Raw genomic sequence first — 72,089 nt, 5'->3', positions numbered from 1 at the left:
AAGTCTCAGTGTTGAGGAAAAATACACAGTCATGTGAGGTATTTGGGTCTTGATCAAGAAAAAGATTCAGACATTATAATGATCAGGTGCCTACCCATACTGTGTGTGAGGAATACATATTGCCTGTGGAAAGTTATCATATTCAGTATGGAATCCAAAGTGCACCTAAAATGCACAGAAAAAAAAAAAAAAACACATGAATTTGGCATATCATGTGGAACTGGTTAAAGCTAACTAACAAATAAAGTGGAAGATCTTGCTAACTCCTAAACACTCTTCCTCAGTCATGGCTCAGATGGATCTCCTGAAAGTATCTTCCTTGGCGAAGCTTCTACCATCAGTCCATTTTACAGAACCGGAGGAGCAGCTCATGTGCATTTACCTGTGTCCTAAAACAAGATGTTCCCTCTTCCTCCATCCCTTGTGGAAAGTTGAGTCCTCTTCACTGAGTCAAAGGCTCTACCTAGCCTTCATTTTATTCCAGTGGATGGTCACAACAATCTGTAGCTTTAAGCAAAATGCAAAATACATTTGGTGAGTACAAATGTGTGATATTTCTCCTGAGTGGGCTTTAGACACCTTACAGAGATCCATTTTAAATGGATCGCTGATCAATCTATAAGCTGTTCTGAGTTCTACTCTGTGGCATATAATTATTCTCAAGTATTGTAAAGGGAGAACGGAGAGCAAGCGTTCTTAAGTTGGTGTGAGTTCCTCTGTTCCTTATAAGAGGGAGGGAAAGAGAGGAAGGGAGGGGAGGGCATTTTGTTTGTTTGTGTTTTTTGTTTTTGTTTAAATTACCTCAACACTGAAACTAGCTAAGGGTACAAATTACTGAAGGAAACAAACAAACAAAAAAAAAAACCCACAAATGAACAAAAGTCATGAACTTTTAAAATTCTAAAAGTACTCTCTGAAGTGTGCAATGCCACTGATGTTACAAAGTTCAGTGACCTACAATAGCTGTTATTGCTCTCATAGACCTATAATAATAATTGACCTGGACTGGAACTAGCAACACTCAAGAGCACATTTTCAATTTTCCAAATAGTCCATTTATCAAGACACACACACACACATGCACACACACACACAAAAGTTGATGTTACCTAGCTTTTAGTCTGTTTATGCTTTTGGTAACAATAGAAATATAATCGTAAAACTAGAAGGTAATGAATTTAATATCAAATAATTAATTACAAATCAGTAGACAGCTGTATAGAACATCAAAGATAATTTTGTCTTCAAAAAAACAATAAAAATACCAATATTCATCATGTTACAATATACAGAAACAACTGTGTTTTTGTTTATAAAAGCTAATATAAGGAATTGCAAAACTGAAAGACAAGAGAAGGATTATAGAATCATAGAGTTATGGAATCATTTTAATTTGAAAAGATCTTCAAGATAATCCACCTAATACTACAAGTCCACCCCTAAACCATATCCCTAAGTGCCCCTTCCACACATCTCTTAAATACACCCAGGAACAGTTAGTTATTCCACCACCTCCATGGGCAGCCTGTTCCAATCCTTAACCAACCTTGCTATAAGGAAATTCTTTCTGATATCCAGTCTAAATCTTCCTTGGTACAATTTGAGACTGTTGCCTCACACCTTATCACTTGTCACCTGAGAAAAGAGACTGGCTGCAACCTCCTTTCAGGCATTTATGGAGTGACAAGGTCTCCCTCTAGCCTCATTTTCTCCAGATCAAACAGCCCCAGTTCCTTCAGTCACTCCTCATATATGTTGTTTTCTAGTCCCTTCACCACTTTTGTTGCTCTTCTCTTCACACACTAGAGCAACTTCTCTAAGGAGTTTTCAAATTCTTCTTGTAGTGAGGGGCCCAACACTGAACACATTATTCGAGATTTTATCTCATCAGTGCTGAATAAAGAGGGACAACCACTTCTCTAGTCCTGCTGGCCGCACCATGTCTGATGCAGGCCACGCTACCATTGGCCTTCTTGGCCACCTGGGCACACTGTTGACTCATGATTTTCTGGCTGTTGACAGCTCCTTCGTCTCCTTTTCTGCTGGCAACTTTCCAGCCACTTTTCCCAAAGCCTATACCCCTGCATTTGATCTAGCCTATCTTTTTTTTTTTTTCAGAGCCTTCCTACCCTTAAGTAGGATGTTTCTGTTTCAGAAGGTTAAGCATGGCAATCCAAGTGTGAGGGGAATGAAAGCCTCTCACTAACAATTTATGCACTGCACATACATAAGGCATCATACATATCACAGATATTTCTGTTTTATGATCTTTAGACATCCACAAAATGGTTTCACTATCAAGAAAATTTCTAGCTTACACAGTGCCAGCTACTTCTTTCAGAGGTTAATCTTCCTATTTTTGTTCAGCAAAAGAGTAGACATAATCCTTAAAGTTTCAGACTCATCGGACAGATCTGAGTTAATATTAGATGGAATATGAAAAAAATAAATATATATATATATATTATTTATTATACTATTATATATAATAATGTTATCATTATTTATAATTTTTTTTTTCTTTTGCCATGGTTCACTTAGTATCTCTTCCCCTGTCTTGATCTTCCAATTTCTGAATGCTTTTAAAACTTAAACAAATAACTCATTATCAGATGAAACATTCTTTCAGGAAAAACATTATAATGTCAATGACCATATGTGGAAAAATACCTTGCATAATATGCAGAACACACAGGAGTGATATTTTGGGTTTGTCTTTTGTAATTTTTTGTTTATTTTTTGCCTGTTTGTTTGATTTTATCTTTGTGGCATGATACACATAATCCAAATGTGAACATACTAAGTTTCGGTTACATTAAAGCTCTCTGGATTGTTTCTTTGTGTTCTGCTTCAAGACCTCCTCGGTAAACTTATTTATAGTACATATTCTATTGAAAATATTATAGTACATATTCTATTGAAAAGAAGACTGAGAGGGGATCTTATCAATGTTTATAAATACCTTAAGTGTGGGAGACAGAGGAATTTGGCCAATCTCTTTTCAGTGGTTTGTGGGGACAGGACAAGGGGCAATGGCCATAAAATGGATCACAGGAAGTTCCACACCAACATGTGAAATAACTTATTCACTGTGAGGGTGATGGAGCACTGGAACAGGCTGCCCTGGGAGGATGTGGAGTCTCCTTCTCTGGAGATATTCAAGGCCCGTCTGGATGCCTACCTGGGCAGCCTGCTCTAAGGAACCTGCTTTGGCAGGGGGGTTAGATCCAATGATCTCTTGAGGTCCCTTCCAATCCCTACAATTCTGTGATTCTCTACATAGAAGTGCTATGTAGGCAGATACCAATTTTGAAAAGATGTACCAAAAGGGCAATCTACTAAGTAAAAGTTATTCCAGCTGGCTGTACCATGCTCATCTTCATTGGCTAGACAAATGGAATCAAGATATTTATATCCTCAAAGGATAGGAAAATACTAACATCATGGTTGAGGTGTTAAAACTGCCATTTGAGAGAGTACATTCCTAAAATAAAATGTGAACATTGGATTAATTGTTATTTCATCTATAAGAAGAGTTGTAAGGAGGATCTGGGGAACTACAGGTCTGTCAGCCCGACCTTGGTGCCAGGAAAGGTGATGGAACAGGTCATCTTGAATACAATCACACAGTGTATGCGGGACCACCAGGCCTAGTCAGCATGGGTTCATGTAAGGCAACTGCTGCCTGACCAACCTCATCTCCTTCTCTGATCAGGTGACCTGCCTGGTGGATGAGGGAAATCCTGTTGATACAGTCTGCCTGGAATTCGTCAAGGCCTTTGACACAGTCTCCCACAGTATTCTTCTGGAGAAACTAGCAGGCCATGGCTTGGACAGGTACGCTCTTAGCTGGGCCAAAAACTGGCTGGACGGAAAGGCCCAGAGAGTAGTGGTAAACGGAGTGAAAACCATCTGGAAATGCTGGAAATGCCTTCTGAGGTTTATTAAACTGCTTGCTGCATTTCTGATGTCTTGAATTAAATGGTTATTATGTGGAGCCCTAGAAATGTGCAGCACTGAGGAAAAGGAAGAAGTCAAACAGTAAAGTTGACTTTTTCAGCATTGCTTAATATATATATATATATATATATTTTTTTTTTTTGTCAAATGAAAGTGCTATCAAATTGGAGGTAAAAATTTCAAATGTATTCTTCCTATCAGGTATATTCTGAGTTAAATCTGATTTAATCTGAGTCTAATAATACACATGAAAAAATTGGTTTCAGTTGAATAGAGCTACTAGATCGTAACACAATGCATTGAGTTTCTGAAACTATGATTATTTTTTTTCCTTTCCTATCATATGTAATTATTGTCTAATATGGTTATGAAGTAACATCAGAGAATATTTCTTGATTGGTAATTAATGATAAGTGTGCTGCTGTAGTCCAATATTTAGTCTCTTCAGATTCAACAGGGGTCTCCAATTATTAATTATTCTAAAATTGTGGTTTAAAGCCATATCTGCAGTGTAACTATTGTGACTACACACTCAGCATTCTCTTTCTTAATAATCTACAGTTAAAAAACAGATAAAATTTAAACAACTATATCAGAGCTATTCCCTCTAGCCTGCATTTTTAGTCAGAAGAAAAACAGACATGTCCAGAGGACATTTTATCTCATCTGTTTGAGACACTTCTCTCTTTCAATTCCATAAAACATCTTTTTAGATATCTAAGTTAGATCAAGCAAATATTTCCCATTCTAGTGAATAACCCTCTCTTTCTGTAACACATGAAAACTGAACAAAAAGGAAGTAAGATTTTGATGTGACTGAAGGCTTTTGAAAACTCAAGAAAATCTGTTTATTCATTAACTTCAGTTAACCTTGGCTCTCACAGTTTGTTAATGTCTGCCAATAAAACCCCGTCCATTTGCAGAAAAAAAGTGCTATTAACATATCTCAGTAGCAATTTGAGTGATCAAATCAACAATATGAAAAAAAAAAAAGAAAAAAAAAAAAAAGAAAAAGAAAAAACAGTCAGCTACAAGGCTTCTGAGGCATAAAGCAAATATGTTTGTTTGTTTGTTTCTTTCTTTACATAAAAGGTTTACTATGCCCTTATGCCCTAAGTTATTTAGTTTCACTGTCTTCATTTCATCAAGGACATAAAAATGTACTAAAATCCACTAGGAGTTGGTCAATTCCCTTGTTTAAACAACAGAAGCAATTTATCACAAAACCAAGATCACAATATAATTATCCCAGTCTGGTAAAAAGTTTTTTGGGGTCTTTTTGGTGAGCAAGGAGTAAATTAGTACTAGAGAATTTGAGTTACCAAATCCATTAAGAATTTTTGCCTGAATACTGTCCAAGGGAAGATGATGGACTCTGGTCCCTTGAAAAATTCAAAATACTTAATTGTCAAGGAAGCGACTATACTTTCTGAGTGGCCAAAGACCTCAGGTGACACTACAACATAAAGTATGTATTACAGAGCAAAGCTAAGTAGTTCATCTGATAAGGTAAAATATGTACAGCTGACTGTTCCAGAGGAACTAAGAGAAGAGAAGCTGGAATACACTGGAGCTGCAACAACCGTGGGGAAGAAAATAATAATTAAAAAATATATATATCTGTATTACTGCATTGTACTCACTATCTGCCAGTTACCATTTTCCAGTTTCCATCTCAGAAAACAAAATGGAATTGCAGTCTGTGATTGGAGGAGCAACCTGATACATGGAAGCCTACATGGAGGCCAGAATAAAGATACAAAGGCACACACCTCTGTATCTCATAACCACTTGGCATACTTCTTCAGTGTTCTCCAGTACTGGGAGCAGTATGCTACTCAGCATTAGGAGGCTATAACTTCAGCTCAGAAGCCATTTCTTAATGTGAATGTGAAGTCAATTAAAAGACATATTCATGACACACTCATAATTTACAAGTAGTATGTAGAAGACTAGCTGGAAGAAGCTGGATTACTGTCCCCAAACTAATGTGATAAGGACCATCACAAAGACTTAAGGTATTAATAATTGCTAGCTGTATCATATTAGTTCTGTACCTCAGTATGTGCTTCGGCTTGTATGAACCAAAAGTTGTATCATTATTATTTCAAGCCTTCCAAAATGCCAGTGAAAGTAAATGTTATTACACTGTGTAACACAGTGTAAAAAGTACTGGTTAAAAAGAGGAAAGAGATGATCTGGAATATGAGCTAAATCCTTACTTCCTAATTACAGCAAAAACGTATGCATAGTTGATAAGCTTTAGTTTTTCTTTAAAAAAAATAATGTTGTGATCAGACTAGAAATATATTTAAAGTAATATTTCTCACTGTCAGAATATTTTTTTTTCTAGACAAAAAGAGACATATGCAAAACAGCTGGGATCATATGCAAAACATCATAACCAAAGAACTTGTATTTTTATGAAACCTCAAAAGAATTTGAGGGAAAAGTTGGTCAAATCTATCAAATGCAGTTGGTTCAAAGACTGCAGGATGCTTTTTGTCAAATGTATTTTCTCCTCCAGTGTTTAACAACTGATATGTGTGTTAACAAGTAGTTCCCAACAGCTGAGATGACTAGAAAAGAAAGCCTCATACACATCTTTCAGCCTTCCTATCAAACACATGCAAAAGTGCGCAAAGAACCAGTCCTTGAAAACATTACTGGAGATCTGAGCAATGCATATCCAAAGAGATGTCAATCTTCCAGATCCAATTCTTCTGTATCTAATCTGGACCCTAAATTTTTGACCATCTTTCAATGTCAAAAGGGAAAACAGTGCCAAGATACCTCTCCCACTATGTGCTTGAAAACAGGATGATCATGCTTGGTCTGATCTACAGTGACATGGAATGATCATAGCTTTCAGTATAAATGTGCGCACCAGATGCTCAGCACCTCCGCAAGCAAGGTCACTATCTAATACTCATAGAGTCTTTCACATTGTAATCCACAACCCTGCACAGGAAGTTTAGAATATAAGCCATTTCCTTACTGAGCAGCAAAGCTCAGTAAGGAAAAAAAAGTTTATATCACTAAGAGTTAAAAGAACCTCCTTGACTTGTCCTATATTTCTTGCAGTTCAAACTCTTCAGAGAAGTGACAGCCTGTTAGTAAGGTCTTGTACCTCACTCAGTTTTTCTGGGACTGGGAAACAATACTAACACCAGTGTTTTCACTCTGACTGAGTTTCCCCACTGAAAGGCACCTAGCCAAAAGGGTCACACTGACTACTGCAGTAACTTTTTTTTTTTTTTGTCAGCTGAATCAGTAGAATCTCACTGATGGTTCTTTCACACCACAGCCTTGCTCAGTAGAACCACAGGCTCTAACAGATAAGTTTTTTGGTAGGTTGAGAGGGCTGTCTGTATCTCTTGTAAATGTTGGTCAGAGTTGCCAAACTTAAATAAAATAAAATAAAAAATTACATTTGAGATTTCCTTTCAGAAGTGATGGTCCAGATTGATTCATCTGGAAATGTTTCTATTTTCCACTGGAACACTGCCCACAGAAACAAGACATTCATTTGAGTATCAATACCTCCTATAGCCTCTTTAATTATGTCAAATTAATACTCTATTTTACCATAGTAATAATATACTTCTTACCATGTATTATAAATAACTATGGCACTTCCTGTATGGCTTGTCACTTGACTTCACTCGTGTTTTGCAACTTACTTGGATCTGTGGCATTTCAGGAATCCCACAGCAATGCTCCTACTTGATCCTTCTTATTCACTAATTACAAACAGAATCTTGGATGCAATACTCCTGCGGGTGGAATATACCTGAATATAGAAACATAATAAAAACAATGAATATTTTCCTGGGACTTTGAAAGTGGCTCACAAAAACACACACACACACATACACACACACACACACACACACACACACACACACAAAAAAAAAAAGTGCAAAAAAGTCTCTTCTAAACTGCTTCTTTCCCACCCCTCATACCATATCCCATACACAGCTAGAATACTTCTCCTTAAACTGGACATTTATTGGACAAATTAGTCTTCAAGGAGCCTTTAAGACTTAGATGTTGTTGGTATTTAACAAGATTAAATATTATAGAGGTACCAGCTGCTCCAGAAAACTTTACATTCTGCTGCTACACTTGTGGTTTAATAAAAGAAAATGTATCAGGTGTAACGAAAAACTGGCTACTGTAATAGCAGAGGCATAGAGGCATCCCTGCTCTATCAGAATGGTTAAGAATGATGGTTAAGAAAAAGTGTACAGTTGGTCAGTAATTTTAAGAGGATAAGATGAAAGAGAGATAAACTGAGATATCAATGGAAAATAAAAGTTTAAGATATAATTTTACAGGGACTTCAGATTCGTTCGCAAAAAGACGACTGATTCACTAAAACTAAGATTATAATCAGTCTATGAAAGTCTAACTCCACATAAATCAGTGTCAAAATCTAACTGAAATCCAAATGAGTCAATATTTCTCCATTGAAATGAATAAAATCAGAGCAGATGTGAGTCAACTAAAAGCATCTGTCATGTCCAGCTAAAACTAACCGGAATGGGATTGAGTTTATGTGTGCTTTTCAAACTGAATGATCTGCAGAACAGTTTACATGGATGAGAATTTAGTAAAGGACTTGGATACTTCGATTCCTCTCTTAAATTATACATGTTTGCTGTGAACTGTATATACTGTACTGCCTGTTCTATTTGTGCTAAAATTGAATGGTAAAGATATAAACTATTTATAAGGGTAGTACATATTGAGTGGTTTCCAAACCCTAGAGATTAGTGAATAATAAATATATCTGGCCCTCTTATTAGTACCGTAATGTTCTAATGTTTAAGTTACTTATGATTTTTGTGCTAATGTCATTTCTGGATTGAAGTGGATATTTAAATGGTAGTATATTTCAGAGGGATCCAGTGAATAAAACAGAGCCTGATTCTGCTGCCACTGACTTTGCAAAGAATAGGGCAAATTTCCAATTCAGACAAACTATATCATAGTATTTACATGTCATGGCTGGACGATAATAGGCAAAGGAATTAATGCGATTTGTTTATGGCATTGGAGGAAGTCAGTGTTGGATATTTATGATTCCATTCTGCTCTGCTGCATTCTGCTCTGTTCTGCTCTGTTCAGTTCTTTTCTACTCTACTCTACTCTACTCTACTCTACTCTACTCTACTCTACTCTACTCTACTCTACTCTACTCTACTCTACTCTACTCTACTCTACTCTACTCTACTCTACTCTACTCTACTCTACTCTACTAATTTGTTTGTGCTGCTGCCTTCCTCCCCAAAATATCCAAGAGCATCCCAAGAGCTGTTAAACATTATGATCTGTATTTTTCACATAGTGTTTGCTCTTGAAAGTTGTAGAATTACAAAGGACTTGGGCATAAGGCTGCCTTTGGACTGTGATTCTCATTGGAGTTGTGGGCAAAAAAGGGAAAAGTATTTTTTTGTTTGTTTGTTTCTTTTGGACTGACAGCAATACTTTTGCTGTCCTATGTGTCTTCTTTATCCAATCTGATGCCAAATGCTGGCGCAATCTGGTTGCCATGGAGTGTGGAGATGTTCAAGGTGGTCCTCAGACCATGCAATTTAGACAGTTTGATCTCTTGTAGAAACTTTACCTAAATGAGGAGCAGCTCCACTGTACTTGACAAATGTGATTGCCTTCCAGAATCTTACTCCTTGAACTCTCATCAGTAGCCTGGATCCAGACCACTGAACACTTTAAGGCTAAAGACCTAGAGCTTGCAGAGAGCCAGTGCAAGGAACACAAGGCAGGTTAGTTATCCTTTTGATAGTCTGAGATGTTAAGAAAATGTGTAATTGGTCTTGCACTATCTGAAGTTTCCCAAGAGATGATAATTTCATGACTAGTTCTATGGCAGTTTCACAGTCTAGCCAAATGTGACTGGAGACTATAAAATGAGAGCACATAATTTTCTGCCACAAGAGACCTCTGGGTTCCAAGCAGCAGGAAATTGCAGTCGCTGCTCTAATTCGGCAGGACGTGCACCTTGCACCAAGCAAATAGTCACAGACTCCTCAAGACAGTACTTTCATTTCATGCAGACACAAGGGCTCGGCAACACTACTTAAAACTGAGCCAGCTCTTAATTCCTGCTCTGCCTGACAGCAGCCATACCACAGCATCTTTCCACAGAAGGACATCTTGGGATTTTAATTCGTTAATTTAATTTTTTATTTATTAGAAGGACAACTCGAGTTTCTTATTTATTTATTTATTTATTGAATCCACAGAAGGGCAACTCGTGGGTTTTATTTAATATTTTTTATTTATTAAATCCACAGAAGGACAACTTGTGGCTTCTATTTACCTATTTATTTATTTATTAAATCTACGGAAGGACAAATCTAGATTTTTAATTAGTTAATTAATTAATTAAGTCATTTATTGAATCCACAGGACATCTCGTGGGTTTTATTAATAATTTTATTTATTTATTTATTTATTTATTAGATCCACAGAAGGACATCTCGTGTCTTTTAAAAATATTATTAATTTTTAAAAATATTTTGATTTATTTTTTATTTTATTAAATATATATATATATATAATAAATAAATATATAAATAAATAAAGGACATATCTTGTTTTTCTCCTTACAGTTTCCAGACGGGAGCATCTCCTTCCGCTGGTGGTCCCAGTGCCTCCCTCCAAGCCCCCCAACCCCTCTCCCCTTGCCCGCCCGCCCGCCCTCCCTCTCCGCAGCCTCCACCGCAGCCTCCGGGGGCGCGCATCCCCCCACCACCCCCCGCTCCGTTCCCGCTTCCCCCTTCCTCTCCCCCTGGAGCGCCGGGGGAGTGTCGTGGGCGGTGCACAGCCCGGCTCAGCCCGGCTCGGCCCAGCCCAGCCCGGCACGGCGGAGGCGGAGGCGGCGGCGGGGGCATGGGCACGGTCTCGGGCTGCCGCGGGGAGGAGAGGCGCCGGGCGGGCGGCGGAGCGGGCGCGCTGCTGGGGCGCAGCCGGCGGCGGAGGCCGGGCATGGGGCCCCCGGGCAGCCGCGGCAGCACCAGCAGCGCCCGCGGCAGCCTCCAGGTGAGGGTGGGGAGGCGGGAGGGGAGGGGAGGCTCCTGCTTCCCCAGCCCGACTTCGCACGCAGGAGCAAAATTATATATATATATATACATACATATATATATGCATGCCTATATATATGTTGGGTTCTGCGTGCTTTTTTTTTTTGTTGTTGTTCCTATTTTATTTTTTTTTCCATGATCGCAGCAGCCGCGAAAAGTTTTTTTCGGTGGTGCTGCCGGCTCCTCGGGTTGTAGCGGAGAGCGGCAAAAAAAAAAAAAAAAAAAAAAAAGGGAAGAGCAGTTAAAAAAAAGAAGGGGGGGGGGAGAGGGGGAAAGATCCCCCGGGGCGACGACACCCGAAGTTACTTCGGGGAGCCCCCTTCTCTCCGCGGGGCGCTGGGGATGCACTTGTCAGCCAACGCCGGCAACTTCCTTGGCGCTACCCCTCCGCGGCCCCTCCGCTCAACTCGTATTTAAGGGTTTTTTAAGCGGGGGGCGGCCCAGCGGAGCTGCGAGGTGTCGTGGGGACAGCCGGGGGACCGTGGTGATCAGGGGCATGCGGGAATAATGGGGCTTTGGGATCGGCGGGGGGTTGGAGGGGGAGTTATAGGGACAGGGACCCAGGGTCGTGTTTCACCTTGCTGGTGTGGGATGGGGAGTGGGTGAGGGAATGTTTGGGGGTCTCTTGGGGTGGGAGGGTGGGTGCAGTGCTGGTGAGATGGGGGAGAAGGTCAGAGCGGGGTGTATTGGTGCCCTTGGGTCAGCCTGGCAAGGGAGCATGTGCTACGGTGAGTGCAGCTGGTGCTGCCTGGAGGGTACAGATGGCCATGCCCTGGGAGTAGCTGCTGTACTGGGACGGGGAGGTGAGGGAGGAGGACGAGATGTGAGATATCTCACTCCTATTAGAGGGAGAAGGCTTCAGGTTGCAGATGCTGTACTCTCTGCTCGCTGTGTCTGTAGGGGAGGCAGTGGGCAAGGGGGTGGCTACCTCCTGTCTCTCCTCCTTCTCTAACACCACCCTCTCCCCATGCCACTGTACCTCTCTCTCCCCAGCACTTGCTCCTCTTCCTCCTCTTCGTTGGACCTTTCAACTGCTTCGCCAGTTATAGCCGCGCCACGGAGCTCTTCTACAGCCTCAACGAGGGGCTGCCCGCGGGAGTGCTCATCGGCAGCCTAGCCCGTGACCTGCGGCTGCCAATGGCCAGCGGGCAGCGCCCCACGGTCCCCCAGCCACCCCTCTCCTTCACCCTGGCCTCCCGTGGCTTGGGGGGACAGTACGTGCGTCTGGACAACCGCTCCGGAGAGCTGCACACCTCGGCCCTGGAGATCGACCGGGAAGCTCTGTGCGTGGAGAGTGGTGGGGCCACTGTCTTTGGGGAGGCAGAAAGCACGTCCTCCTCTTCTTCCTCCTCCTCCTCACTGTCATCTGAGTCATGTCTGCTGCTGCTGGACGTGCTGGTGCTGCCACAGGAGTATTTTCGCCTGGTGAAGGTGAAAATCGCTATCCGGGATGTCAATGACAACGCTCCCCGCTTTCCTGTGCCCCACATCCACCTCTCGGTGCCTGAGAATGCACCTGTGAACACCCGCCTGGCTATCGAACACCCTGCCCTTGACCCTGATGTGGGCACCAATGGCGTCCAGACCTATCGTCTGCGAGATAACTATGGTGTCTTCACCCTGGACGTGGAGGAGAATGAAAGTGGAGAGAGGACCCCCTACCTGATTGTCATGGGGGCTCTGGACAGAGAGACACGGGAGGAGTACGTCACGGTCATCATTGCTGAGGATGGGGGCACTCCTCCGCTTGTGGGCAGTGCTACACTTACTGTTGGCATCAGCGACATCAATGACAACTGCCCCCAGTTCAGTGACTCGCAGCTCAACGTCACCCTTTATGGGAATTCCAGCCTAGGGACACACGTGGCCACTGTCCACGCAGAAGACCTGGACCTTGGGTCCAATGCGGAGATCACCTACTCCTACAGCCAGAAGGTCCCTCAGCTATCCAGAGACTTGTTCCACCTGGATGAAACCACAGGAGCCATCACTCTCTCCAGTAAAATTGATGGGGATGCCCCAAGGCTCCACAGGCTGATCATATTGGGCAACGGTCCTGGTTGTATCCCTGCTGTGATCACAGTGCTAGTAACCATCATCAAAGTCATGATGAGGCCACCTGAAGTTGTCCCTCGTTTCATAGCTAATGAAGTGGAAGGAGTGGTGTACTTAAAGGAATTGGAGCCTATTAACACACCAATAGCATTTTTTACCATCAAAGACCCTGATGAAAAATACAAAGTCAATTGCTATTTGGATGGTGATGGGCCTTTCAGACTTTCACCATACAAGCCATACAACAATGAATACCTCTTAGAGACCACAAAACCTTTGGACTACGAAACACAGCAGCTGTATGAAATCTCTGTAGTTGCATGGAACTCAGAAGGATTTAATGTAAACAAAATAATCAAAATACAAGTTTTGGATGACAATGACAACTCACCGGTTTTCTCTCAACAGCTGATAGAATTATCCATTGAGGAAAACAATGTTCCCAATGCTTTCTTGACCAAACTGCATGCTACAGATGCTGACAGTGGAGAAAGAGGGGAAGTGTCCTATTTTTTAGGGCCTGATGCTCCTTCCTATTTTTCTTTGGATAAAACCACAGGAGTTCTTACAGTTGCTACTCAGCTGGATAGAGAAGAAAAGGAGAAATACAGATATACTGTGAAAGCAGTAGATTCTGGGTTCCCTCCAAGAGAATCAATAGCAACTGTCACCATCACTGTATTGGATAAAAATGATAATAGTCCAAGATTTATCAATAAGGATTTCAGCTTTTTTGTGCCAGAAAACTTTCCAGGTTTTGGTGAAATCGGAGTTATCAGTGTCACAGATGCTGATGCAGGGCAAAATGGATGGGTTGCCCTTTCAGTCCTGAATGGAAGTGATATTTTTGTCATAGATACTGGAAAAGGAGTTTTGAGAGCTAAAGTCTCCCTTGACAGGGAACAGCAAAGCTCCTATGTGCTGTGGATCGAAGCAGTTGATGGTGGTGATCCTGCCCTGTCTTCTACTGCAAAAATAACTATCCTTCTTCTTGACATAAATGACAACCCCCCTTTGGTCTTGTTTCCACAGTCTAATATGTCTTATTTGTTAGTTCTTCCTTCTACCCTTCCTGGCTCTCCCATCACTGAGGTCTATGCTGTTGATAAAGACACTGGCATGAATGCCGTCATAGCATACAGCATCATAGGAAGAAGAGGCCCCCGGCCAGAGTCATTTAGGATTGACCCTAAAACTGGTAATATCACCTTGGAAGAGTCGCTCATGCAAAATGACTATGGCCTGTATCGGCTGCTTGTAAAAGTTAGTGATCACGGCTATCCAGAACCTCTCCATTCCACTGTCATGGTGAATCTCTTCGTCAATGACACAGTTAGCAATGAGAGCTATATTGAAAGTTTATTAAGAAAGGAGCCTGATATCAATATAGAAGAAAAGCAGCCACAAATATCCATAGAGCCTACACATCAAAAAATGGAGTCAGCATCCTGCATGCCTACTTTAGTGGCTCTGTCAATAATAAGCTTGGGTTCAATTGCTTTAGTAACTGGGATGGGCATTTACATCTGTCTGAGAAAAGGGAAGAAGCATCACAGAGCAGATGAAAACATGGAAGTACAAATCCCATTAAATGGAAGAATTAACCTGCACATGTTGGAGAAGAAACCAATGGAAATTTCCAACATATGATGTTTCCTTGTGGATAATTCAAATCAATATCTGGAAAACCTTAGACAACTCTGAAACACCTAGCTGTGGGTCGTATTGACATAGGTTGCAGTGAAGGACCACTAATTTATAACTTAATAATATTATAATTGTAAATAGCTGTTTACAGTTTTTTAAATTCAAATTCAGTGTACAGCTTTTTTATGAAAACTTAGTACTAACAGCTAGTACCCTGTCTATAAAAACGTGGACATCATTTGCAGCTTTCATTAATCGATATGATCAGTGACCGTAAAAAAAAAAAAAAAAAAACAAACGGGAAGGTAAGAATTCTTTAAACTCAAGTTTTAAAAGTATTTTTAACCACAAGAGGGCATCAGATGCTCCTGAGCAGGGAACTGGTTGATGTACTGTCCATAAGATAAACACAAAGTATATTTTAAATATATGGATTTTAATATAAAATATGCTTCGGCATACAGAGATTTACATAGACACACACTCAAAAAAGATAAATGTCTGTCCCGATGTGTGTATAATTAAAAGAAGAAGGACAGTAAAATGCACTAGTAAAGAAATAAAAAAAGAAAAAAGAAAAAAGAATGTTTATTACCTCACTAGTAAAGCTTTTACAGTAGGATAGAAAAGGCATTAACAAGAAGTGCAATTCCTGTTGAGAAAGAATGCAAGATATTGTAATGAGAATCTGAACTGCTGTGGCATACCATCTTTCATTTGCTCGAGCTTTCACCCACACTCATTTGTTCCAGAAGTCTGCTGGTCATTTTTATGGAAAATTGTATTTAATATTTCCTACAGGAAATAAAGACAAAACCCCATGCTTATCCTTGTAAACATGCCAGATACAAGGAAGCAAGGGAATGGCTAAATCTTTAGTTGTCGCAGAAGTGGTAATATTTTTGGTACTTTTAGCAACGTCGTTAGTACTCCATCAGTTTGGTTGTGTAATAGATTTTTCATGTGATACTTTGAATCTTATCTGCCAGATGAAAACAAACATCACTTCATATTATAGGGAATTATAAGACTTAGTTTGTACTGACTGTTGCTCCTTTTTGGATTGGTATTTCATGTGAAAGATCTTATTTCTGACTTCTGGCTACCATTCCTGGCTCCTTTTCATTGGCTTTGATTTTGGATTAGATCCAAAATCTGACTTGTAAGACTGGCGGCATATTTTCTTGATAATTTATTCTTTGCTGTATCCTCTGCAATAAAGCAGCAGGTTTATCAGTGATGTCTCACTTTCACTTCATTTTAAGAACTGAAAACTATATTTTGTATTATGATTACATCAGATTTCTCTGTGTGAACAAGATAAATTAGTGTTATGCTTAAAACTGATTATTTTGATTTCTGGCATCATATGTCTGTAATGTACCAAAAGTGTTTATATGTCTGCAAATTAAAGCTATATATTTTCATAATAACTTATTCTCTATCTATCTTATCATGCTGAATATTATTTTAGTTACAAGGAATATATATTTCACAAATATCTGACTGCTGGCTATGTTATATCTCATGTTACTTCCCCAAATTAATACACTTCAGAATCATTATTGAGGATTTATACTGTCCTCCTTGATATTGCTGGTAAAGACAAACCTGATGTAAGTTGGGCAGCAGCTGATACCTGCTTTAAAAAGTAGGGAGTGCAATTTGAGGCAGTTTTTGATTTTCTTTCTGTGAGTGGCACATTACTTCACTCTGGACCTATTAAAATATTGGAGCAGATGTTGATTCTGCTTAGCCTAAGTAAGTGTGTTAAAATAAAGTCCAGATTTTGTCATTCTACCTATTAGAAATAGTGATTTTTTTCCATTTAGAATATTTTCTGTTTGTGCACAGTTTGTTAGATGAGTTTAATGAAAAAAATAATTCAGCCTTTCAGAGGTTTGTGGTTACTCTTTTTTTTTTTCTTTTCATTTATTTTAATATTATTAAAATATGGAATTCCTGAAATTAATTTGTCACAGAGACATTGTTTATTATCTCTAAAAAAAAATGACATTAGTTCTTTGGATCTGGCTTCTGTATTAGAGATACTCTGTAATCTCGGGGGCAGAGGTGGTCTAGATACTCTGTATTTTTTTCTTCAGTAGGGAGACAAGGTAACTGTTAGAAAGACAGGATTCTTTTAATTGTTCTTTTATTATTTGAATTAGCAGTCCAGTATCTTCTCAAGATGCTATGAACAGAATCAAAACCAAGACTTAAAAAAATACAATAAAACCAATAACCTGATCCTGCAATATGTGTTTGTGTGACACCAGACAGTTATTTTTATTCAGATTTCAGAAATACATAGACTTACACCTCTTTAATTAAACTCACTGAGTTTAAATGTGCTGTTCTCATTGTTGCTTTTCTTTGGTTTGTTTCATTCAAGCACATTCTTAATGCATAATAAAATAAAATGGTATGAGCCTGTAAAACCCAAAGTACCACTCATGAAGCATTTCTCTCCCTCAATTTTCCACACATTTAAAGAAAATCAGTTTGAAATCGCTTCTGCAGCCCTACCAGCATCATGACTTGTAAAAAAAGTCTGTACCCAGAATAATACCTCATAGAGCAAGAGCATATTTTTGCCTTCCTGTGAGCAGCTTTTAGGTAGGAAATGTCACTGAAAATGGTAAAATATGCATAGTGAGTTCTTTGAAAAAAAAAAAATACTGCTGGCAGCAGCAAGTAATAAGCATGATATATAAGTATGCAATGTGAATCCTAACAGTGATAAAAAAATAAAAATAAAAATAAAAAATCAGAAATCTCAAATTCATAGCACCTGGGATTTTTTTTTTCCTCCGGAAAATGTTCTTATTCTTTCTCAGTGGAAAAATGCTTGATAACAGCTATATAGCAGATATTTCTTTGACCTTGCTGTTTCCAAATTATCCTTTACAGAAATTCCTTTAACATAAAAAGAAAAAAAAAAAAAAAAGTAAATAAAACGAATATAACTGAAGTAAATTAGACTCAAGTATAAAAGGCCTATTTTATTACCACCTTGTGGCAGTGCACTTGCCAAAATATATGCAAATCTGGTCGACACTGGTAGTTGAGCTGGCACAAAAATAAATGTCTCATTCATTTACAATATTCATTGAACAATCTTAGAGTGAGTGGGAGCTCTTTGTTCACTTTAATAAAAAATTAGTGTCCTAAACTTTGTGTTGCCAAAGCGTCATGAACTTGCCATGCAAATTCATCAGAATTAACAAATTAAAAAATAAACAAGAAATCGACAGACAGCCCAGTGTCATGGACAGAGAAAATTAGCTCAATCTTCTTGCTTTCTATTTCATTTTATTCTTTTTGAAAGATCTCAGAGTCCCATTATGCTTTGAAGTTACTGTTTTGATGCAAAATTAACCTAACACCTGGCTGAATATCAATAAAGGATGATACTTGAAAGTGTGGAGGGGGAATTAGAGCACTTTGCTTTTTTCTGTGTCAAAACTCATAAAACAATTAATCTCATGTCCTTTTAAATACCTTTTTCAGTACCAAGGTTCAAACAGACAACTGTGCTAGAATCCACTAAGGACAATGTAAAATTTCCAATGATCTTAATGGGACATTCATGGGAGGCCACAGTGGTAGTATAAAACTTGTCTTCCATGAAAGCAACGACAGACCCCTGATTTGACTAGTATTTCCTTGTACATTTTCTGCCCCAGCTGCTATTTTGAGATGGTTTCATTAAAATACTTGTGTAAAGAGAATAATCCATGAGTAGAATTTCATTCCTTGATTCAAAGTAATGAACTCTCCGGGAGCAGCAGCCTGCATCACAAAAACGGTTTGCAGTTTGACGTAAGTGGAGATAAACAGCATCTCTGCTATGAAGAAATCAGCAGCTGAACACGCAGAGTGTTTCCTTTCACAATGCAGGTGTATTATCAGAGCCATGCGGGAAACTGCTACCTTTGTACTGTGCTTGTCGCCAGCTGCTTGCAGCCATTAGGTTCTATGTATGTCCCTTCTCACTCAAGTAATGTACTCTGAAAAAAAAAAAAAAAAAATTGATTTTTAAATATCAGCTAGGTGAAATACAAAACTTTGATTTAGATAACTCTCCTGCAGAGCTGCAGTTTGAGAAGCTAAGCACATCCATCTTCCTTATCAAAATAATTTGATTTTAAAGGGGATGTCTAGTGAAATTTAAATGGAAATAAAGGTATTCAAAACCTCCATTTCCTACAGAGTACAGTCGTACACTTTTTTTTGTATGGGAAGTAGTTGCAGAGACAGATAAAAGTTGCAGGAATTAGCTATATGCTCTATTTTAAAGGCAGCATTTTGAGGGAACCATTTGAAGGCTTCTAACTTACTATTTTTTAACAGGTCATTCAGAGTGATGAAGTTTCAAATGATTTGCAACATGCCATATAGTACAGTCTTATGAGTTAAAGAATGTGTGTAAATACCTGAACAGGCAGTATTGGTGTTTCCTTTTCAGTCTCTGGACCAGACTGAAGGTGCAGATAAGAAGATAAAACTGCCTTCTGCATTCTAAGATAGAGGGATTCAAAGAATTTGGCTCAGAAACAAATGTGAAGTTAAACAGTTCTGTTTTTCATATTATCGACAAGAAAAACACTTTAATTCTAATCAGCACAGATTGATAGGCTGTGTATCTCATCTAACATGCTGCATACCCATGTTTCAGTGTTTTCTGCTCTGTTCTCATTCCAGTTTCATCAGAGAATGAATTTTAAAGGCCAAATTTCAACTCCTAAATATTTCTGAAGACACCGTTATTTGAACAGGTACTTAGAAAACATTTTTCTGAATGAAGAAATATTGAATCATTTCTGATGCATTCAGTCATTCATTCCACTACTTGTGGAAATAAATATATGTTTAGTGTTAGAGTTGCAGATTTGAATGTTACTACCTAAAACTGCTGGTAAGCAGTAAGTATTTAACTCAAATACATTATATGGAAACATTTAAACTGTGTTCAGATGGAGATGATTTTCAAGTTGGATATTGCTCTCCTTGCTGCAGTCCTAGCAAGGGAAATTTAGTCTCCTATCCTTCTCTTTTTTCATATTTTCCATTTCCAAAGTTTTAGCTAAATACTAATCTTCAGAGCAAGTCAATGAGATAAGAGCACTTGCATGCTTTGCAGAACCCAAGCAAAGATAGTGACAAATTGATTCCACTGCGTATGTGTAAGCATCTAGTGCCACTTGAGATGCCTTCAGGTATCCCATCTGGCCTTCATCTGCCAATCTGGAAAGATGTAGGTTTTCCACCAATGGACTGTCATAACTACCAGCCCAGTGTGGATGCTCTTGATATTTTAGGAGGGGTTCACTAAACCCCTCTGTGTGCTGAAGTGAGTTTTTGATGGGATTCAGCTCCACATTTGCACAACTACATTGAAATGTCTACAGGCAGCTACCAACTTCTGAGCTAGGAGCCTAGGCTTCCATTATGGCCTCTGACAGTCTCATCAACATAGTCAGCAGAACTAGAGTGTGCTTCAGCTTGCTCTAAAGTTGACGTTCAGGGCAAGATTTAACTGCTCTGAAAAATAGTGTCAAGTGCTATCTGGAATGCCCTTGAAATTCTCAAACTTATGCACAGGGCTGTCAGGAAACCTTGTGCCTTTCTGGAGTGTTACAGATGCCAAGTGCTAGATGAAAAATAGCACCTAAAAAGACATGAGAAAACTATGGATAGGTATACATATACTACTAGCGGTGATACATTACATATATCAACCTCTCATCTCCAATGAATAGAGCTTTAGAGACTATAATAAGAACTTAAAATCTAGATCATACAGAGACATGATCTGATTCCTTAGAATCAGAGAAAAATTAAAATAAAATAAAATAAAATAAAATAAAATAAAATAAAATAAAATAAAATAAAATAAAATAAAATAATAAAATAAAATAAATAAACACACACACACACCTAACTGATAAGCTCTAAATTCATTCCATTTAATTTTGTTGATTTTAATGCAGCTATGTGTGCCCTCTGCTATGAGTGAAGAGATAAAGGATTGACTTTTATTTATTTATTTATTGCCACAGGTATTTGATAAATACTGGAGTTGCTTACTTCTCTCCATTAACTTTACAGATTACTCAGACTAAGATTTAACTTCCATGTTTCAAAGAACAGAAATCTAGGTCATGAAGTGAAGTACAGATTGCAGTGCTAGGCCCTTCCTCTAACACTGTTAATTCATGGAGAGAAATTGGTGTCTCAGACAGCATCAGAACATCAGAACAGCTAGTGTGCTAAGGAGGAGGCCATTTGCTTTCAGTGTTGGTACCTAGAGCTCAGGTGACTTAAGGCCTGTCTTCCAAACACATTTTCATAGACTGAAAAATTCCATCCATTTGGTTTTCACTGTCCAAAATGTTCTCATGGCTTTATCTTTTTTTTTTTTTTTTTCTTACCAAAATATTTCATGCAAGTTGCTCATACAGAATACAATAAAAGATGTACTGCTCATTTACATGAAAAAAGGTGTGTTAGAGTACTCACTGAGGAACTGAGAAATTTTGTTATCCTACAGAGAGTTTTCTGTGTGTCATGAGGGAATGCAAAAATTTTTACCATTTTTGGTAAAGACACTGTCCATCCTTCATTTCGAGACTGAGCTATCATATTTAAAACGAAGACTCAAAAGTCAAAATACTCCCAGTTTGAGGAGACAAAAGCATTCATTGCCTACGGGGGACTGGGGACCCCTGGCCTTGAAGTGCTGCTGCAAGCACTTTCAAAGCTTCCTTAAACAACTCAGGATGGGGAGAGAGACAGACAAAAAAAAAAAAAAACTTTTATGATCAAAGGTAACAACCAGAGAGCTAATTAGCTACTACTCTAGCACAGACCAGTCTGCTTCATCGCTTACAGAGATGTCAGTGACAACCCTTGGAGCATCAGATAAAGCCCATGCAAGACCACACTGAAAAGTGAAGTGATCTGACCAAGCTCACATATGGTTTTAGATATGGAAATGAGAACTCAAACCAAGTCCTGTACTCTTCCCTCCATGACCAGCTACTTCTGGCATGAAACATAAATAAATAAATAAATAAAATAAAAACCCTCTGAAATACTTACATTGTACATTGTAGATCTTCTTCAGAGGTGCTTGTCTCTTCATAGTTCAGGATTTATAGACGCACTAATTTAAATCCCATTTTCTTTATGCCTACTGTAATCCCATTAAAATTGCAATCTCAAGACAGTTATGTGGTAGAAGTGTGTCTCCTCTGCCCAAGGCTCTGTTTTATGAAGAATGTATTTATAAAGCATCTGACTGGCAATCAGAGTACAAAGCAGAACTGCTTTTCGGAATGTGTTTTACTTGAGGACAGACTGAAATAGAAAAGAGCAAAACAGACCAAGTATAAATAAATGCAGTGAAAATGAAAGGGCCCTTCACAAAGAGTGCAAGTGAGAAACAAAAAGAAGTGGTCAGAAACAGTATAAAGCATTGTTCTGTGTCTACTGGATTTACTATGTATCATCAGCAGTGTTAACAGTGCCCTTTCAGCAGTATCTCATCCCTTTTCTTAACTTATAAGTATGAGCATTGGTTGCAGAGCATCGGGATTTCCTCACACAATGTGCTAGCACAAAATACATTAAAAACTGATTCTTATTGTCAACAGGTCAAAGTTGTATAGAGAAATAAAGGCTTTGAGTAGAATATCGTTGAAGTGTCTGTTTCATTATGATAACAGCATTCTCTTTCCATGGTGATTTTCTGCAATGTTATTATGTTGGGTGCATTCATTTTTGCTAACTAAGGACAAAAAGATCTTATTAGAAACATTTGTATCTTCTCAGCCAAAATAAAAGCTGATACTGTGACATAATGTTTCCCCGGGAATAGAGAATGCTGCTAATGAAATGAGAATTTTTCTGACAATACATAAATACCCGATATGCTTCAGTGCTCACTTCCCTAAAATACAGAATGATAACATAACCTTCTTTTTCATATCTATAAACAGAATAAACTTTTTATTACAGGAGTAAGAAGAGGGTTCCAATAAACCACTGTGTTTATAGGTTGTAGGTCCTATAGGCCTTCTATTCAAATTTATTCAAACTGTATATCATGTCTCTCTAAAAGTCTACATGTTTACATGTTTAGAGGTTTTTTTGTTTGCTTGTTTGTTTTCCCTCTTTATAAATCATAAGAGAAGAGCAAAAGCCACACCATTCTCTTGGTGTTCTTTTATTTATTTCTGTTTACCATGCTAACTTCATCTGAATAAAAAAAAAAAAAAAAAAAAAAAAAAAAAATTATTTAATTATCTTTCACTAATGTAAATCCAGTTTAAAAATGTACAAGTGTTCATACTGAACAGTAATTTTTTATGTAAAAATCAGATAGGCCATTATCGTCCATCCCCATTACAGCTGGTCTGAGGGTATAAAAAATGAAACATTAAAGGATCAGGTTAATTTTTTTGACAGTAAATGATATTTTCTATTACCTTTTTATTGAATCTGAATCTTTCTACATATACACAATAATAATTTTATTTGACAAAATTAATAAAACAAATATAATCACAGAATGGCTTGGGTTGGGAGGGACTATAAAGATCATCTAGTTCCAACCTCCCTGCCATGGGCAGGGACATATTCCACTGGACCAGTTTGCTCAAAGCCTCATCCAACCTGGCCTTGAACACTTCCAGGGATGGAGCATCTGGGCATCCACAACTTTTACAGAGGAAAAAATATCTTGATGAAGAACATTCTGTTCACTTATAAAATATTGGAATAGGAACTTCAATATGCGTTTTTTGCACAATATTAACTTTTGAAATAAAAAAGTGATAAAATTAAAAAGCGATTTTTTTTTTTTTTTGTCCATCAGAAAAACAAACAAACAAACAAAACAGGGCACTCACAGAAGTACCTCATTGAAATACCTTAGATTAAATAGAATGACTTTAGATACTTGTTCTAGTAAGAACAAGTATCATTTTGCCCTTCTCAAATTACAGCACACAGGAAACACTCCTAAAGTGCTGTGGAGACTCTACACAAATTGAGACAACTTCTTTTTCTTTTCTGAGCATGGAAGGTTTGTTTCTACATTTGTCTTTTACTTTAAGATAGTAAGTGTGGAAGCAAATTTCTTTGAAGTGATTAGTATACCTGCATTTGACAGATCTGATCTTTTTGCTATGACATTTGCTGTTCACAAAAAGAAAAACAACAAATCTTAAAAAGAATGAAATATAGCATACATAGAGACAATGAAAGGAGTCTCCTTCCTATTCTATCTTCACTAGTCTGCTGGTAATAGATTACATATACTCAGTACATAATTTCTTGATGGAAGTTGTACATGTGATAAGAAATACTATACGGAAATAACAAAAGCAGTATGTGAAAATATTCAGGAGTCAAAAATCCTTCTAGCTTAATAAAAATGCATAGTCCTAGCAAGATTTTGAACTGTTACAAATGTCAAATAGAACACAACAGCTTATAGCATCATTACCTCTTCAGCAAGTATCAGAAGGTCATAGGCAAATTCATATGATCCCTTTTACTTTGAAGGTAAAGGCTATTTAGAAATAATTGACTTTAATTCAGGGTATTTTTAAATTAGGTGTTCTACAAGAAGACCCCAATGAAAAAAAAAATAATAATAAAAAAATGATATGTGAAATCCATCTTCACAAGACATGAAATTTTTACAAACTCTTTTCAGATAATGGTCAACAATAAGCTACTGTAAAACTGAAAACTTTCACACAGTGTTATGGGGTTTTGTTCACTTTCCATTAACTTTAAAAAACTAAAACACTAGCATAGTAAGCACTTTGAACTATCTGAAAGGTATTAAAAACAATAAGGGAAAATATAAGGCCCTTTTGAGTACATCCTTGAAGGGTCAAACTCACTTAACCTGTCATAAATACTGATACACATTAGGCTAAATTTCATTGCAGTTTTGACATAGTTCCTTCTGAGGTGGTTTGAAGAGCCATCAAAAATCAGAAGCAAAGGGGGATTTTATTATTTTTAAAGAGAGGGAAAATATATACACAAAAGAATGACAAGGAATAAGATGTAGCTTGGAAAATTACATAACTTGCTGTACTAGGATGAAATAAACAATGAAAAAAGTGATGCTGGAGGTTAATTTGTTAAAATTGCAGAGTAACTACACAAGTTCAGATGGATGCCATTCCAATATTCTGTAAGGCTAAATGGTATCACCAAAACATCTGCAAATCCAATAATCTATTAAACCTAGACAAAATAAAGAAAAAGCTGATTCAGAAATAAGATGGTAATGAATTAAAGGATAAGAGTAGATAGCAATTAATGACAGTAAGAGTGATCCTGTGGAAAACTCATCTTGTGAAAGAAACCTGAATTAATGCCCTGATTAAATTACGGGTTTTGTAAACCTAAGATGTAATAGCAGACTGATGTAAAACATTTGTCTTTGAACCAGATAATACACTTCGAAAGTTAGCGCTATGTGATTTCAACAAAGCAATTTTACCAATTGCTTTAGAACTTAGTACTCCTTAATAACAGATGTCAGTAAAAAAGTTTTTAGTGAACATTTAATGAAGGATTTTAGAGAGAGGCTTTATGCATAAGTGTTTTAACTTTGTTCAGTATTTTTGATGATGAACTGTTACTTATTATAACCTCATTTATGTTACAAGTATTGCAACTGCAAGGTAAACAATAAGAATAATGAAGTCATCTCATATAGATTTTATGTTACTTTTTACACATTAAATATGGTCATATACATGTGAGCTAGTAGCTGTATATTCTCTTTTTAAACAGTAAGTATGAAATACTCCTTATTTCTGAATAAAGTATGACTCCTGGATTCAAACCATATGACTTTTTACTTTAATTTTATTATTTTTTTATTAAATTAAAATGTAATTTAAAACTATATTAGGAAGAGGTGAACTATTAAAAACAGATTAAGTATAGAGTTTGACTAGTCTTTTTTGTTGGTTGGTTGGTTTTTGCTACTGTTTTTCTGTGACTTTCAAGGATGTCATATCTAGATGTCTACATTTGGTCAGATTACCAACAGATTACTTAAACTACTTACATTTAGTACGGTGAAATCTAAAATCATATATCTCATAGCACAATATTTATGCTGTAGATCTGAGATAGAAGGTTGTATACTGAAGAGAAGTAATTACTGTGACAAAATAAAATAAAATAAAATAAAATAAAATAAAATAAAATAAAATAAAATAAAATAAAATAAAATAAAATAAAATAAAATAAAATAAAATAAAATAAAATAAAAACAATTTCACTTGAACTACAATGTAATGCCAAAAAGAAACCAAAGGGAAAAAAATGTTAGAATGATAAAACAAACAAACAAACAAACAAACAAAAAAAACCACTTTTTTTTCTCTGAAGACAAAAGTAAAAGCAGAAACAGAAAAGTAATACTAGTCTGTACACAACATTATTGTTAGAACAATACTTTAGAACATTGTAGAAAATGAATTAAATTTAGAAACAGTAGTCTTTGTCTTTTTAACTTATGTAAAAGAAAGTAAAGATTACTTTGCAAATAAGCCCTGAACATGGCACATTTTCTATTGGAACAAAAATAAAGGAGTAAAAAGTGGACATTTGGTGTCTTCAGATCAAGCCTGAATGACATGGTAAGGTGAAAGAAAATCAGGCACAACTATATGTACAATATATGATGAACAAAATACAGACTGAATGCAGTGGTGCTGAACTTTTTGAAACTATCATATAGGTTCACTTTATATTATCTTGTATTTACCTCTTTTCCTTTCTTCCACTCCCCATGTTATTGGAGTGTTTAGTTGAACAAACTAGAAGCATCTTACAGTGGAATCAAATACATATATTTAGAAAGAACTTCAAAGGAAGATACTTTTAATAGTGTCTATAAAGAACTTTGAACTATAGTAATTGAAATAAAACCTATGGTCATTTTTTAATGGTCAGCTTTTTCATATATTTATTCACTGATATATTTACTAACTAGACATTTCTCTATCACTGCAGTTATTGGATTCTTAAATAAAAGCAAACAGAGAGGTTCTCTAACCACTGTAAATAAACCATTCTCCATCCGCATATTTGTACATTTAGTGGCATAGGGTAGATTTAAGAAACAGATTAATATAAAAAAATTCCATCAGACAAAAAACATAGATCATTATTACAGCAGAAACAGCTTCCCCCAGAGTACTCCTTGGGATGAGACAAGGAAAGAATGAAGGGCATAGTTTGTTCTAAACATATAAAATGAATTTTGCCTGTAGTCATTCTTCATATAGTTGAATACCAAGCATAATACTAAACCAAATACAAATGTATTAATATCATTTTGCACATTGTCAAGGTTCCTTAAGTATTTACTTTCTCTTGGCAAATTAATCTTTTTCAATCTCTTCTCTTTCAGCAGCTAGACAATGGAAAATACAATACAGTGCAGTATAGTGAATGCTAATATTTATGCATGCATAGATGTGCATACATATGTATATGTGAAGCATGTGAAAACTATATGACATGAATCCTAAATGGGAGACATGTACTTCAATTCTGCATTTAAGTATTAGGCTGTACAACCTTACTCTTGTCTCTTGCACAACTGAGCCTCCTCCTTCTGACCAGTAGTTTCATTGTTCTTCCTGAACAACCTGGCCATACAATTTCATCTCTTGGTTAAACTGAGGTAAATCACTCTTGGACATTTGAAACGAGAATATTGAGAATCCCATATAGAGAAAGGAGAATCAGAGCACTGATTCTTGCCCATCATTCAGATTGCAGCACCCTGTGGAGTGCTCACTCTGTAGGTGTGTTAAACTGCTGTATTACATAAATGACTGAGGAAGGTGAGGTTGGGAAAAAAAGCTTCTACTCAGCTGCTATCAATTTGGACATTTAATAGTATCGAAAAGTCCAGTGGGATATTAATACTCAGTAATTACTGGACAGATGACTGCAATAAAGGTGGGAGGGGGAGGAGAATGGGGAGGGATGGATATTAAACAGAGGATCTTAGCATTACTGTATAACTGTGACCTGGAATGGTTTGAACTCAGAAGTGTTAGGTCCAACATAAAGCTATTACTCTTGTGAGACTGTCATTCCTCCCCAAAACACTACTGTCAATGATTATATACTGGCTTTATCATTGTCAATTTAGTAGCTTTGAAACATTTTGAATCCCCAAGAGTTTCAAATGAAATAAGTGGCTGTAGTTATATAATAAAATCATACTCAAGCTCGTATTATCTGTCACAGATAATCAGTTTTAAATTGACATCAAACTAGCCAAGACTTTTTTTATTACAATTAAACTACTATAACAATGACTTTTAATATTTAATAAGCTCGTTGTAGAAGTCCAGCTTTTAATTATTTTCGTGTCAGCCAGTACCACCCTCTCAGCTGCTCTCTGTAATGGACAATTTGCTTCATTTTATGTTGTAGGTCAACAGTGGGGCTTTAATTTCCCTAGCAGACATATTAAGGACCCAAGGATGTAAGAGTTAATCACTCTTAAATGCATACCTTGATGTATCCTAGGTTTATGAAAGACATCAGGCTGCTCTATGATATATATACTATGAAATGCTATGTATTCTAGAAAATGGACTGATTATTGCAATTTGCTCAATGCATTTTTACTTTGCCTTAGCTAGACAAAACAAAACAAAAACAACCAAACACCCTCACCCACCGAAATCATCAACAGTCTCATTAAGCATGCTTAAACTTTAATAAGTATTCTCCTATTCTGAAAGACAGCAGTTGTCAGAAGCAAATTTGAGGAGGGGATGACACAGGAGAGTACACACACATACAAATAGGCTGGCATCCCCCATAAGAAAATGCAAACAATAATAAAAGAAAATCCCAGGTCTTCTCCCAGGTACATATCGATGTATGTAGATATCTGATTCCTAAGGAGTGAATGAATTCCTTGTTTTGCTTTGCTTGCACTCAGAGCTTTTGCTTTACCTAGTAAACTATCTCCCACTTGTACCTCTTTGATTCTTTACCCCATTTCACCTGAGGAGACTGATCTAGCAGCTGTGTGGTGCTGAGCACCACAGGCTGAGCTGCCTGCTGGGTCCAAAAAGGACCCAAATATGGGCCTTGAAGGGTTTGAGACAGATGACAGATGATGACAGATTTAATTGAGTGTGGAGTGTACAGAAAAAAATTATAAATGTTATAGCTCTTTATCTGTTAGTTGGTGGGCTTCTGTGCTTGCTACAGGGATTGCTTACCTTACTGTATGTAGCATTCCGTGCTTATTAGTGGCTGCTTTCCCTTCTGCACTTTGCTCCTTATCATTTTGCTTTGCTGTGCCTGGGAATATTCTGATAACAGCCATGGCCATGTGCCAGGGCTGGCAGATGGCCAAGGCATTTCTGTTGTTCCTGTGCTGCTGTAATGGACAGGCTGGAACTCCAGAGTGAAGTCTAGTCAGAGTGACTGTGACCTGTGGATGAGTCTGTGTGGGAGCACATACACTTCAAAATGTCTGTGGCCATGGATAAGTCCACTCCAGAGCAAATACAGCTCGAAGCACCTGTAGCCATGCAGAAGTTCATGCCATAGCAGGTACACCTTGCAGTATCTGTGGATTAGGTCATGGAATAACATCTCAAAGTGGCTCTGGCTGTGGATAAAAACGTGACTCAGCAGGTGACTGAAGGGACCTCTGAAGGGACTGTGACAAATGCAAAAGGGTCAAACCACAACAATCAGGAAGCATTTCTTTACTGTGAGGGTAACAGAACAATGGAACTAAAGAGGTTACCTAGAGAGGTTGTACAGTTTCCATTCTTGGAGATATTCAAAAGCCACTTGGACTGTGTTAGTGGATGTAGGCATCCCTGCTTGAGCTAAGAGGTTGGACCAGATGACTTCCAGGGGTCCTATTCAACCTCAACCATTCCATGATTCCTAGAATCTATAATAATAAAAGCTTGTAAATATAGAGTTTTAGCAGTTTTTAATAACATTTTTTCTATTAATTTAAGCTTTATTTTCACTGAAAATTAAACAATAAATTGGTTTGAGACAGATATTTAGTCACACTGTTTCTCAATAGTCATATGTTTGCTAAAAAGAAGACTTAGAGTTGCTGAAAAAAAAAGTCATACTGTTAAAGCAAATTTACTCAATCTACAAGATGTTATAGAAAAAGTCCTGGTCTTGCAGAAGAAAAATTAGTGCAATCAAAGGCTATTTGCTAAGGAAAAAATGCTGCAAACCAGGAAGGATATATCTAGAGAGCGGGGCCAAAAGACAGTCAGTTCTATGTCTGTGATAATGACAGCTATTCATCTGCCTGACTTGAAATCCTGAAAGCCCAGCCAAGGGAATTGTCTTTAAAAAGTGGTTTGGATTGACCTATATTTAAAATACAACCTTACACAAACATATCTCAACCCAATGAGAATTATTTTGGAGCACAGGAAAGGTTTAAGTTTTGGTTTCTTTCAAAGAAAGTGAGTCAGCAAGGGAGTGCTGATGGAATTGGAGATGTTACCACTTTCTTGCTTATTATTTATTTCATTTACTTCTTTTTCAGTCTCTGTGGGAGACCTGTACTCATATTCTTCTTTGCAAGAAGCTATTTAGACTTCTGTCTAAAGAAAATACACTAATACTATTTGCTTTATTTGAGTAGGTGTATGCTCTTAATCTCTTTTACTGCTGTTATACTTTGAATAAACTATTAAATATTAAGTAGAGTTTAGGTGTCTTATCTGTCAGGAAAGAAAAGTAACCATCAGGCTCTTTCTCTGCTCGTCTGTCAGTGTTTTTTTGTTTGACGACAGTAGAAGTTCTTAATTTGCTGCTGATTTTTGTATCTAATTAGGTTCTTTCTTTGTGGATGGATAAACAAAGGAATAGATTTACAGTTGCTGTATTACAAACCAGAGTACTAAGCATTTTTTCAAAAGGAAGAAATAATGAAAGCATTAAAGAAAAGGATAAGATTAAGAGAGAAGAATAAAAGAAAATGAGTAATTAAATGACAAATAGCCTCTCTAATAATAGCCATCAAGTAAAATATCTTGTGTAATAAGCAAATCCCATACACAGTGAAGAGGCAGAAAGAAGAAATCCCACAGACTATCTACAGATATTGTGAAGCAGTTCAGTGATTGTTCCATATCTATGAGCAATTCGTAAGAGACACTATAATCACGTGAGAGAAAAATAGAGAAGCATTGAAGGTCTGACCATAGTTTCTGAATCTCACCATCCACTTCAGTGTTGGGCAGAAAGTATCTCTGTTCTGTAATTATTTGCCTCTGATCTGGTTAACTCAGTGAACTCAGTACTTATTCTTCAGCTGACAGATGGACCTATTAAAAGTTTTCACTGCCTTACTCTCATTTTTAATTTCCAAAATCCAAAATGTATATTCCCCAAATACTCGTAAACAAATTAACTGCCTAAAAGTTCTTGACATTCTGGATGATTTCTGATAAGCAGAATGGCTAGCAAGTAACCTGTCCAATGGACTATAACAAGCTTCTCTCAAAAAGAAATAATTTTTTTGTCTCTGAGTATCTGAGTATTTAGGTATGGCATACAAAGTTAACAGCTTCATGGCAGTTAACTAGAGAGATCACATTAAAAAAAAAAAAAAAGTACTGAATGCCCTCTAAAAATAAATGACAGAAATAAGTTGTGTCAGGAACAAGTCTTTTATATCTCAGGTAACATACAGAAACAGAGAGTAAGAGAATAAAAGGGAGCAGCCATAATCTGTCATATACTTTTGGGAGAAAAAAGATTGTCTAATTGTACTGGGTCTACGTAGCAAGATTTTGGTAGCGGGGGGGCTGCAGGGATTCTTCTGTGACAAGAATCCAGAAGCTGCCCCATGCTAGATAAGGGCCAATTTCAGCCAGTTTCAGCTAGCTCCAAAAGGGACCTGCTGCTGTTCTGTACCAAGCCATTAAGCCATGCTGTTCATGCGTCTGTGAGACCATTTTTAAGAAAAGGAAAAAAAATAAAAAATAAATTATAAATAAATAAATAAATAAATAAACAGCAACAACAACCTGCTGCACAGCAGTTGCTGGGAGAACAAGGAAAAGTGAAACCTCAGACCCCAAGGTCAGTGCAGAAGGAGGGCAGGAGCTACTTCAGGGCCTGTGGAGAGGCCCCTGGTGGAGCAGGCTGTCCCCCTGCAGCCCATGGGTCCCACATGGAGCAGATCTCCACGCTGCAGCCCATAGATGAGCCCCCAGTGGAGCAGGTGGATGTGGCCTGGAGAAGGCTGCGGCCCATTGAGAGCCCCCGCAGGAGAAGGCCCCGGGTTGGAGCTGCAGCCCATGGAGAGGAACCCACACCGGAGCAGGGGTCCTGGGGGGAGCTGCTGCCTGTGGGGGACCCATGCTGGAGCAGTTTGCTCCTGGGGGATGGACCCCATGGTATGGAGCCATGTGGGAGCAGTTCTTGAAGAGCTGCTGCCTGTGGGAAGTCCCCACAGGCACAGTTTAGGAAGGATGGCATCCCGTGGGAGGGACCCCACGTGGAGCAGGGGCAGAGAGTGACAGTGAAGGAGCAGCAGAGACAAAGCGTTAGGGACTGACCACCGCCCTCATTCTCCGTTCCACTGTGTTGCTTTGGGGGAGGAGATAAAATAGTGTTGTGCAGTCCCCAGCATGTACTGGTGCCTGGGGTTGTTCTTCCCCAGGCTCAGGTCTTTCCACTGCTCCTTTTTGAACTTTATGAGGCTCCAGTTGGCCCATTTCTTCAGATAGTCAGCATCCCTCTGGATGACAGCATGACCCTCTGGTATATCAGCCACTCCTTCCAGTTTTGTGTCATCTGCAAACCTGTGAGGGTACAGTTTGCCCCAGATCATTAACGAACTTCTTTAACCAGATTGGACTGAGCATTGACATCTGGGGTACACAGCTTGTTTATGGCCTCCAAGTAGACTTTGTTCCACTGATCACCACCATCTGGGCCTGTCTGTTCAACTAGTTCATCTCAATGGGTTTATCCAGACCATTTTTTCAGAAAATTATCCTCCTTCTTTTATATGATAGATAATTGATGATGACAATTAAAACAAACAAACAAACAAACAAACAAACAAACAAACAAACAAACAAACAAACAAAAAGCCTGTTCTGCTTAGTATCAGAGGGTGCATACAGTGCTTTGAACAGAACATTTTGTATATTTTTTGGTGGATTCTGCTCAAGAGATACTGGCTTTCCAATGCTTAGATAAATGCTTTAGTTCTTGAGGATTAACAGAGGGGGTATATCACAAGAGTTCTTCCATATGAAAACTGTCAGTTCATGTGTCTTTCTGTGGATTTAGTTCATTTTCTCTTGTGAAGTTCTGTAGACTGGAAGACAGGTCAAACATATATGAAAAATATATGTTTTCCTACTTTTTTACAGTTACATAGTTTTTAAGTTAAAGGAAATCTCATTTGTTATTACTTCATCTCTCCTTTTCTGCAGTGAACTTTTCTCATCTTTTCTCATCTTTCCTTTTCTGCAGTGAACTTTAGTCAAAAGCAGTATGGCATGCTGTTTTATCAAAGACAGACATTACAGACTCGACTACAATTTTCAGTTAATCATATGAGAAAGAAAAGAACTGTGAGGTTTCTTCTTCAAAGCATCTTTTTTAAATTATTTATTTCTTATATTTATAGCTCGTAAACCTGATCCTACTTAAGCTTTCCCATTTGACATTAGTGTCCTCTACATTCAGAGGCTCTGTATATCATCGGGGTTTTACCCTAGTGCTTACATACACCCTTTCTGTGGATTAAAAATAGACCATTTTACTTAATGAACTGTAATATCTTGTCTCATCATAGTTCAAGTCAATATTTGCAGTATGACTTCTAGTTGCTGAAGTATCAGATATTTTTATACTTATTTCATATTGGTTAAATGCAATTATCTATTAATAATCTAAAAGTGTATCAGAGGTCAATTATGTATATGCATATATATGAATATATATGAAAAGGAGGAATGTAAATTCTGAGGCAATTTGGTTAGGTAAAATATTTAGTCTTGTCAGTCTTAAGATTTTTTTTCTTTTTTTTTTTTTCTTAATCTATTCTTAGAACAATGTTAGCAGTTGGTAAATCATCAGAAGTAGGTATCCAATGGACAAAAATGACAGTGCAAGATTACAATTTACCTCTTCATTACAATGAAGAGGTAAATATTGACAAAGTCAGTTTTAGAGGAAAAGTAGTTTTAAGCTTTCACTTAGTTGTACATTTCTTCTGTAAGCCATCAACAGTCATATAGCTTAGAATTAGTGCATTCTCTCTAGCCACTATATAAAGCTAATTAGACATGAATTGATCTAAAAAGTTGGACAGAAATTAGGGTGATAGAAAAATACCACCTGTTTAATTGAATAACTATACTCTATAGTTCTTTACTATAGTTCTATACTCTATAGTACTCAAAAAAAAAAAAAGTCATTGAAAGTTTCTGAATTAATCAGGTCTCAGCAGAAATTTCATTCACCTGGACATGACAGTAATTTGACCCTTATACTTCTAAATTCAATCTTGCTATTTAAAATATTATTTGATGACTGTGTCCATAGAATTTCCAAAAACAACCAGGTAGCTCCTTTCTTACCCAAAGACTTCCTAAAAACAGTTAATCAGGTCAACTTATCCAGCAACCTAGATTACAGTATGGTTGAAATGAAGAGAAAGAGGCTGTCCAGTTCAGCTGAAGAAGCTGCATAAAAGAGGTGAGACATCAAGTTGTCCATGCATTTCTCCTTTTTATAGAGGGAACTCAGAGCTACTAACTCAGATCAAAATATCCACAGTTAGAGAGGCTGAGTCATATTCCCAGTCCCCTTTGATTTTCTACATGTTTACAAATTCTGAAGTCCCAGGAGATAAATGCCAGGTCTTTTGCAAGACCCAGTGGGCTGTGCAAAATGAAGGCAATTCTTAAATTCCCAGTGGAAGCCCTAAACCAAAAGACATTTTCAATTTGACTTCAATACGCCAGAAAGGAGGAATGAGACCCTCACAAAACTCAGTAATTGCTTTCTGATGTGGGGGTGAAGTTAGCACAAACCTCCTACATAATAATGAAACGGGTAGGGTGCTTGCTCTAGAAGCTATAGGCCAATGTTCTATTCCTCTCCTGCATGAATACCCCAAATATATATGTGGCTTTTTTTAGATTTTCTTTCCTTTTCTTACACTTCCCCTGTATTAAGGGAAATTACAATAGCACCCTGCTGATCTACTTCAGGCTAAGGGAAAGATTAAGCTCACTTTCATACCTAAAGTACGTCTTTGGTGATAAACAGTTGTGTAAGCCAAAGAGCATTTGTTTTTCAATAGTACCTTAAGTTGCCTGAATTCAGTCAAAATTATTTGAACTGTTTTTTTCTCCATATCTGAACATAACAAACACTGTGATTTGAATTGCAGTCTATTCAACCTCATGTAAGTTCTATGCAAGTTCAAATTTAAAGTCTTGTCTGTGTGTTGAGTACAACAATATAAGGTATCCATTGTTTCCTTCCTATAAAATAAATCTATTCAAAAAGGGTTTTTAGTTCTGGGGGGAAGATTGGGGGATAGGAGGTAGGAGGAGAAAAGGAAAATGCAGCACGATAATTAAAGAAATTGCTCAGAAATGAGAAAGCTGTACTCAGCTCCCTCATCTGCTTCAAGGTTCTAGAGTCCATATCTCCAATTGCCACAAAAATCTTTAGTATGAAGCCTGTTCAGTTCTGTTCCTTTGTTTCAAGCGGAGTGCCCATGTAGCCAGGATTTACAGACTCAGAAAATTGACTCAGCCCTTCATGAACTTGAATATTAAACAATATGTTGGTCTTTTTGTAGACAAAACAACAAAAAAAAATTGCCTCCCACAGCACTGGTTGTTAAAATTTGCAGAGAAGAAAATCATAAATATTTTAAAAGTGAAAATGAGAGTCTGGAAAGCTAGACTAAAATTTTCAAGATATAATTCTTTTTTTTTTTTTTTTCTTATTAAATGTTCTGCAAATGCATGACAGAGAAGAACATAACATATAAGATGCTTTTAACAATGAAGTTTCTATTGATTTTGATAAATCAGTACAAAGTTTACATCTAGTCTACTAAGTGGTCCAAAACTTCTCAGAATTTCAGGTAAATTTTTCACTTTTCCAGGTTTTACCCTAGGGTTATTAATGGCAATTTTGTTTTGTTTACTTTACTTTACTTTATATTTTATTTTAGTAAAGAAAAGTAAGGTTAGCTACTAGTCTGAAAATTAAAAATTAAATTGGTCTTTAAAGGATCGATTTACAAGTGAACTTTAGTGCCTGGCCCATTTCAGAAATTTGCATCCGTCATCCATCAGTGTTATTTGCACTCAGTGGTAAAACCAGAAGTTAAAAAGGAAACAGTATATCCATGTAAAATTAATTAAGTTCAGCCATGACCTCATTACATTGATGGAGTGTACTGCAGCTACCTGAAACAAAAACAAATTTATTTTGATTGCATATACTTCAGTTTATGAAAACAACATATCTCACCCAAGTCACAGGATTTGAGGAACATATATATGGCTTTTATTCCAAAGTTCAGCTTGCATTTATATTATGAAATGGAATCTCTCTTGTTCTTTTTGAGTCTGTGACACAAACATTTGATTTGCAATGAACGCTGCATGATCAGTTCTTTGGCAGAGGTTTCATTTAATCGGATTTAATTTTAAAGTTCATGTATGTATTAACATAAGTATTAAAACCATCAGAATACTCTCTACTGACACCCTGAATCCTGTTAAAAAAAAAACAAAAAACAAAAAACAAAAAAAACAGACAAACAAACAAACAAACAAAAAACTATTAATCTCAGGGAGAACTTGGTAGAAAATATATATTTTTTTCCAGTTCACTAAAGCATTTGGAATTTCAGCAAAATTCCTAGACAGCAATGATATATGATACTCTGACTACAGCCTTGGAATTACTAGTCGTTGGGAACATGAAGTAAGAAAGCATTAAATCCTTCATATAAGGGATTTAATCCAGGTCTTCTACATCCCAGATAAATATCCTTTCTACTAGGTTGCTTGTTCTTCTGGGATTTCTCTTCTTCACTTTTTCCTGCCAGAAATTCTATCCAAGAGCAGGGAAACCTTTCCAAAAGTATTTAATTGAAACCAATTCAATGCAGCAAAAAGGCATAGTTGGAAGAAAATGGCATTTTCAGGGGACAAATTCACTTTATTGAAATATTTTTGGTTGGCTATTGCTCACCAGCTCTGAGACTTATTTAGATTATTATATGCACAAATTTCTTACTAGCTTAACACAGAGAGAGAGAAAAAAAAATAAAAAGGAAAAACAGAGTGAAAGAAAATTCCACAGGGATGTCACTGATGCCAGCAGTACACTTTGCTCATGAACACAGCTTGCTGAAATAAATTTTGCCTCTGGTTTGCAATGCATGGCTCTGTGTTTTTATAATTTTAAAAACATTACACTTGATATTGACTTGTGTATGCAGGTATGGTATGCAGATAAATTCATTTTAAGTTTAGGTTCCTAACTAGATCTTCAGAAAAACGAGAATGAAAATAAAAGCAAACAAACAAACCAAAAATCAAACAACAACAACAATAACAAACATAGCCTAATGTTTAAAACAGAAGATGAAGAAATTTAATTGTAATCCTAGCTCTGCTAAAAATTTTTTGTAGTGTTCTGGATAAATTACTGATCTCCTACTTCCCTGTCAGAGGGAACAACATATTAATACTAAACACAGAAAGGTAGTGAGATGATTTATTTACTGATAAGCCTCAGAGCAGTAAAATATTAATCTGTACAATCCTGTAGAACTATAATGTGATTTTCAAAAATAATTTCACCAAGAATCAAATAGCATTAATATGGCATTTCTTACATCTTTAAATGATATTTTAGGAGCATAGTGTGAATGTAGGTAACACTGACCTCCTTTTTTTTTTTTTTTTTTTTTTTTTTTTTCTGTGAAAGTAGAGCTTAGATTTAGATGGGAGGCAATGCTATTACAGAAGATACTACATCACACATAGTGTCATCTTGTCCCTTAACACAAAAATACACTGACATAATAATTAATGAATTATGTAACTACTATAACATACTGAGAAGTGTTTTTCAAATCAAATTACTGTAATTTACATCAGCATAGTTCCAATAATCAGGTTATATTTTTATACATAGCAATGAAAATTAATACAGTGCCATTGTTTCTCCCAACATCAACAACTTTTGCAATGGTAATGACTAACAGAAAATAAAGTGTACAACTTGAGACTGATAAATATTACTTACTATATTTTGCTGTGTAATTCTAGCACTCAACAGCCCTTCAGCTTTTCTTTTAACACTTGCAGATTATGCCAGGACCAAACTGTATGCTTATCTAACTTGTTGCATATATGTGGGACGTGTAAAAAATCAGGAGGCTTTTTATAAGAAACACCTCCATTACATTTAGAGTAAATATAACATGTTTATAATTGAATAGTATTTTGTTGTTGGTTTCCTTTTGTTTGTTTTTGTTGTTTGTTTATTTTTAAAGATACACTAAGTGGAGAATTAAACCATCTTTGACTAGTAGTATTGCTCTGACATGGAATTTCCTTCTCTTGTCCTGATTTTGAAGAGCAGTTAATATTGTCTTACCTCTGACAAAACCATTCTGGAAACTAGAGTATCTGAAATTACATTGAATTATTTAATTGTGTGGACAGCAAGTAGTTAGTATCACTTCTAGACTGATCAAATTTCTAGATAGGCATTATTGTTCTATCTATGTCATGAACAGAAACAATTACCAGGTCTATAAAGCAAGAGGTAGTGTTACATAGGATTGAAATAATGATCATCACATCGACCTGGTTATGATACAATTTAACTTTCTCTTTTGCTTCTTTTCTCTTTAATAATTCAGGCCACCTTTTTCTACATTTTCTTGCTTATGTTCTGACTTTGCGGTGTTTATATTCTTGATTAAGTGGTATTGTTAACATGTTCGTTCTGACAATATTTAGCTGCTATATTAAAAACAGCTTGCAAACAGTAGTTCAAATATACCCTGCAATGCAAAATAAAATTATCTATAGGCAAATACATTCTAAAACTGAAAAAACATTTTTTGTTGTTGTTGTTTGTTTGTTTTTGCTGGTGACCCTCGAGGCTTTCATAATATGCACGTTTGCATAATGGGCAAATGCAGTTTATTGAATTCTTTACTTTTCTGTTGAGAAAATACTAGAATTCACAAGAGTTCACGAAAATATTTTCCACAATGAAAACCAACAAATGCATACTAGAAATAGAAAACTGCAGGGAACTATCATAATGGCAAGAGGTGCAGAAGGGAGAAGGAAGACAAGAAAGAGAGTCTAAAAGGGATGGAAAGAGTAAAAAGATGGAGAAGAAGGCGGTGTGTATATTGAGGGGGGAAAAATTCCTTTGAACAGAAAAGGATTTTTACTTGTGTTATAACTCATATAAAAATGTTCCAGAAACTTCAAGTAAAGAAACATTATAGATCTGTGTTGCTATCTGTAGCGTAGCTACATAGCTATAAGGGCTATTATGTTCTTTAGTAAAGGGAAAAAAAAATCTTTATCCCCATGCATTTTGTGCTACTTTTAGTTTCTTTTCTGGTTTCTATCTCTCTTGTGTATAAATAGATTTCATGTTACATTAAAGTCATGGTGGAATTTATTACCACTGTTATTTTCATTCTGCAGTAAACTGAGTTTACACAATCCCTTCCTTTACAGATTTCTTCATTGCCCTTATCTTCTAATCTTCAGGGTCTGGTTAGTTAGCTCTAATCCATATTAAGCTATTTCCTGTAGTCTTTATTTTTTCATATTATTACCATTTTCTAAACCATTTTTATACACTGAAAGTTTCATACTCTTACTGATATAGTTTATGGTAAAATAATCTGAAAGGTCCTATCAAGATCAGACTTTATTCTTCTACATGCACATTCAGGCATCAAAGTATTGTAGTCTGCATTTCTAGGGGATGAGCACATGAAAATAATTATTAGATCTAAAAAAGTATTTTTACAAGTGTTGTGTTAAATACATTTTACAGCTAAATAAAATTGTCTTGGAATAAAGACTAAGAATAGAACTGACTGTCCACTCTGTTTAATGGTAGCTCCCCTCCTGGGTTTCCTTGGTTCCTTTTTCAGCTGTTACAGCACTCTTAAAAACAACTCCACTATAACTCTAGGCAGTTTGACTGGACACTATCTGGTGGTTCCTGTTGTCATGGGGACTACAGACTACTGTTTATCCACTTCGTACTCAGCAGTATTACCACTGACTGTTTATCTGCCAAGTGCATTAAAGAAAAGTGTTTAGACACAGTAGAGGCTATGTACTTTTATTATTAAAAAAAAAAAAAAAGCCACAGATATTCATCAGAGATGGGAACTGATTCAAATCTGATTTACTAGGTAACCACAATTCACATTTGCTTCCTAAATTGTTATTTAGCATATTTGTCTTGGGTTTGTTTTGGGGCTGGTGCTGGTGGCGTTCTGTTGGACTGAAAGCTTGACCTGAGACAGTAGTATATGCTTGCAGCTTGGAAAGCCAACTGCATCCTGGGCTGCATCAACAGAGTAGTGGCCAGGTCAAGGGAGGCGATTCTCCCTCTCTAATCTCTTCTCGTGAGACCCTATGTAGACCATATGTGAGAGCTGTGTTCAGGTCTGGGGGCCCCAGCAGAATAAAGTTTAGATGTTAGGAGGAAATTCTTCACTCAGAGGGTGATGAGGCACTGGAACCAGTTGCCCAGAGAAGTTGTGGATGCCCCATTCCTGGAGGTGTTCAAGATCAGGTTGGATGGGGCTTTGAGCAGCCTGGTCTAGTGAGATGTGTCCCTGCAGATGGCAGGGGGGATGGAACTAGAAGACCTTTAAGGTCTCTTCTAAACCAAACCATTCTACATGTATGATTCTATGATATTTTATAGCCTTTATTCTATGTCATTTCCCTCTTTTTTTTTTTTTTTTCCCAGAACTTAAGTCATTTTAAGTGACGTATATTGGCATATCTTCACATGATTTCTGAAAGGCATTTTTAGGTTTGTCATTGTGTTAGAAAAACTCAGAATTGTAAGTACTTTTCTCCCCATGCAAAAAGAAGATGCTACCTGTCTGTGACTTAGAAATGCATACCTGAGAGCTGGAGAAGATGAGACACAGACACTGTATCCACAAATACGGAGCTAGAGAAGATTTATCCCAGATTATTGCAAAGTCATGTCAGAGGAGAACTGCAAGGTAGTACAAGAGATAAGAAATGAAATGCTGTTTGTTAAGCCGAGATGTACCATTGTTTGGTCTCACAGTGGCAACATAGTAGATGCCTAGAGAAAAATCATAAGAATGGGACAGGTATGGATTTTTATTTTATTTTATTTTATTTTATTTTATTTTATTTTATTTTATTTTATTTTATTTTATTTTATTTTATTTTATTTTATTTTATTTTATTTTATTTTATTTTATTTTATTATTTTTTATTTTTTTCCTGGTTTATCATCTCTGTTAACTATGTCAGATTCTGCAAAAGAAAGGGGATTTTCTGAGGTGGATGTGTCTTTGTCTGTTCATGTTTAATAACACTTTCTTCCGTTAGTTTTTCCAATATTTCTTTTGGACTCCATTAAAGGTTTTGGCATCCACATCTTGTGACAATGACATCTACAGTGTAATTGCTGATTATATGGAAAAGTAATTCCTGATCTTTGTTCATAAACAGTCAGTTAATTTATTTTGATGAAATAATAATTACCTCCAATTCTTGTGCTCTTCACCACTTTCATAAGATTCATGATTTTAAAAATCGTCGTGATGATTAAAAAAACAAAAAGGATTTAAAAATCATTTCATTATTTTAAAAATCATCATGAAATAAGTCTTCTACAGGCTCCATGCTCCCTTTTTTTCTAAAGAAGCTTTCCATACCTCTGATCATCCTTGCTGAAGTGCCTTTTCAGGTTTTCTATATCTTGAAGTTGTAAAAGCTTGAATAGACCTTCACAGTTACAGACGTGGACTCATCATGGGTTTAAGTATGGGTAAAATATTGTTTTCTCTTGTGTTTGTTAACCTTTTTATAATAATTTTAACATGCCTTTTTGAGTTCCAGAGAACACTGAGCTAAAATTTTTAAAGAACTACTCACCATGACAGCAAGATCTCTTCCTGAATGGTAATAGCTAATAGGTCTCAGCTTTGTTTGTATATATAGTCAATGATTTTACCCACATATTTATTATTTTGTAGTGGTCAACACTGAATTTCATCTGCCATTTTATTGTCCAGTCATTCAATACTGTAGATGTCCCAGAGGCATTTCACAGCTGATAAAACTAAATATATCCTGAAGGATTTTGTACTATTGTTAATTTTTGTCAGTTTACCACATGCTCCCTTTTCTAGATGATTTATAAATCAATTGAATAGGACTAGGAAAAATCTTCCATTTTGGAGTCTGGTCATTTTTTTCTCATCTCTTAACTAGGTATTTATCCATGTGGAGATCTAACATCTCGTATAATGACAGCTTCATTTACTTTGACCTTTCATAAGACATTTTCATTACTTCGACATGATAAACTCTGAAAAAACATACCTGGCTAAGGAGGGGTAAGAAACAGTTTTTCCACAGAAGATCTCACACAAGAAGCATCCTCCAGCTATTGTAATATGGCATTAGATCTACATTCTCCAGATCATCTGGAAAAAAAATAAAAATAGATGATAATCAACATCCATCCCCCACTGAAAAAGATGACATGAGATTTTCCAGGCCATGGAAGAGTTGGATCATGTGCTACTATTATTCCTATATATATAACTAAGAGAATGCCCAACGCGTAAGCAGATTCATGGCACAGATCTTCTAACAGTAAGAACCACAGAACCAGCTGCTAAGAAACAGATAAGAAATTGAGCCGTTGTCAATGCATACTGATGAGAAAACATGGAAAACATTCAACCATGCCACCAAAGAGAATATCCTGACTAGTTTAGATTAAAGAAATCTAAACTCTCACCCAAATAATTTCTATCTTTGTTTTGTTCTATCCATCATTTATACAGTAACTGCTACAGTTTCCTCTGCTCTTCATATAACCAGTAGCAATTCATAGACTGAAGGGCATGCAAGTTTTCACAGTAGTAGAACATTTGCTAATGTATTCAATGATCACAGAAAGTAATCTGTTTGCTCAGGCTTTAGTTTTGCTCCCAGACAGTTTCTCATGTTGTTCTGAGAGCAGAAGTCAGAGAGCAAGATCAAAGAATATTTAAATGTGGTTAATAAAAAATGCCTAGTTTAGGTGGTTTGCATTATTTATCCCATCCTTTACTCAGTCTGACACAACTCCTGGGTCATGGTAAAGAGTTTTTACTTTTCATCTTCATGGAAAATTGAGACTAAATTTTTATTTACCCATTGGCAACAAAATACTGCTATTTATCCCAGCTAATGAGGGGGAAAAATAATGTGACAATTTGTTACTTGAAGATAAGAAACAGTGAAGGATTCTTTCTCACTTTTTCTTCTCTGTGCCTGTTGTTTCACATTTGATTTATGTTCTTTACATTCCTTCCTTTCTCTGTTTAGAACAAGAACAATGGAGACATATGACAACATATCTAGCAAGAGGCAAGAATAAATACCAGGCATTTACATTAATAGTACCAGAAAGAATTTACAGGAAGACAGGATACATGAAAAATACTGTCAACCTGGATAAAAATGCCTATAAATACACATGTACAGCTCTGACATTTTATTCCAGTGCATGACTCAATATAACCCTGCAACAATGAATGCCCTTCTATTTCAAAAATGATCAAAACATTTTCAGCTGAATTCTGATATACTTATTTCAACTTAGTAAAAGTTTACTTTGACAAGAAATCCAGTTACTTGGAACAACTTGTGGATCTGTTAACTTTTCAGAATATATGGAAGCATCAATCTGAAAATTAATTGCCAGTTAATTGAGAAACCTCATTCTGCTTCTTTTCTTTATCTGTTTCTAACATCTGATCTCTACTTACTGCAGAATAAAAAGTAAAGTTAAAAAGTTAGAATGTTCATATGTCACCACATATCAACTAGAATGGCTTTAGCTTTGCTTGAAAATAAATAAATAAATAAATAAATAAATAAATAAATGCAACCTCTAATGTATATCTCAAATAGTGGAAAATATACCCTTGTCTGTTCTAACAAAAGAGCTTCTAGACCTTGCATAACAACATTTTTAAAGGTTTGATTTTATGTAGTGAGAACACCTTCACTGTACACATTTTGTTTAACATTTAGATGTTTTTAAAGCAGTGTTTCAAAGAGATTCTAAATGTGATTCTGTATGACAGAACAGGTGGAGCATAAGATGACTCACAGCAGAACAGATGAAAGGACTATCAAAACCAGGATACTTCCTCCAACAGCTTCTTACACCAGATGTTTCAGAGGAATAAAATAAATAAATAATTCACTAGCTAAATGTGTGAAATTCGAGTAGGAGAGGTGTAGTAGGGAGTGCTCTTTGTGGAGCTTGGTTGGGTTCTTTTACATGTATGTCACAACCATGATGAGACTGATGACCTTTACAACATCATCCGCAGTAGGTTATTCAAAAAGCCTACTGTTCAGATGACCACTTTGACCTTTCCCAATCTATCTGCTTTGATATACTTTGGAAGCAAAAGGCAAATATTCTAAATAGTCTCTTATCCACCCATGCTTTCTTCCATTAATGTCTCTATTTCATGCTCCAGGCACATTCAACAGCACTGAATTCCACAGTTCAGATGAATTCACAAAGCAGATATTTACCAAAAATGAAAACAGAAAAAAAGATGAAGTTACACATACTTGAAAACAATGAAAATGACAGATACAAAATCAATAATTAAAAAATGTGTATTTCAGAATTAAAAATACATTTACATATACTCATCAATATATTTATTTGTAAATGACCAAAAAGTAATATTTATAGCTTTCTCATAGTTTATACTACGCTTATACTATGTTTACATAGTTTATACTTTAGATTATTATTTCAGTACTTTTTAATGGCCTGAAATACAGGAATGCAGTGTTTGGAATAATAAATGACTCTCATAAGAATACAAGGCTGTAATTCACTGAAAGAACTCAGCAGATTTCATAAACTAGGATTCAAAAGGTTGATTATTTTTTTTGAAGTGCTGTAGAACTCAGAGACTGAAATATAGCTGGGCATCTAGTGGAAAGCCATTTATTATTATTTACAATATATTCCAAATATTTATCTGATCATGTAAGGTTTTTCCAAAAGTAAACTTCCCCATATCCCACTTTTGCCAAGAACAGCATATCGTAGGCAAGTAATAACACAGATGGCTTCTTCTACATAACTCCATTAATGAGCTAGAATAAGGGCATATATGCTCAGAATATAACCGAGCATATATTTGCATGTGTATGATAGTTTTTTTTATTTATTCGATACTTTGTCCCTTTTCAGATATCATCAGTGAGTAAGACAGGTCTAGCTGTGAGGGAAACTAGATTGAAGTTATCACACCTCACAAAAGCTCTGAATGGTAATAACTTTTTAACATTATTAATTATGAGTTGCAATTAAAGTTCCAAGTTAACACATTTACAAATTATGGCTGTGAGAATCCCAATGTACAGCTCTGGTGAAGTACTGCCTGTAGCTGAGAAACAGCCAAAAGTTCAGACTCCTTTAAAATGTACCTATTATCACTGAAAATATTTTTCATTCATTTTTGTTAGGAAACAGTCTCTGTCTTCAAGCCATTAAAAAATAAAAACAAAAAAAAAAGTTTGTTTATGATTTTGTTTCCATCATTTTTTAACTTCAGAAGCCATATTTAGATATCAACCCAATCAAGGTTTCAATGACTTATCAGTTGATGACTTATGCCATTTCTTTACCACATTCAATAAAATAAAATAAAATAAAATAAAATAAAATAAAATAAAATAAAATAAAATAAAATCATGGTAAAAAGGCTTGAAGTGCAAACATTTTGAGGATATGATATACCTACTCAACCTGGTAGGCAGAAGAGATACAATGTGTCCAAGAGTCATGAAGAATCTGCAGTTTTCAAAATGTGCAAAATTAATCTTTCTTATCTCTCACTGGAGTTAAAAAAGTTGTCCAGGCTTCAGAAAATCTCTTTGGATTTTACATCTGAGAGAAAACAAGTAAATGCATCAGCTTTCTTATTTTGCACAAATACTTGTCATTTCAAGTAACTCATCAGTTTGCTTGTCCATTTTAAGAATGTTGCTGTATTGATGAAGTACCAAAAGAAGTAATCAGGGAGAAAGATAGTTCCCATCCACAAATCCCTCAAGAATGTCACAAGTTGATTCTACTTTTAATGTTTTAATATGTTTCTAAATATGAAATAAAAGAGTAAGTCTGTTGGGAGAAAATTCCTCAGAAAGCTTCAAAAGATACCTAAGCTTTTCTAAACCCTAGCAGGTTTACAGGGGAATAATCCATTGTTAAAAATGTAGAAAAAGTTGTAAGAGTTGTATTATTTTTAACCCTATATGTATTTTATAATCCACAGCATATGTGGTATTGAATGACATATTCTTTAAAATAGTGGAAGGACTAAATGCAGAGGTGAGAAGCTTAGATGAGTGCTATTTGTGGGGAAAAATACTAAATAAGCATCCTGCTTTTTAAAATCTTGTTGCATAGCAAATTAATGATGTTTACTCTTCATATTTCATATGAAATGGACATTAATTACCCATGCATGCTTTAGCGATTTGCAGTTCACATGGCAATACTTATAAATAATCATAAGAAAATGCTTGGGGAGATTCCTTCATTTGACAGAAAGAATCAAATTTCTGCTCTCAGCTGATAACTTAGGCAAGAAGTGCATCTGGGAAAAAAATTTCAAAGGCTGGAGAGATGGAAGAAATAAGAATAAAAATGATGTTGGAGAACTATTATATACAGAGAAAAAGTTAAAGAACACATTCTTTTTAGCTGATCAAAGAAAACAGAATTGTCTTGATTACACAGAGTATGGTATCTCTGGAGAGATGAAATAGAGAATACCAAAGGACGAATACCAAAGGGCTCTTTAAAATGGTATATGCAAAAAAACAAACAAATAAACAAACAAAAAACATTGTGACCCCCAGATACTGAAGCTGTACACACAAAGATTAAATCAACTTCCTTGAAAAATAAGAGTGTTAAACATTTAGAAGAAACTTAAGTAGTGGATTTCTCATCTCTTGATGGCATCAAATTATGAAAATGTTTTTTAGGAGGATATACTTTAATGAAAAACAGCTAGGAAAAAGCTACTGAATGGAAACTTGGTATATTGGGATTAGGTTGGAAAATGTTATGTTCCATTCTGTTGTTAACACTTAAACATTTCCTAAATACATTTATTGGTGAATTATGTGAATAATTTGAATACGATGGTGTCCTGGTTTTGCATGAGATAGAGCTAATTTTCTCATAGTTGTTGCAGAGCAGTGTTTACACTATGTAAAGATCTTTTCAGCTTCTTGTGCTGCCTTGCCAGTGAGGAGGCTGAGGGTGCAGAAGAAGCTGTGAAGGTACAGAACCAGGACAGCTGACCCAAACTGGTCAAAGGAATGTGATGTCATGTGAGGCAACAAAAGTTGGCTAGGGAGCTGGCATTGCCTGGGGATTGGATAGGCATTGGTCAGCAGCTGGTGAGCAATTGTGCATTGCTTGTTTTGTATATACTTTTGTCATCGTTATTATATTTTTCCCTCCCTTTTCTATCCTATTAAACCATTTATATCTCAACCAATGAGTTTTACCTTTTTTCTGATTCTCTCCCTCATTTTACTGTGGCAGGAGAGTGAGCAAATGGCTGTGCAGTGCTTTTCTGCCTCCCGGGTTAAACCTCAACAGATGGACAATTTATCAGAATTTTCTTCCCTATTCTACAGAAATTTATGCTTATTTAGAAGTCTTTCTGAGTTTTGTCTTTCATAATCATAACTATTACATCTCAGTGCCTCCCTGTTTTTCAAGGTATTACATTTGTAACAATATCAAAATAAATGTGTCTTTATCACCACAAACAGTTATATATAAAAGAATATTTGATAGGATATTTTCAGTTAGGTATCCAATCACAATTACAGTCAGGGTTAGATTTACTTTGCCAATGTCATCACCTATGCCAATATTATAACATGGATATATGTTTATAACACAAATTAAGTAGTTTTTGAAAGACTAGGTAATTTAAACTTAATACCTCATCATAAAGATAGGCAAATCAGAGAAAGAATAATGAAGAAGACATTTGTCTCATTTTAATCTAGCTCTCTAAAAGTTATTTTATGTTATCATTAGGTTCTTTCTTTAGTTATTGTGGACAGGAAAATCCAGAGAACAGTTTTTTTCCTGTGTGTTAATACCCTTGGATGGGATGACTCAGCCTCTGGAGTAGGCTTGTATACCTCTGCTATCTGTGAAAACTTTTGGTTAGACTGGATACCTGCTTTTATGTAATTAAATATAGGCAAGATGAATGCCTCTGCAGCACTTCCTACTTCTTACTGTCTATTCAGTGTTGTTTTGATAGTACATGCCCGTGGATTTCTATTTCTCTCGGAAATCCATACAGATCCCAGAGCAGAAACTTTGTCAGCCGTCCAGTTACTTTTCTCACCAGGAGTAGAGAAGCCTCGACTTCTCTACTCAGTTGACTCAGGCCACCCATCTACTTTTCTGCTGTTGTGGGATATTGGGATCTTTGGACAAGACCACAAGGTTTGAAATGCTTACGTGAGTTCCCCTAGTTGTGAGAAAATGCATATTACCGAACTCCCTCTTTTTAAATAAAAGATGGCCAAAGATATTACATTTTTTTTTTCCTACCTCTGCTACACTCCACTTGCAGATTTGTGGTTGAATTGCTATCTCATACTGCCTTTGCTACTATCTTCTTTGTGTCCAAGCACTCTGTTAATAGTGCACTGTTAACAGTGCATCCACAACAAGCAGTGACGCTTTTTATCAGTGATGTGAGGGGGGCTGGAGTCACACCTGGCACTGTGACTACGTATTTCTGACAGAAATTGTTTGAGGCATAGCAACTTGAGTTTATTTAATAATAATTTCAATAATTATTAAAAATAATTATTGAAAATATTTTAAAATTTTAAAATTATTAAAAAATATTTTCTCTCTTTATTGAATAAATAATTACTTCAACTAGAATATCACCAGTGGACCAGACAGAAAAACATCTTTTGAAAGCACTCTTCTGATTACTTCAAGCAATTTCATAGGGTTATGTTACCTCCTAAACTGGTGTTAAAATAGCACCAAAATATTTTGCTTTGTTAATAGAACTGATTTTAATTGGAACTGATTTTAATTCACCTACACAAACAAATAGATATGAAAAAGTATGAAAACAAATATATATGAAAATATCTCCTGGAAAATCCAGGTAGTCAGAAAGTGATTTGTTTCACCTTTAGAAATGATTTTAAATTGGCCAGATTATATGTTAACCCTGTTTTTGTACCCTACCTTGTCACTAATTCAGATTATTATATCTCTTACCCTACCTATGCTAGCATCTAACTGTGGTGGTTTCACACTGATGGGCAGCCAAGCTCCACCAAACTGCTCCATCACTTCCCTCATCAAAAGAACAGGGAGAGAAAATACGATGAAAAAAGGATCAGGGGTTAAACTAAGGACAGGGAGATCATTCACCATCACATACAAAACAGACTCAGAATAAGGGAGATTAATGCAATTTATTGCCTATTACTAATAGACTACAGCTATTAGAACTAAAAATAAGCTAGAGATTCCTTCCCATCCCCATCCATCTTCTTCTACCTCCTCCACCAAAGCAGTGCAGGGGAGTGGGAAAAGGGGGGCTGTGGTCAGTCCCTAATACTTCATCTCCACTGCTCCTTCACTGTCACTCGCTTCCCCTGCTCCACGTGGGGTACGTCCCACAGGATGCTGTCCTTCCCAAAGTGATCCTGCAAGGGCTTCCCACAGGCAGCAGGTCTTCAAGACCTGCTCCCACATGTCTCCGTACCATGGGGTCCATCCCCCAGGAGCAAACTGCTCCAGCACGGGTCCCCCATGGGTGGCAGCTCCCCCTGGACTCCCTGCGCCTGCATGGGCTCCTCTCCACGGGCTGCAGCTCCAGACCAGGGCCTGCTCCTGTGGGTGTTCTCCATGGGCCGCAGCTTCCTCCAGGCCACATCCACCTGCTCCACCGGGGGCTCCTCCGCATGCTGCAGTGTGATCTGCTCCCTGTGGGACCCATGGGCTGCAGGGAGACAGCCTGCTCCACCAGGGGCCTCTCCACAGGCTGCAGGGGAACTTCTGCTCCATGCCTGGAGCACCTTCTGCCCTTCTTGTGCACTGACGTTGGGATCTGTAGGGCTTTTCCTCTTGCATTTTCTTACTCCTCTCTCCCAGCTGCTGTGGTGCAGCAGATTTTTCCTTTCTTAAATCTGCTCTCACAGAGGCACAACCAACATCACTGACTGGCTCAGTTCTGACCAGCAATGGGTCCTTTTTGGAGCTGGCTGGACTGGGTTCTAACCAGCTGCACCTAACATGGGGGAGCTGCTGGGCTCTTGTCACAGAGGGTATCTCTGCAGCCACCATGCTACTAAAATCTTGCCACATAAACTCAATATGCTAATACAATTAGCAATTAGTCCTAAAGCCCTTGCATGCCCCCTCAGTCTCTTCACTGGCAGGGCAGCACAAGAAGCTGAAAATTCCTTACTTATTGTAAGCACTGCTCTGCAACACTACAGGCTTGGAGGAGAGTGGCTAGAAAGCTGTGCAGAGGAAAAGGATCCGGGAGTGCTGGTCAATGCTCACCTGAACATGATCTGGCAGTGTGCCCAGGTGGCAAAGAAGGCCAACAGCATCCTAGCTTGTGTCAGGAATAGTGCAGCTAGCAAGACCAGGGAGGTGATCGTCCCCTTGTATTCTGCTCTGGTGAGGGCAGCACCTCAAGTACTGTGTTCAACTTTTGGCTTCTGACTACAAGAAGGACATCAAGTCCCTGGAACATGTCCAGAGAAGGGATGTGAAGCTGGTGAAGGGCCTGGAATATAAGTCCTTTGAAGAGCAGCTGAGGGAACTGGAGTTATTACGTCTGGAGAAGAGGAGGCTCAGGGGAGACCTTATTGCTCTGTACAGCTACCTGAAAGGAAGCTGTGGGGAGCTGGGGTCGACCTCTTCTCACAATTAACCAGTGATAGGACTAGAGGGAATGGCCTCAAGTTGTGCCAGGGGATGTTCAGATTGGAAATTGAGAAATTTCTCCTCAGGCATTGGAACCGTTTGTCCAGGGAGGTGGTAGAGTCACCATCCCTGGGGTTGTTTAAGGAAAAGTTGGACCTGGCGTTTCGGAACATGGTTTAGTGGGTGACATTGGTGTTAGGGGGATGGTTGAACCAGATGATCTTGGAGGTCTTTTCTAACCTTAATGATTTTATGTTAGAAGCATTTTACTCCTCTACCTTCCTGATGGCAAAGAGTCACTAATGTACTTCAGTATTGTTCTAGTGATCACAGACAAAAACATAATTTAATAGGACACAAATACCAAGTTTCATAGTTTTATACCACAATGTCAAGTAAAGAATAGATGTAGTTGTTTAATGGCCATTGTGTTAGCCCACACTTTAGGAAATAAACACAGTTTGTCTTCACAGTTTTTCTGTGTGATGTCCAAGCAAGTCATTCTCCTCAGACCATCATCTGTAAAGGGGAATGATCAGGTTTTGTCACCTGACAAGAATAGTGAAAATATTGGTACATCATCTATACAAGTAGAAGTTTGATACTTTAGAATGAGATACAGCCTCTCTCAAATTAAGTTAGACAGCACCTGGTCCAGAGATGATTCGTGACTGGCCAACCCAGAATGTTGGAAGAGCTGGTACATAAGTGCCTGTATCTGCTTATACAGACATGTTTAAATGGACACTCTTAGCCCATAGCAAGTATTTCCAAAGTCACATACAGTCAATCAACTTCTGTTCTTTGTTCAGGTTATTGGTCAGAGATCTAGAAAACAAACAAAAAAAAAAAAAAAAAAGGAAAAAAATAACATGAGAAGTCACCATCTTACAACAAATGACACAAACTTCAATTTATTTAAGTATAGGTAAAGCAGCTGTAAGGAGATATGGTAAAACTGTTTAACTTTTACATTATGATCATCTCCAGATGAGCATAACCACCCACTCCACCAGATCTAAAATAAGCACCATGGTTCTCTCTGTCCTTCTCTTCTCTCTCTCTTTTTTTTTTTCCCCTAGCAGAAAAACACCACAGCTGAAAAGAAAGGCTTTCCAGAATTGCTGTCTCTACCTCAACAACTTGGGATTTTAAAGGAAAGGATTCTGTTCTTCCAGGATATCAGTGGACTGCTTTCTAAAGCATAAAAGCAATGTAGAATAAGAATAATTATAGTAAATTATATCTTAACATGACCCTTCAGTAAGGGCCGATTTCACATGATCTTTGCAAAGCAAAACTCTGAGAATATGTTATAATACAATTACACAACATTAGCTTTTTTAAATTTTTTCTGTGTGTGTATGTAATTTCAGAGAAGCAATTATATTTATATATTTTTTCAGAATAATAAGAAGGAGGGAGAAACATTTTAACAATAATCCAGAACCATGTATGTCATGGCTGCTTCAGGCTTACTAGGTCAGCAATTCCCTGAAAGAAAACATCACACAATAAAAGTGAAATATAAGTCAGAGGAGAACTGAAAAAAAAAGTCATAATGGACAAATAGGATCGGCAGAAGAGTGCACTAGAATACTTCAGGATGAAGACAACCCTTAAAACAGCAGGAAGCAAATTACACCATCTGTTTAAAAAACAAACAAACAAACAAGAAAAACACTTATCAAAGTACCTTTAGGGCTGCACATAAGCAGTGTCTCAATTGCCTTTTTCAGCATGTCTATTACTGCCCCAAAAATGCTTCAGAAGAACAACCCACTGAGACCTATAATCTGTAGTCAAAAGCAATTATTATAAATGCATCTGAAAACATAGCTGTTTTCAAAATCTCACCACGTATTTTCAATGATATCTCAGAGTTCTAACTCTGATGTGATGTCAGAACCTACTAAATTTTAGACAAGCAACTTCAAATAAATATAAGGTATCTGAGCATTTACAAGTTATATACACAGATGATACAGCAATGCCAAGAAGATTTGATAGGACTTTTGTCAGTGTTTTTGCAAGAATGAATTTTTTCCAAGGTTTAAAACAACACTTAAGATTCTTTATATACCAATATCTAATCTATGTACAGTATATAGATGAAAATTAGACTTAAATTTGGGTAATGAGCTATTTAAATAAAAATATACAAAGAAACAAATAGGGAAGGAAGTCTTTTCACCAGCTCCCACAAGAAAATATCTGAGAAAGAGCTAGGGAGAAAAATCATTCCAGATCTTTTTGTTGTTGTTGCTGTTCATGCTTGAAAGCTTAAAAAGAGTATAGATAAAGGAGTTATCTACTTAGGCAGAAATACAGGTGTTTAATCTTTGGCCTGAATCACAACATGAAATTCCTCAAACTATTTGGCAGGTTACATACGGGGGCAAAAATGGGGAAACACACACTAAAGTGATCAATGTACCTATACTAAGATATTAAAATCACAGCATCCTGCCTCTACATGGATAACTGGTCTCATCCTTGGAGTTCTATACAGTTCTGTAATACCATACCGTTGTTATTAGCCTTGAGCTTTATATTGAGCTTGAACAGCCTCAGAAATAAGGCTTGTCAAGCCTGCTGTGTCTGAACTTATCTTGACCTGCATACAGCTGTGATTTACTTAATTTAACTGTGACAGCCATTTTTCTAACTGACCAGGTGGTGATGGCTACTTTTTTTTCAAATTGTGTTTATCCATGTATAGTGCAAACATAACTTTATACAGATAGCAGTAAGAAGTAGTTCTTACATATAGAACAAAATATTCATGATTGTACCGTAATGATGCAGTCTGCATCGTTACGCAGACCTTGAGAAGTAGGGACACCGGTTGCAGAGCGGAGGACTGCAGGCATGGAATGATGAGGATTGGGGCACAGGCTGGTGCAGTAGACCCCACAGCTATGAACAACTCACCCATGATCAGTTACAGTAATGCTGACCAGAGCTGTACAAAACCTAAGGATAACAAACAGAACCATGGTATTTAACATTCCTAGAAGGCTCCACATATAGAACTTTCAAATGTAATATGGTGCCACAGACAAATGAAGAAAGAACAAAGGCTTTAAAGTATGTTAGAAAATATATTAAAATGTTAAAATTAAAATAGTACAACATTAAAATGGGTATTCTACAGTGAAGAAGAACCCATTAACATGAACACTCCACATTCTTCCCAGCAAAGTTCTTCAAGTGCTCATTATTCCCACTATGAACAGAACGAAGCCACCGATCTTAAGACCAAAAAGAATGGGGAGACATCCATACTAATAACCTGTGAGTACTGCATACCACAACCATCAAAAATATCTAATCACTTCTTTCTGTATGAATTAGTTATAGCTCTGTTATAACTATATAACTATGTTATAGTTAACACTATACATAGTGTTAATTCACACTGCCCGTAACATAGATTTCTTGATAAAAAGGGAGCCGGAAACACATATCCATTTTTCTAAATAAAGGAACATTTTTAATTCAAATGACTTCTGATATTTATGGAAATTTATTTTCATATTGATTTAAAACAATTTTAAAGAATTTTTAGAGTGGTGGTAACAATGAATTTTAAAACATTTATTGCATAAGTAAACCAATAGTTTCAATTTAGGTCATATGTATTTTCAGGAAAGTAGTATTAGTGCAAATATATCATTGATAAATAACAAGATGCTAGCAGCTAGCATAAGAATTTCAGTTTCAGTACTTCCTTTCAGTTTTTCTTCTGTTTCTTTCTACACCAGATAAAACGTCACTGTTTGAAAAATGTAAATAATGACTTTAATTGTCTCCAGAAATAAATATATATTAGGAAATATGCATGAAGTCTAGCAATAAGATTTATATCAAATGTATTCCTCATTAAACTCCTCCCAGATATCAAGTATTTTTTCTCTCAAAAAAAAAAAAAAAATCAAGACTGCTACTTAACCTCTTATTGTAGAGATGTACTGCAACTACAGCAACATTGTTCCTTGAACCTTTTTGGTTTTCCAGTAAAAAGTATCACAAATCCATTTTTCCTTCTACCATTTTACAATAACTACCTGCAATTTCACATAGCTTTTGGCTGTCATTTGTTTATTGAGACTATTCAAATTAAACTACAACACCTGTTTTTCAGTCGGGTCTTGCTTACATCCAATTTTCCAGCTGAGTTGATTCAAGCCCTAACAAGATCAAATTCATTCAATGGTCATCTGTGTTAAAGCAATATCCCTTTCAAACTTTTCACCTTATCTACCTACCACAAAAGGAGAGTCCAGTATGCTTTTGGCTACTTCTCAAAATAAAATGGCAAACGAGTATTCCTGTGTTAATAACAAGTGAAATAAGTTGCTAATTAAAAAAAATAAAATACTCCTCCTCAAAGTAAAAACAAAACAAAACAAAAAAAAACTCCTCCTCAACTCCTCTTGTTGATCAAAACATATAAATCTCATAAAAATTTATAGGCTTACATGGAAAACTATCTCTAAGATATTGCTAGGCTCTTGCACATAAACAGACTGCTGGCAGCTAATCTCTCTGATTATGCAAAGATGGAATTATAGTACAAATTACTGATGGGCTCATAGGCTTGAATTCCCCACTTCAAAAAGTGGATTCTTGCTTTTATGTTCTGTGACAAATGACCTACCTAGCTGTTCACCCATGCAGTGGAACAAGCTCAGAAGCTGATAGGACTATCAGTGGTGAAACTTGATTGTAAAAGAAACTCATTCACCCTGACTGCTAGCAGATTGTCTCAATATAATTAATGTTATGTCCTCTCTGTCAGCTTTATATTTTGCTTTCATTCATCACAGCGTTAGAACATGAGAGAAAGAAAGAAAAATTGAATCAGACTTTGGTGGGGAGCCTTCCAAATTTTCACAAAATGAACACATATAATGGTTAAAAGACAAAATTAAAACTATCATCAGTGAAATTCAGTGAAATTGAGGGTGTCATTATAAACTCATTATAAACTTATAAACTCATATTTTTTAAATTGTAAATTTATCTGAGTTACATAAAAAAAAATAATCATTGGAATAGAAGAATATTATATAGAGACCAGATTTTCAAAGTCTCGTGCCTTTTTGATATCCACTGAATATTAAGTAAAAACTCCGATTCCATTCAATATGTAAAAGAAATGAGCAGCTACTCAGAGGCACCTAAGCACCACATCTGCTAATAATAATGGAGTAGTATTGGTGGTTTGCTTTTTCATTGGCTTATCATTTTTTTCTTTCAGAGTGGAATTTATTTCCCTCTTCTTGTTCCCTACTACCCTTCTTATTCATATAAAAAATGAAATTAAACTTCCAGTTTCCAAAGAACTTGAGGTTGGCATACATTCACTAAGTATTTTCTGCCACTTAAATAACAATTGATCAAGGAGGAATTTTTAGATGGCCTTAAAGGACAAACACAGTAAATAATGCCAAAAAATTATTGAAAAGTAAAGACTTGACAGATAAGCTATGGTAGATATAAATTTCCTTGTGTGATCTGAATTCTTTTTATTTATGATCTTCTTCAAAAGCAAGGAACTGGGGATGGAAAGAAGATTCCCAGGAAGACAGCAATTTTTTTAAAGGTTGTATAAAAATCTATACGCAGGAAGTGTGAAAGCTTCATATACAAAGGCTAGAGCTACTATTTTTTTTTTTTATTTTTTTTTTTCAATTTGGATAGTGCCCTTAATACTATGCTTTATGTTTTGATTAAAAAATGTACTGCTTTGGCCCACAAAGATTATACCAGTCATAGTGTAAATCTGCTTTACGATTGGCACAAAGGAAGTTCATGCTCCCATTTTTGAATTTCAGAAGCTGAGAAAAGATATTCACTACTCTCTGATCTTTCAAACTGCAAGCTTTGAGCAGTCTGTTCAACCATGAGAAATGCCAAAGCTTGAGAGAAAAATTGTCCACAAAAAATAAAATAAAATAAAAAATAAAATATAAATGTCAAGCAAAGCAACTACACATGGGTCATTCAAACCCATATAGTTATTTTTAATAGTTATTCTAGCCCTTCAATATCGTTATTTTTAAAGCTTAAGGGCCATGATCCCCTGAAAATGAATAATGACTCAATTCTCACAATATATTATCTCTCCAAAATACATCTTTGGCTTGAATCATTTTGTAACTCTTTCTTTGAGTCAGTAGGACTTCTTGAAGGAAGGCTGGAAGCTTTTTTAAGACGATATCTGGTAATGATCAGTCCAAGCAATTTTAGACAACATTAAACTTATTCCTTAACACTCTGGTTATAAACTTGATTCCTAAATGAAAAATCCCTAGATTATCTTCCCCTGAAGGAATAGCAGCATCATAAATAAACTACTGGAAGCAGATTTGTTGGCTCTGTACAGCAGACTTTAATTTTCTCCATCACTTTTACGAAATTAATTGCATTTGCAAGTGTATCTACAACACTATTTGTGAAGAGTGAAGTCATACATCTTTGTCTCCTTTACTTGTTTAACTGCTTCATGGTATGTCTTTGGCTAGCAAATTGTAGGAACATTGTGTGATGGTGTGCTCGACCCATACCTTCCTAACCTTTATTTCCTGTAACCCTTCTCAAGAGACGGCAGTCATGATGGCTGCATCCAACTTAAGCAGATGACCATCAGTGGCAGTTGTGGTGGATGCCATCTGGTTGTGATGGCTGCAGCCAGACTGATAACACACACTAGCCAAGGCGCTAGTTGAGCAATGTGCTCACCTGACCACAGTGGTGGTCAATATCTCCCTCAAATGAAATTTGGCAGAAACTAACATCTGCAGTTGGTATGCAAATATGACTGTTAGTCAACCATCTTATCCCATAAATAGTGAGCAACCCAAGAGCCCGTTGAGCTCTCCTATATGACAGTGGTCTGAACAACAGGATCTCCCCTTGGGCAGGGACTCCTCTCAAGGTTATGCCTGCTGTAGAGATCCTTTATGCCTTAATGACAATAAATTCCTTGTGGCTACAGATCCTTGGTAAGTGATTAATAGCTGGATAAACTTTGTAAGCTTCACTAAGATTATATTTTAGATTGATTGTACACATGTAATATTTAGGCATAAACCATTGACAAAGTCTTGGACTAGGATTGGATCCAGCTGCACCTAAGCTCCCTAACTTTTTGGTTCAAAGAATTTTGAAAGCAAGAGGGTCCATTCCAAACCCTGTGAGTCAACAGGAGTGTCTTTTCAACCTTTAGACATAAACTGTTGACCAAGTCTGGGACTAAGTTTGGATCCAGCTGCACTTAGCCTCCTCTGAGGAGTTTAGAATGCAAGGGGGTCCACTCTGAATCTCGTGACTCAATGAGACAGTCTCCTGGATGAGTATGTTCAACCCTATATTCTATCCCATAAATGACTGAGTATAATTCCTTCCCTCCTTCCCTCCTTCCTTCCTTCCTTCCTTCCTTCCTTCCTTCCTTCCTTCCTTCCTTCCTTCCTTCCTTCCTTCCTTCCTTCCTTCCTTCCTTCCTTCCTTCCTTCCTTCCTTCCTTCCTTCCTTCCTTCCTTCCTTCCTTCCTTCCTTCCTTCCTTCCTTCCTTCCTTCCTTCCTTTCCGTCTTTTACATATGATTTTTTATCTATTCAGGTATTCATTCAAATCTGTTTTAGCCCAGAAATTAAATGACTTGATAGTTTTAGTAAACTTAGAGAAGCTGATAACTTATATAACACAGATTCAATTCTTAAGGGAAAACTTGAATAATTTCATAACCAAGCTTCACCTGATATTACAACAAACTGTGAAAATGAATTGCATATGATTCAAAAGCATGCTATAGTCAATGATCTGAAATCCATAGATGATCATCTCTCATACTAAGCTGGGTTTTTCTGTTTGTTTGTTTTCAGCTGAAATTGATATCTTGTCAAGTACCAAGATCTGTATCCAGTCTTTTGTCAAATGCTAAGGTCAAAAAAATTGGGGGGAAAAAAAAAAAAAGATAACCACAACTGCAGATCGTATGTGGTAGACTAAATTGCACAGCTTGCTTTCTTATTCCTCTTGAAAAATACCAACCCAAATCACCAATTCATAATTAAACTCAAGCATATTCTATACAGTTTCAGTTTGTTATGTGAATATTTCACATAGGTGCTATAAATATTAGACACAATTTTCTGACATTAAACAGAAGCATAGAACTCTCAATGCCTACCAAGTAAGTGTGTTAACAGAGTCCAAGAATTCTGGTATTTCCTCTTTGTTCTGAAATAAGAAAATATAAACTATATATAGCCCATTAAGTAGTATTTTTATCTGTTTTTAAACAATATTAATAATTTATAGTATCACATTATTTTATAAGTTGCCATCTTCAGCATAAATTTCTGCTTCTCATTAATTCAGAACAATAGGATAGGCAGAAATTACAAGGTGAGATGTTACTACAAAAAATAATTCACTGGGGGCATCATATGCAAGATCAAATGACAATGACAAGTTGAATGGTAACAGTTGGTTTCAGTAGTGAAAGTATATTAAAGTAAATTGAACTGGTTATTTAGGACAAAGCAAATGGTATTGCTTATCAATCATCTCATGTCATTCAATTTTGTGGATGTGCTGAAATTAAACTTAATATTCAACTAACCTTGTACTTGACATCTTGGCTCTCTCAAACTGAAGGTATATTCTAAACACACACGTAAAGAATTAGTGGTGAAAAAATGACTACAAATGCAAAAAAAAAGTGTGTTAATGACACTAGTTCCTTCAGGAATTCATTACTTGCGGGAGAATGCAAATGTAACTCAGACACTTATTTAGATAAGGAATGATGTTAAGTAAATAAATTTGGGGGCTGGATGGGAGTGTGCACGTGGGGAGGGAGTCTAGAGGCAACTGTAACCATTAGCAGTATGACAGTTTAAATTATTTATCAGCTTTTCACCATAGTGACAAGACTCACTCTTTGGTTTCTCCTGGATTGTGGGTGGCTTCTCAATTTGGAGATAGGATTCAGAAAAAAACAAACAAACAAACATTTTTTCCACCTGTCAAAAAATCTGACAGCCCTTACAAGGAGATACAGGAGTTGCTGCTTTGGTGTATGATTTTTTGTCTGTTTTTATTCTTGCAAATTATTTTACCCAACACTGGAAGTCATTTCTGAAAAGTTATTCTGTCACTTACTGCTAGTCCTATTGTCTACCATTTGCAGCAAGAAAGTTCATGTGCTTGGCAATATATGCTGTTCATTCACTTTAACACTTATCTTCAAAAGAATGCTAAAATTCTTTTTAACAGAATATGTGCAGAACATAACTTGTAAGATTCTGTATGGAAAAAAGCTCCATTATATGGACGTCTTTACTAAGTGAGCCTGGTCCATTTGCATAAAAATAATCAATCAAACAAAAAAGTAAGAATAAAAAAAAATAAAAATAAAACCAGACTGATGGCTTCTTCTGAACATTTGACTGACCTTCAGGAAGAACTTCTCTGTGCTTATTCTCTCAAGAAAATTTGTCCATGGTTACTAATTTTGCTTATGGGATTTCAGGTGGCAGTGCGAAAGGATGAAGATATGTTCACAGATGATGGAATCTCTTGTGCTCTCTAATTCCATGAAAATCTTAAAAATGTATGTGTAAGCTCTCTAAGAATTACTTCTATTTGGAAAACAGTCATTTTTATAAAAGCTTATATATTAGTTCTTCATTTTTCCTTTTTTTTTTCCTTTTTTTTTCTTTTTTTTTTTTCCTTTTTTTTTCCCTTTTTTTTTCTTTTTTCTTCCAGAACTCTACCTGAAGATCCTATTCTAACATACTCACTCAAGTAACACTGAGATCAATACACTTTTTACCTGCATAAGGAACACCAAGTTTGGAGAGGAGGTCTCATTCATAAGTCATGGAACAGCTTCTTTGTAAGGAGCTGTGAATCATAAAACAGATTTGCTGAACAGAACACATATTGCTGTGGATGAAAAGCTGATTATTCCTGATTATAAATCAGATAATATCCAGCAAAGATAATTGCAGATTTTACAGCTCAAAAAGTCACTAGAGGTTAAAGATAGGGTTTAAAAAATGATAAATGAAGTATCCAAGCCAAGCTGGATAGTAGCAGTTCCTACTCGTTTGATATGACTGACTAAATCTAAGAGTAAGTATAAGCAGTCCAGAAAAGAAAAAAAGAAAAAAAAAAAAAAGGAAAGAAAAAAAAAAAAAGCAACAAAAAATGGCTGTAAATACATGCTTAAAATACTATAGACACTCGCTCAAACTACTATAGGCTACAGACCATGCAGAGCTGATCTATCTGTATCTCATGCCATATGCCTGTTTCTTTACTTAGTGTATTCTAGAGAACAGATCTTTTAGAGTTTAAGTCCTAAGCACACTTTTATCAGCTTATGGTGTGACCATTACGTAGTACATACAACAGCAAGAAACTATTTAACACTAGCATTTTCTTTACAATGATAACTAAGGCAACGAAATGTGGTGGTCCTAGATTGCACAAATGTGAACCTAGATCAGCAAATGTATGTTAATAAAGACCTGCATCACGATTTTTTTTCTCCCCACATGGACGTATATTTTTAAACTTATGTGTCTGATTTTGTGATAAAATATCAGTAAGCATAATCTACAGGCTTTATGCACAGTCCGCTGTAAACCATTTAGTCAGGTCATCGTAACACTCATCTAACTTTGGACAGTTTACGGAGTTAGTATTGTGTCCCTCTCTTTTAAATGTTTACCTCTGAGCTAGTTATCCTACATGTTCTTCATAGTTAAGAGTTGAAATAGGATAAGACAAAGCATATCCTCAAAATATTTGTTTCTCCACTGACTACAAGGGGAGTTTAGGGTTACTAGCTCAGATATGGTTGTCTACATTCAATCAGATGAATATTTTTTCTAGGTGCTTAAATTAGCAACCCCATTTCTGCTGGCCACCTGTAAAAAGAGCCATGGCTAGAGCTTAGTGCCATACAGGACAAATAAGAACCAAAGCTTGACCAAGGTGTTCTGAACCATTTCTTAATCCATTCATTTTGCACAAAGCCTTACAGGGTCTTTATCTCAGGCATCACAAGTTAGATAGTGAAGTCAGACAGTGTGAGTGTCCACCCTCCCAGCAAATTAGGGGGAAACAGCTAATTTAATCTGGCATTGATTTAGAGCAGCTTTTATGAGTATATAGAGCCCACAGAAATTTAAGCTGTTATATATAAACGTGGAAACAGAAATATTGGCTGTAAGGAACCTCTGTAGTTCATCCTCCTACTTGAAGCAGGACTATTACTAACACTAGATCTAGCCCTGATCTGCTTATTTAAGTCCTAAAAACCTCCAGATGTGGAGATTCCTCAGCCTCTGTGGGAAAAGTTATTGTTCTGGACTGCATTTGTAATCAGTATATCAGTTCTTCAAGTTCTAAAATTGATTTGCATTATTTGAAAATGAGATGTCCAGGATGTAAATTGCTCATATCAATAGGGAAAAATTCATTAATTCAGTCAAAACAATAAAACAGCAACAAGTACTTTGAATTTTTATAATACCTTTGCTTTAATGAACCAAGATAATTGTGACTATGTAGATTAGGAATATGTTTATTTATACCATATATTTTTTATAAACCATTGAAACACCCTTAAAATTCTAATGCTAGTGCAAGATACTGTTCCACATAATTTTATTCCATTTCCAATTATTTCACCTTTTTATGGTTGTTCTTGAACTAAGGAATTAATTCCTTAGTTCAATGTTTCAACAATAGAGTCTTTCTGACTTTTTTTATTATTTTTTTTTTTTTACTTCATGCTGCTGAGCCCTTGTGGTTCATACTTATTGTATTTATTGTTTATTTTCTACAGTCTTTTAGTGATTTTGGATGATGTAAGTGCTCAAATGTCACAATGATAAGCCTATGCTTATCAAGTTGTGCTATCAAGTTTCATTATGCAATGAAACTACAACAGACTAGGTTTTTCATAAAAATAACTGGGTGTACAGTTTTTCACACAATTTTACAAAACTGGGCAATTTATTTATTTATTTATCAAGCTAAAGACCATTTAGAATTTTGGAAGTACCCATAAGCAAATGGCTAAATGCTTGGGCAATTTGACTCTAATTTCTTAAACAATCCAATCTGCATTGGATTCCAATAAATATAAACCACCCCTAAGCATGCCATTCTAGGAAGTAATATGTAGAAGAGTTTTAAAGGCATGTGGGCTAAGGATATATTATAAGTCAGAGGCAGCAGCTGTTCCCTTAGCTAGCCAAGCCATTTCAGTAACGTTTGCTCATCAGTTCATTTTTCCTTAACATGATCCAACCACAGTGACAGAAAACAATGAGTGTCTCAGTTGACAAAAGGCTTGGATTTAGATATAACCACACTATTCTGCCAAAATTAAATGTTTATACCACGTTCTGGTTTTGGCTTTCCTCCTCAAGAGCTGTTCAGGGATTCCAGTTAACAAGGTCAACAAGGTCCCTACATGGGTCTTATCCAAATTAAGACAACTATAGATTGTTAAGTACCATTAAATTTTCAAGGACTATCAATAGGTTCTGGAGATTTCTTTGGCTTACTAGCTGCAAAACTAACTGCTAATTCTTATTAAAAGGTCATTTTTATAGAGACTGGCCTAGTGGAAATGACACATTTTTTCTTAACACCTTTTGTGTCCATTTTGGTTAATGAGCCAAAAAAAACTCTTTCAGCTTTAATGGCCCAGTCACCACCTGACTGTAGTCAACAATAAATGGAATCATTGAATTGCAGGAAGATATTCACTGAGGAAAGTTGCAGTGACTAAATAGTTCTTCCACAAAGGGAAAAGAAAGAGCAAATTAAGGAAAACCTCCATTTTGTAAGGTGACTGGAAATTCTCAGTATAGAAGACATAGCTCCCATCTCTCATCACAAATTACCAGCAATTCTGTCGAGAACAATAACAACATCAGAAGGAATGGAAAAGAAAGAGATGATAGGGCAAGAGAGAGATTTTTCAAAACAGAATATTAGAGTCAAACCCCAGGCAGAACATATGCTCAGTTGTGTGAAAGGGCAGTAAGGTCTTCCAGGAAGTTGACTAGTAGAGTTCAGCTCCTTTCCATGTCCTGTTAACATTTAAAAGCAACCTGCATACAAAGAACAAATTAAATGAAAGTAGTTATATTTTTCTTCTTAACAGCACTCTTGTGAAAACTGTTTATTTAAAGTTTACAATCTGCTTTTAAGATTAGAATGCAGCAGATAAGATATATTAGTTATTATTTAAGACAATAATCACTGGCATTCAACATTAGTAGAATGCTGCACTCTTTTCACTCTGATTTCCTAGTTTCATGAGATGCAGCTTTCCAAAATATTTATAATTTGGGGAGATGCTACATGTAGCCCAACTTTGAGCAAAGACAGTTTTTTTGTTTGTTTGTTTGTTTGTTTTTTGTCTTCAGGCTTTATAAATTTTGAGATCAATAAATATCTGTGTGTATCTAGCCTGGTGTTCAATATAATACATGACATAACATTTCAAACTGTAGTTCCTGCGTTCAGTAGAGAATAAGTCACAAATGAGCTGCATCTTCACTTTAGAACAAGGTACACCTTGAGTTTTCTCTTTTATTTTTTCTTCTCTTTTAGCAGAAAATAATACTCACCATTACATTTTAATAAGAGCTAAACAACAAAATATACTTTTCCTCTTTAAATCTGGGTGGATATACTTCACCATAATTTATCAACTTTGCATCAAAATAATCAAAAAACAGGGACTAAAATTTTGTGGCATAAGATGTTTCATTAAATCCTTTATGAAAGGCTAGGAAATTTATTTTGATTTCATAAGAGTATACCTTCTTAGAATGCATACAATACCCTTGTTTCAGTATATATTTCCCCCAAGTACAAAAAGTAAACTAGTGCTGCTACTAGGAACTTATTTGCACAGTAATGTGTACACGGTCCTACAGATCATGAAGAATTCAAGGGAAAGCTATTTGCCACCAGTTTTGGAAATATAAAAGTTAGCTTTCTGTGTAGGTATAAAAATTCAGAGATGATTCTCATCCCAGCTACTAAAAAGAAAGTAGAAAGACCCATATGAAGATGCTTTTTGAATGGTTTCTCCCCCTAGTACATTTCTCCCAGTTAGAAGCCTTGCTAGAGACCCAGCTTACTAGGCAGTAATATGGTTTATAGGGGCTGTTTTAAAGGCATGTTGATAGGAACTTCACTGTGACTGACACTGATTATCATGCGTATTTCTTGCTTGTAAACAGACCCTAGATATTATATCACCAGCTCTTAGAGATTGCTGAATAAAAAATGAAGCATTCTTAGAAATCATGGAATGAAAAACACGTAATCAATTGTGACAAGTCACTGCAGATTAAGTATGTTATATAGAGTAAGAGTGTACATATGCCAGCAACTTTGAGATAAATAAGTATTTGATCCTACAAAGGTCTGCATTTACTTTGGTGATTAGTACATGAGTAGGAACATGGGAATATTTCTTCTCCATAGGAAATGTATTCAGGATCAGGCTATTAGTTTGGTAGTTAATGGACATAGCTCCTAAAAAGCACCTAATAAAACTGGCACTGTTCAGACATATGCTACTAAATTAGCTTAGCTAACTTGCTCACCCTCTCAATTAGATTGAAAGAAATCTATACTTCTAGAAAGAAAACATATAGCACAGTTGCTGATTAAAATCCCATTCCACAAGGCATTTGGCAAGTGCTTAGTCTGAAACATCTGCTTAATTTCTACTGAAGTTAAGGAAACTTTTATTCATGATTTAGGGTTTTACTGAACAGAATGATTTGCCAGTTGAGGGGTAATGTTATTGAAATATGTACCATGGACAAAAAAAAGAACATGTCAGAAAAGGCGTGACTTACAAGGGATATATCCTTAAACATACTTTAGTTTAAATGCAGAAGACTAATAATAATAATTGTATTATAAAAATAAAAATAACAACAACAAAAAATAACAAAAATAATAATACGTATGGAACACCAGTAACATAAAAGTACAGATACTCTTCTAAGAAATTGGTTTGCATTATAATGTATATATTGTTAGAGATTAAAAACATTTATGCACTAGGATTATACACAAAACTTTGAACTTGTCGCTCAGACAGACAGGCTTAACAGTTTTTCACTGTCATTCATGTTATGGATTTATTATTCATTTATCCTATATGAATTGTTTGATAAGATTAACAAGTAGTATCAAAGCATTTTAAAAAAAGGTAAGCTACGACTGGTGATTTAATCACTAGAGATAATTGCAAGAAACAATTATACAGAATCATACTATTCCAGGGTATAATTCCACACGCCATTGTCAACTAGATAAAACTATCAGAATGCAATAAAGTAAGATACCTGTTTTTCTGCTGATCCACGTGTAAATCTCCTATATAAAATAAATATTAATAAAAGCTTGGAGATGGCAGCAATGTAAGTGACTTCAAAGAATGAAAGCCATCCTTTCCTTAGCAACTCTTATGTGTAGTGCTGTGTTTCCTTGTTTTTATTTAGCTTGTTTTGTGGCATGAGATGTGAATATGAATGAGGATTGTAGTCTGTGTACATTTGCTCAGACCATGCGATGTTATTTAGAATTCTTTCAAGAGCTATTACCAATAAAAGGAAAAGGAAACTACACCTCTTAATGTGCAGAGCATGAAGTCATTTAACATGAAACAGAGGAGACAGAGAGTTTTTAAGCTATTTTTGCCTCAAGCTTCTCTGTGGGAAGATGATACAAAGTTAAAGAGATCTGTGGCTTTATTTATAACCCTTTTTAAATCATAAAAATAACTCCAATTTTTTCATAAAATATCTCATAAAAATATTGCTCCAGAAATCTGTTTTTAGTTTGCTTTCGATTAAGAAATTTGCATCTCATTGAAACTGGAATAGCATTATATATCGGGAACATACATCCTTATTAGAATGCTGTTAATGATACTGGGGGATGGTGAGTGAAAAGATAGAAAAAATATTTTTTGTAGAACATATGGTCCAATATTAATTGTACATCAAATGTATATACATCAGGTCTATGAAACAAATAATATATTTACCCAGATAGGTGGCAAAATACTTTCCCATTAAGAGAAAGATAAGAAAAAAGATTGTGGAGGAAGAATGGAGGAAGTAAAGAGAGAAATGGGAGTGGATAAAGAATATATTATGAGAGAGGTAAGTATCACAGGGAATTTGTAATTTTTTCAATGGTCATACAGCAGCAGATAGATGATATGATATGATATGATATGATATGATATGATATGATATGATATGATATGATTGATATGATGTGATATGATATGATACGATAAATATAATATAGTACGATACAATACGATGCAATACATTAGAATAGAATAGAATAGAATAGAATAGAATAGAATAGAATAGAATAGAATAGAATATGTATTGGGAGAGGAAAAACCCATAAAGTACCTGTTTATTCCATGGAATATTTCAAGTCAGTATCATAGAAAAGTTCACTATCTGAATTCCTGTTCAGTCTCCAGAAGCACTTGTGATAGCAGCTTAAGGGAACTCGAAATTGCCCATTATGGAGCACAGCTCAATATGGTAGCTCTTGGTTTGGTAAGCAGACAGTAAGAGAAAGTATGTAATGGAGAGGGACCTGTAAAATGGAGGCAAGAATAAATAAGGCATGTGGGGGAAAAAAAAAAAATCGCATTTACTAGAAAAGAATTCCTAGTAAATGTGATCCTAGACTTGTGGAGTAACTCCCTGCAGGGCCTCAAGGAGAGGTACCAGGGTGAGACACCCCAAATGGGGGTGGACCCCCTGCCCTGTCGCCGTCGGGCAGAGGGAGGGGATCTGGGAGTTGAGGAGGAATGGAGACAGGTCCCTGCTCGACATCGCAGGCGATGCCCTCCCCTTCCGGCCCCACCTTCCCAGGTGCCCTTACAAAACAGGTTTGAGGCCCTGGAGATTGAGAGACCAGCAACTGAGGAAGAGATAGAAAGTGTTCCCAGGAGGATGCCTAGGGCGAGGAGGTCGACTCCACGCATCGGGACTGCCTCCACCAAGAAAGACAGGAGAGTGATTGTTGTGGGAGACTCTGTCCTTAGGGGAACAGAGGGCCCTATTTGTCGGCCTGACCCTACCCGTAGGGAAGTCTGCTGCCTCCCTGGAGCCAGGGTCAGGGACGTTGCCAAGAAAGTCAAGCGCCTGGTAAGGCCCACTGACTACTACCCGCTACTGGTCTTTCAGGCTGGTAGCGATGAAGTAGCAAAGAGAAGTCCGAAGGCGATCAAAAGAGACTTTAGGGATTTGGGGCGACTACTTAGAGGATCAGGCGTGCAGGTTGTGTTTGCCTCTGTCCTTCCGATAGGGGGGATCGAAGCTGAAAGGTGTGCTGTTCACATAAACTCGTGGCTTCGAGACTGGTGTGACCGGCAGAACTTTGGGTTCTTTGATCACGGGAAGGTCTATGCTACACCGGGCCTGATGGCACCGGATGGGATGCGCCTCTCTCGGAGAGGGATAAGGATCTTTGGTCAGGAGTTGGCAGGGCTGATAGATAGGGCTTTAAACTAGAGTCGAAGGGGGAAGGGTCTAAAACCAGGCACGCCGGTGAAGACCTAAGGGATGGTACGCTAGAATCAGAGGGGCTGTGTGCCAGTGAGGTCCTTCGGTTAGATCCACAAGGTGCTGAGTGTAAGGAGATGCACCTGAAGTGCTTCTACACGAACGCACGCAGTATGAGGAATAAAATGGATGAGCTAGAAGTACTGGCCCAGTCCCGCAACTACGACATCATCGGCATAAGCGAAACCTGGTGGGATGAGTCCTGTGACTGGGGTGTTGCGATAGATGGTTACAGGCTCTTCAGGAGGGACAGGCAGGGTAGGCGAGGTGGTGGGGTGGCGATGTATGTGAAGCAGGGGCTGGACTGTGTGGAACTTCAGGTCGGCGATAGCAAAGTTGAGAGCCTCTGGGTAAGGATCAAGGGATGAACGAATAAAGGGGATGTCGTTGTGGGAGTCTATTACAGACCGCCTGGCCAGGACGATAGCACCGATAAATTATTCTTTACAGAACTAAGAGAGGCCTCGAGATTAACTCCCCTTGTCCTTATGGGGGACTTCAACTTGCCAGACGTTAACTGGGAGTGCCACACGGCTGACACGAGCAAGTCCAGGAGGTTCATGAAGCACCTGGATGATAACTTCTTGGTGCAGGTGCTAATGGAGCCAACTAGGAAAGATGCCCTCCTAGACCTGTTGCTAGAAAACAGAGAGGGTCTGGTGGGAGATGTGGTGATTGGTGGCCGCCTCGGTCATAGCGACCATGAAGTGGTTGAGTTCAAAATTTACGGTGACAGAAGGAAAAGTGCCACCAAAACCTCATCCCTAGATATGGGGAAGGCGGACTTCAGGCTGCTCAGGGAACTAGTCAGCAAGGTCCCCTGGGAAGCTGCTCTTGAAGGCCTTGACGTCCACCAGTGCTGGTCATTCTTTAAGCGATGCCTCCTAGAAGCACAAGATCAGGCAGTTCCTAAATATCGCAAGTCAGGCAGGCGGGGCAGGAGGCCGGCGTGGCTGACCAGGAACATTCTTATGGAGATTAGGCGGAAACAGAGAGTGTTTCGCTACTGGAAGGAGGGCCAGGTGACATGGAAAGAATACAGGGATGCTGTTCCTGTTTGTAGGAAGAAAATTCGTGTGGCTAAAGCACACCTAGAGTTGAAGCTGGCTGTGTCTGTGAGAGATAATAAAAAGGGTTTTTTTAGATATGTGAATGGAAAAAGGAGAACTAAAGAATACATAGGGCCGCTCCTTGATAGGGATGGTCTCCTCACAGACAATGACATAGGCAAAGCAGAGACGCTTAACGCCTTCTTTGCCTCTGTCTTCAATGCCGATGATGGGCTTCGGGACCCAGGGTGCCCTGAGCTGGAGGACCGGGACGGTGGGGATGACAAACTCCCAACCGACCCTGAACGTGTGCGGGATTTGCTACTCCACCTGGATCCCTACAAGTCCATGGGTCCGGATGGAATTCATCCCCGGGTGCTGAAAGAGCTGGCGGACGTCATCGCAGAACCTCTCTCAATTATTTTTCAACGATCCTGGGAGTCTGGAGAGGTCCCGGTAGACTGGAAGCTGGCAAATGTTGTGCCGATTTTCAAGAAGGGTCAGAAAGAAGACCCTAGCAATTACAGGCCTGTCAGTCTCACGTCAGTGCCTGGTAAAATCATGGAGAAGATGGTTCTCGAACTTATTGAGGCGCACCTGGGGGACAAAGCAGTCATTGGTCCCAGCCAGCATGGGTTTGTGAAGGGTAGGTCCTGCCTAACTAACCTGATTTCCTTTTATGATAAGATCACCCGTATGGTGGACCAAGGGAAACCAGCTGATGTGATTTTTTTGGACTTCAGCAAGGCTTTTGACACAGTTTCCCATAGGATCCTACTGGACAAAATGTCCACCATACAGCTAAATAAAAACATCATACGATGGGTGAGCAATTGGCTAACGGGCAGGGCCCAAAGGGTTATGGTGAATGGGGCTGCGTCAGGCTGGCGGGCGGTCACCAGTGGGGTCCCTCAAGGCTCCATTTTAGGGCCGGTACTTTTCAATATTTTTATAAACGATCTGGATGTAGGAATAGAAGGTATTTTGAGCAAGTTTGCTGATGACACCAAACTTGGAGGAGTTGTGGACTCGGATGACGGTTGAAAGGCCTTGCAGAGGGATCTGGATAGGTTGGAGAGCTGGGCGATCGCCAACCGCATGAAGTTCAATAAAAGCAAGTGCCGGGTCCTGCACCTGGGACGGGGAAACCCTGGCTGCACGTACAGACTGGGCGATGAGACGCTGGAGAGCAGCCTAGAAGAGAGGGATCTGGGGGTCGTGGTAGACAGCAAGTTGAATATGAGCCAGCAGTGTGCCCTGGCAGCCAGGAGGGCCAACCGTGTCCTGGGGTGCATCAAGCACGGCATCGCTAGTAGGTCGAGGGAGGTGATTGTCCCGCTCTACTCTGCGCTGGTGCGGCCTCACCTCGAGTACTGTGCAGTTCTGGGCAGCACAGTATAAAAAGGACATGAAACTGTTGGAGAGTGTCCAGAGGAGGGCTACGAAGATGGTGAAAGGCCTGGAGGGGAAGACGTATGAGGAACGGCTGAGGGCACTGGGCCTGTTCAGCGTGGAGAAGAGGAGGCTGAGGGGGACCTCATCGCAGTCTACAACTTCCTCGTAAGGGGGTGTCGAGAGGCAGGAGACCTTTTCTCCATTAACACCAGTGACAGGACCCGCGGGAACGGGGTTAAGCTGAGGCAGGGGAAGTTTAGGCTTGACATCAGGAGGGGGTTCTTCACAGAGAGGGTGGTTGCACACTGGAACAGGCTCCCCAGGGAAGTGGTCACTGCACCGAGCCTGACTGAGTTTAAGAAGAGATTGGACTGTGCACTTCATCACATGGTCTGAACTTTTGGGTAGACCTGTGCGGTGTCAAGAGTTGGACTTGATGATCCTTAAGGGTCCCTTCCAACTCAGGATATTCTATGATTCTATGATTCTATGATCCTTGAGGAAGTTAATCTTCACTGTTGGTCTGTTTGGAGCAAAATACTTTAACACTCTCCGCAGATCAAAGTGATAAGAATTCTTGAATCTCAACCCTACATCTTACCTAAATGTTATGTCTAACATTCAAATTGCATTATAAGAATTCCACATATTTCCAGTGAAAACATAATACCCTCTGACTTGGGAATGACGAATCTACTAGTTTTTCAGCCCCTTGAATATAAGCTAGATACCCTTCCTAGCTATTCTTGATTAGAAAGTTGAGGGCAGATGTTTCTGTTATCCTCTTTCTGTGTGCCTGATACC

General features: G+C 37.2%; 1 protein-coding gene and 2 long non-coding RNA genes across 3 annotated transcripts in view; 1 reads left to right on the top strand and 2 right to left on the bottom strand.

Moving 5' to 3' along the window:
- Positions 1 to 10,690, bottom strand: part of LOC137853486 (uncharacterized) — an 11,124-nt gene extending 434 nt beyond the window's left edge. Inside the window, exons 1-4 of the long non-coding RNA XR_011094531.1 lie at positions 10,597 to 10,690; positions 7,644 to 7,753; positions 383 to 507; positions 1 to 165 (exon numbers count right to left, since the gene is read on the bottom strand). The exon at positions 1 to 165 is cut by the window's left edge and continues 434 nt beyond it. This is a non-coding gene — a long non-coding RNA (uncharacterized lncRNA). The remainder of the gene's footprint in view (positions 166 to 382; positions 508 to 7,643; positions 7,754 to 10,596) is intronic.
- A 133-nt stretch (positions 10,691 to 10,823) lies between these two features.
- PCDH20 (protocadherin 20) lies at positions 10,824 to 17,740 on the top strand. The gene is made up of 2 exons (XM_068675876.1): positions 10,824 to 11,028; positions 12,063 to 17,740. The coding sequence occupies exons 1-2, from the start codon at positions 10,879 to 10,881 to the stop codon at positions 14,772 to 14,774; spliced, it is 2,862 nt and encodes a 953-aa protein (XP_068531977.1). The 5' UTR covers positions 10,824 to 10,878; the 3' UTR covers positions 14,775 to 17,740.
- A 33,638-nt stretch (positions 17,741 to 51,378) lies between these two features.
- LOC137850115 (uncharacterized) lies at positions 51,379 to 55,263 on the bottom strand. The gene is made up of 4 exons (XR_011092273.1): positions 55,126 to 55,263; positions 53,966 to 54,146; positions 52,867 to 52,966; positions 51,379 to 51,998 (listed from the first exon to the last, which is right to left on the bottom strand). It is a non-coding gene; the product is annotated as an uncharacterized lncRNA (long non-coding RNA).
- Positions 55,264 to 72,089: the final 16,826 nt, after the last annotated feature.

Source organism: Anas acuta, chromosome 1, assembly GCF_963932015.1.
Source record: "Anas acuta chromosome 1, bAnaAcu1.1, whole genome shotgun sequence".
NCBI classification, from domain to species: Eukaryota; Metazoa; Chordata; class Aves; order Anseriformes; family Anatidae; genus Anas; species Anas acuta.
This window is presented reverse-complemented; position numbering and strand designations above follow the sequence as displayed.

Bases quoted from the DNA above. Each gene is read 5' to 3' on its own strand.
- PCDH20 (XM_068675876.1), top strand. From the start codon at position 10,879: ATGGGCACGGTCTCGGGCTGCCGCGGGGAGGAGAGGCGCCGGGCGGGC. The intron at 11,029-12,062 runs GTGAGGGTGGGG...CTCTCTCCCCAG, and splicing joins GCGCCCGCGGCAGCCTCCAG to CACTTGCTCCTCTTCCTCCT.